The following is a 72,089-nucleotide window of genomic DNA, read 5'->3' on the forward strand; positions in this document are numbered from 1 at the left end:
CCTGCCCCGCTCCCTTGTAGATTTCAAACCCTTTTTCCCATCGCATTTCCTTTTTCCGTTGCTGTTGAAAAAGACCTCTGAAACTGACGCATTTCCCCATTTGTATATGAATGAAGGCAATGTGCTTCTCTAAATATTAAGAAATACACCATGTGTATTAATTATTTCTTATTTATGGATTCCTCTCCCTTATTTTTATTTGATTATTATAGGGTCTTCAAAGGTGCTTCTTACGGCAGACCGCCTGCTTTCAACCCAACCTATTTTTTTTTTTCAAATATTGGGGTTTTCTTTGGTAGGGGAGGGAAGAAGCTTCCCTAATCTGGGGAACAGAATCTTTTTTAGATCTGCTTCGGCAGATTAAAAAATTGGAAGGGGAAAAATTAAAGATTTTATATACATACATCTATAGTCTATATATATAAACATGCATATAGATATATAGATATGGATGTTTCCAAGAAGGACACCTGTTGGCTTTTGCCTATTGTATAGCTTCCTTTCCAAGTTCCTCTCATCTAGGAATGAGTAGGTACGAAAGGGGGATTTCAAATCTGTAAATATTTTTAGAAAAAAAAAAGGCGAAGACAAATAAAACATTTTAAACATCGTTGCTAACTCTGATTTCATTCTAAAAGTCACGTTCCTCTGTGTTATGAAACTTTGCTGCCTCCCATCTCAGGTCTCCCAACTACTTCTTCCCTTATCCCCAGCAAGAATAATCCCTCTCAAAGGTCTCCCGAGCAAATATCCTTAAAGAATTGGAAAGGAATATGGATTATAAACTGCTGCGGGACTGAATCAGAAAACATACAAGTCAGAAGTGTTGTTGTTGTTGTTGTTTTCCCTCCACAAAGGTGTATTGAAGGTGTTTGCAGAAGAGTTAGCTGTTTGTATAAACGTGGGGGGGAGGCGAGTAGAAGAGTGGAAGTGGGTTAAGACAAACAAAACTCGTCATTTTACAACTGAACCCACAAAAAGCCGAACATTTAAAAAAGATGAAGCGATAGGGATTTCTGGGCTGAAAGAAGCCAGGTCTCGAGCCGTAGGGGGAGCCAGGATGCTAAGGATTGGGCTCGTCTTTTCTGGGACTTCGGGATGATGGAGCCTCATTTAAATTAAAAAAGAAAAAGAAAGAAAGCTAATTGTCTCTAGTTGAGTTGCCAATTTCGTTTCCAAAGGTGGTTTTATTTTGCCTTGTTTTTAAGAATAAGTGGAGAAGAAACAGTTCCCTTTGTTTTGAGAAGCAGTTTGCTGCGACTGTTCAGCTTTCCCTTTACCCAAATGATCTCGTTTCTCCTTTCCTATCTTTCTACTCCCCAGTTGTATCCGAAATTGCTGGGCTTGCCACCCCACTATTTCCTTCTTCACACACCTCACCTTGATCTTGTAGCCATTAAGAAAGTGCGCTGGGGACATGTTTCCCCCTTGCTCCCCTTCCTAAGCCTTGGACGCCACTGTCTTACTTCTCTAGACGTAGAAAGAACCCCGGGAAATACCTTATTGAGTGAGTGGCTCAGATTCCTAACGACTGGCTCTGGGATGGACAAGAAAGGGAGAGATGGCTTTTTTTTTTTTTTTTAATAGTTTACATTGTGTGCTGTTAAATGCCAAGATGACATGCAAAGCTCTCGGCAGCTTGGGTTTAATAGAAATGTGACATGCGAACTGCGATTGTGATTGATTTTAGCGCCAAAGCAGCAGCCCGGTCTCTCCTCCAGAGTGGGGGACACCTGCAGCCTCTGCCTTGGGCAGCCGGGAGGAAAAGGAATCCTTGAAACAAAAAAGTAAATACTTCACTGAATGTTATTCAAACCAGAGACACTCGGGCGTGTTTTATCACAGCCACCTGTTCCTTGCTTAACTTCCTGAGGAAATCTCCAAAGGAAAAGCACAAGGAGGTGGGGTAGGGGGGTGGGAAATCCTTGAAAACGAGCCCCAGAAAACAAGATGAATATTTATATCGAGTTCTTGTTGTCGAGGGTCTAGGTTTTAAGCAATACTCGGCTGGGCCAAGAGAAAAACAGGCCAGTATGACCTGTAGTGGATTATGATCTACTCTTAAGTATGACAAATAGGCGTTTTAGGGCTGAAACAAATCAAATTCATCTTCCTGATAAATTTGGGACTTTATGGAACAATAATGTAAAGCTATGTAATATTTGTAAACCTTTTAGTTTTCTCGGGTTCGCTTTCTAGCACAAATTCAATAGTTTTCATGACACTACTCCCCATAAGTCAGTTTATTTTTCTCTGCCAAAATATGTGAGATTGTAGAATATAGATTTAGATCTAGAAGAGACCTTGTAAATCCATGTATTATTACAACTCTTTATTTTAAGAATTCATAAAATGGATCAAAAGAGAATTTTAAATAAAGGATTCAAAAGTGCTATCATATAAAAAAAAATCACAGATCCTAATTTGGGCATTTGGTAATGCATTGGAGAATATGAATAAGTTTCTTGTACAGTATACAAAATCAAACCTCTAGGTAAACTAGATTTTCATTTCCTGGCTTCTATGGACCCACAACAAATCAAGATCTAGGAAAAATATGGACTTCAGTTTTATACTTAGGTATTTCATCTTATATAAAGCTAAACTCATCATTCTTTACTTACGCAATTTAAAAATAAACTTTTAAAATATTCCATTGTGTAACAAACAGATGAGTATAGGAAAGAACCCAAATGGTCACCAGTTGCTATTTGATGATGCATAATATAGATGACTACTATTTAAGGGTTTTGAGATTATGGAGGGAACAAGACAAATAATTGCATCATTTTATCTTTCCATATCTTTCCCTATCATGCCTTCAAGAAATAGTTTCTCATAAAAAAGAAACTATCAGGGCATCAATACTAATAATAACTAGGCTTTTAAATGTAAGGAACTCTCTAACTTTTCCTTCTACATTAAATTTTTAAACCTTGCACCTATTAATCATAAAACTGGAAACCCAAGGTAATACAGCTTTGTAACACTATTAGGACAGCTCTGGGGGGACACCCCAATATTGATCTTACTAAACCCAGATAGTTAAGTACTGTCATTTAGTCGATTATCAATGAACATAAAGCTTAGACTTTGAAAGAGTAGTTAGAATTCTTTTTCAAAACTTTATAATTTCTACGTATTGTATCTCTAACCATCTGTTTATCAGAATGTTTGAATAGTCATCCTTCTAATCATCATCCTTCTAATTCCAAGTTTTAGTTTGAAGGATTTTTAGAGCATTAGCATTTCGTAAAACTAAAGTGATATTTAATTGAAACCCCATACTCAGAAATTACTGAATAATATAGTTTAATGAAATTATACAGTTGCAGCTGAAAAAAAAATTGTGTCATTCATTCTTAGAATTGCACAGCAGTGATAAAGCTAAATAAAGAAAAGTGGAGAAAGAACAAAACATCACAAAATAGAAAGATGTAGCAAGAGCCAGTGTGGAAAAAGAGATTTGGAATTTTTTATTCTGCATATTTATTCTAGATTAGTTGAAGTAAAAAGAAGTAGAGAATCACTCTTTCCCCAAATTTTGTTAATAATGATAATAATATTAATAAGGATAATGACAGTTGGCCATTTCCTGAACTTTGAATTTTAAAAAGCACTGTGATGCATTATCTAATTTTGATCCTCACAACAGTATTGTGAAATAGGCACTTCACCACTATAATGAATAGAAAGGTCTTTTAAAAAAAAAATCTATTTATAGCATGAGTAGAAAAGTGTGTGGAGTAGTACCTAACACTATGTGTTTGAATGCAGTACAAGCAACATTATATTTTATTGAATACCCTCTTTCATTTTGACCTCAAACCTTTCCTCTTCCAACAGCTGTTTCTTTGGACAAGCCTTTTAACTTCTCTGGATACCAGCTGAATCACTTTGTAAGTAAATGAGTGGAACTAGGTATTTTATAAATACCATTTCAGCTGTCCTATGATCTTCACATTTTCTTTCAAATTTAAGGATTATTCAAGGGTTAGGAGCTGGGTTAAATTTTCCTTTACTTGGTCCTGTGTCTCTGAAGGTCAATTCACTTCACTAAGCCTTTCTTTCTTCCTTTCTTCTGCTGGGGTTAAGTGACTTGCCCAGGGTCACCCAGCTAGGAAGTGTTAAGTGTCTGAGACTAGATTTGAACTCGTATCCTCCTGAATTCAAGGCTGGTGCTCTATCCACTGCGCCACCTAGCTAACCCTCACTCCCTTAATTTTCTGATTAAACCTGATTTAATTTATCTGCTGAGATGGCTTACTGGGGAGTGGCCTATGTGCAGCTACAGCTTCTTAGAGCCACAGGTGAGAGTTGGGTGACCCAGGTGGACACCAAAAGGGAATGAGCAGCCCTGAAAAAGCCTTGGCAATCCTTCACACCAAAGGTGTTAGTCCTCCTGGGAACACTCCATACAGTGAAACTAAAAGAGACACAGAGACTTATAGACAAGCAGGGACAAAAAAGAGAGAAGGGGAAAGGGAGAGGGAGAGGAGAGAAAAAAAGAGGAGAGAAAAAAAGGAAAAGGGGGGGAAGGAAAGCAAGATAGAAGAGAAAAGGGAAAGAGATTGCTCAAGTCTGAATCTAATGCAGTATGCTCAGGACAAGATTCAGCAGAATAAAACTAGTGTGATTTAGGTCCAAAACAAGAGCCCTGTGAGTTCAGTTTAAGGGGGAAGTGGGGACCAAGTAGGAGGCTGTTTCTTAAACTATGCAGGCAATTGGAGTAATACTTTCTTTGCCCCCTCCCTCCTTTATAAATAGGATTTACGAACCCAGCAGATTCAACAATCAAGAACTATTTATTTTATATTATGCACCAGGCACTGGGAAGAAGAAATGCTGAAAATGAAACAGTTAAGGGAATCAGGAAGTACTAGGTAGAAGGTGGCACTTGGGCTTCTTTTATGGAAGCGGGGAATTCTAAAAGGAAGAGGTGACTAGGGAGTGCATTTCAAGTAAGAGGATAGCTAAGGCAAAGGTAAGATAACTGTCAAACAAGAGCACTATGTGAAAGAGAGTAAGAATGCCATTTGGAAAGGACTGTGGACTGTGGGAAGAGGACTAATGTATAATAAAGCATGAATTGTGGATGGAGTATAAAAGGCTTTCAAAATTTCAGACAGAAGAATATAGTTCGATCCTAGAAGCAGTAGCAGAAAATTAGAATCTATTGAGTAAAAGAGAAGCACGGGAACATCTGCGGTTTAGGATAATCATTCTGGCAGCTGAGTCAAGATTGGAGAGAGTGATTTGGGGAAGACAAAGCTGAAGGCTTTGATGACCATCGTTGAGATGAGAAGAGACACGCTTCAGATGTAGAAGTGACCGGATTTGGCTACTACATTTAGATGAATGTGGAGTGAAAGAGTGGAGTCAAGGAGGATAAAACTGGGTGAATGGAAAGAGACACAGAAGACATTGAGAAATTTGATGGGCAGGATCTGCGACTTATGTTTCTGATACATTAGAGATGCCTGCAGGACACCCACTCGTTCTGTAACCGTTGGAGACGTGGGAAAGAAGCTTGAATTTGGTTGTTGATTGGTTGGTTTCTGAAAATGACCAAAATGACTTCACTATGTCAAAATCAGGTTACAACGCTCTGTCACAGGTCAGACATAAGTAGTCCACATGAGCATCCGGGATAGCTTCGATACTTCATCTATTTCTCATTTTCTTCGGGCTAATTCTCTGCTCCTGGAGCACGATACACCTTCTCTGATGAGGGCCCGCCATGCTGGAGGGTCCTGCGTCACTCTTTCCCCTGTCATACATCAATGCTAAAGTTCTGAAGAGAAACCTCCAGAGTGTCTGTCACTTTTTTTTGACCACCTTGTGAACACTTGACCACCTGGTTAGAGAATCGAGAAGGAGGCAGAGAGGTAGAGAAGATGGAGGCTTGAGAAAAGACTATCATATCTGGTAATAAAGAGATAATTTGACAATTAAGTATTGTTTTCTGCATATTAACATGGGGAAGGGAAAAGCTATAGCAATTTACACCCTTTCTCATTTAACTCCGCGGACAAAAGAAGTTGTTTCCACCACCTAAGGACTACATTTCCCGGTATGCAACACCCTAAAGGCTCGGGCTTTATGCACGGCCTAATGAATGGTGGGAATTGTAGTTTTGCTATCACGGTAGGCGGTGGTTGGGAGCCAGCTTCCTCAACTTTGTGAATGTGAAACCCCGTGAACACGGGATGTTGTACTTCCTCCTGACCCGGAACAGGATGGTGTTGGTTGAAGTCCATAAGACAGCTTCTCGGACCAATCAGTGACTTGGAACTAGGCGTTGGCATTTGAAACCGCCCAATCAGGGGCGCGCGCTAGGGTTTGTTCCTTAAAGAGAGCGCTGAGGAAGAAGGCGGCAAGGAGCAACGGACGGTGGCCTGCGAGCAGACGACAAGGTAGCCTAGGGAGGCGAGGTGGTGGGGCGCCAAAGGGCTACTGTTAGAAGATTTTTGGGGGGAGGCTGTCCCGGCTTGGAACGGTCTGGAGGGGAGCCAGGTGGATTTCCACTGCTTTCTCTGTGTAGGAGCGGACGAGTAGGCAGACCGTGAGTGGAGGGGGCTGGGGATAGAGAGCCCGGGACCGGATGGTGTGGGATGAAGCGAGAGGGATTCGAGAGGTGCTGGTCGAGGCGGTTTAGACGATCCCTGGGGGTCAGGGTGAGGGGCAATCTTAGATAGCGGTGGATGTGTGGAGGGGGATGGGAGGTGGAGGCGCGCTTGTGTTCAGCCTTGCGCAGGCGCAGTAGCCCCGACGCCTGAACCTTTGAAGTCACTTACCCCAACCCTTAGTCCTGCGGCCCCCACCCCCGACCCTGCCTTTCCACCCTCCCCCTTCATTGGCCTTGTCCTGCCGGGCTCGGAGCTGTATTCCCCCCCCCCCCCCATCCCGTTCCTCCATTTCCGGGCTCCTCACTCCCACCTCCACCCTCCCAATTGTCTGGGACCCCGATTGACCCTCAGTATCTGATTCTGCAGATGACCGGGTCTAATGAGTTCAAGTTGAACCAGCCTCCAGAAGATGGCATCTCCTCAGTGAAGTTCAGTCCCAACACATCCCAGTTCCTGCTGGTCTCTTCTTGGGATACTTCGGTTCGGCTCTACGATGTCCCAGCCAACACCATGCGTCTCAAATACCAACACACTGGCGCTGTCCTGGACTGTGCTTTCTATGTAGGTCTCCAGATAATGATGCTTTCAGGGCACTCCTCCTGATTCCCCGTCACAGTGAAAGCCATTCAAGTCTCTTAGGGGATAGGTGACCAAGTCCCAAAGATATTTTTGTAGAATTGGGTGTGCGTATTCTTTTCTCCCATTATTTATTAAAAGAATCTCTTAATGCTTTTTAGATTCTTATAAAAGACAAAAGGAGCCAATCACAAAAACAAAGCAGGTTTGCCTTTGTTTTTAGAATAGGGTCTCTTTTTTTAGTGTCCTGGATTCTTTTGGCTGTCTGGTGAAAACTATAAAATGCATAGGATTATAAGTAAAATTCTATCAAATTACAATTGCAATATGTAAAAAAAAATCGGCGATCCCACAATAAAAAAATCTTCATTTAGTTTTTTTAATACATAAAGTAAAATACTTCAGATTATAAATGAAATCCATTATATCAATTAAGTTATCAAAATATGTTTTAAAAAAAAAGACAGATCTCATAATAAGAAATCTATTTAGATTTAGATTTTAGAAGTATCTCTTTCTGTCACCATCCCCATGCCCAGTTGTGAATAAGCTACTTTGTTTTATAGTTGGACGAATATCTTTGCTATTTGTTTGGTTTGTTAACCTTCCATTAAAAAAATGGTATATTGGACAAAGTTTATCTTATTAGCATGGCTAATCCTAACGTTTGTAGATTTTAAAGTTTGTTTGGAAGTGTTACACATTTAAAAGTTAAAAAAAAACATCTTTCAGGATCCAACACATGCTTGGAGTGGGGGATTGGATCATCAGTTGAAAATGCATGACTTGAATACTGATCAAGGTAAGCCAGCAGAATTTCTCATTTTCAGATCCTTGATTTTATAAGCTTTTAAAGATGTAGGTGGTTTATCAAGATAGCATGATAAATAATTTACATATTTGCAAAATAGCTGCAATTAAAATTGAAATTTTCATTTTAAAAAGTTGAAATGGCTTTTAAATTATTGACTATTTTCTGTTTTTTTTGTTTTTTGTTTTTCTTTAATAACAAAATGAGAGTGGCATCCTAAGTGTTGTGACTTGTCAAGTGGGACTTTGACTCTGTAGTGAGATGGATCCAGATCATTTTTATTGGCTTTCATCTTATTAGGATTTTGAGTAATTTTACAAATTTAACTTTATTTTCATTAATTTTGATTTTTAAAAGATTTTTGAAATCTGTGATATTAAAGTGTCTATATTTCCATTTCCTATTCCTTATACTTAAAACTTGTTAGAAGTCTTAATGTGCTCTGGTCTTATTTGACTTACTAAATGAATAATGCATTGCATTTTATTCTGAAGTGAATAACAAATAATTTTTTACACTAGGAAACTAGGTGGTGTTGTGAATGGAGCTCTGGGCTTAGAGTCAAGATGATCTGGGTTCATATCCTGCCTCTAAGACCATCTGTTCGATCCTGAGGGAAGAAATCATATAACCTCAGTTTTCTCACCTGTAAAATGAGGATTAAAAATAGCAACTACCTTTCAGGATTGTTTTGAGAATCAAACGAATAACTTATGTAAATGATTTGCAAACCTCAAAGTCACATGTGCTAGCTATTGTTAGAAATACTTGAAATCTATATTTTGAAATATATATTTTACATTTTTTTGTAATGTGTTAATGGCAGAGCTTGGCAGATATCCCAGTTCTTTAACTTGGTACTTAGAGTTGTTTATATAGATGTATGTATATATATGTATGTGTGTATGCATATATACACACACACATAGATGATATGTGCATATGTATCATATCTATGTGCACATTCACATATACTTATTATACCTACAATTTTTTCTCTTCCATGAAACAAACCACTTTTCGTTTTTATCTTTGGCATTTTCACTAGATAAAGTAAATAGGAATAGGAAAAGTTTTTTGAGTATTTTAAAGAAAATTCTACAAATAGATGAAAAGGAGAGGAAAATAGAATATTTTAACAAAGTAAAATATGAGTAAATATATTACATTGAACTTTCATTTATATGTTCTTCAAATATGTGGGGTTGTTTTATTTTGTTTTATTTTGTTTGTAGCATTCTTATATAGCTCAATATTATACGTATTCTAGTGTGTTGCTACATAGATTTGCTTAGACAAGTTTGTAGTCTCAAAATTTGAAAACGATTTACAAGAATCCAAAAGGTTTCATCCTGTGGTAGAATAGTATTTTGGGGAGAAAAGACAGAAGCTTTCATTTCATTTAGGATTCATTTCATTTCGAATCAGGAAATTATTGGCACTGGTAACAGGTTTTCTATTCTTCTAAATTACTTTTGTTGTATGACTTTAAAAGCTTGCAACTGGAATGGAAGTATCTCTTCCAAAGTTGAGTTGTTTTGAAAACCAAGTAAAATTATACAACACTGATGTTCTCATAGAAGTCTCAAAACTTCAAAACTAATAACCATAAAAAATTTAGGTTAAAAAATAAGTTTGGGGGAGGTTGCTTTTAAAATTTGAGACTTCCTTGTGAGGGCTCAAGGGACAAATTTTTTCATTCAAGAAATATTTTTTGAGGATTAAGTTTTTGGTAGATAGATCTACTAAAGGATACAAAGATAGCCTATTTTGTCATTTATGAGCTTGTAGATATCCTCTACTGCCATGTAGACCAGTTGTATTATCACACCAGGAACTTAAATTAAATATTAAAGAATTATAGGAAAAGGAAAGAAAAGGAGGAGTAGTTACTTCTGGATTGGATTGTAGAGAAATATACTTTTATATTCAGACTTCTGTGAAATGGTTGTTGCAGCTTACTTATTGGGTACTGTAGGAGTAGCTCATTTTATTGTTCTTATGAGGAATCTATTTAGTTGAGGTAATAATACTAGATATTTCTTCCCTTCCCTTCACTTTTTTTTTTTTTTTAAGAAAACCTTGTTGGAACCCATGATGCACCTATTAGATGTGTTGAATATTGCCCAGAGGTGAATGTTATGGTTACTGGAAGTTGGGATCAAACAGTTAAATTGTGGGATCCCAGAACTCCTTGTAATGCAGGAACTTTTTCTCAGCCAGAAAAGGTAGGTATTGTTTTTATAGTAATAGAAATTATACTTATTTAACTAGGTTAAATTGATTTGATGTGTATTTATTGCAAATAGTTTTATCTTTAAAGATTTAGTATACTGTAATTTCTTAAAACCCTATTAAACATATTTGAAAATTAACAGGGAGGCTTATTTTTTGTCTTAGCTTTATGCTTTGAAAAAAATTTGGCTTATACATGATTCCCCACACTGAAACTAAAGAATGCAACATGCTGCCATTTGAGTAAAGCCATTTAGCAAAGACTGTCAATTGTCCTAGATTTGCTTCGACATCCCCAAAGTAGAAAAAAAGAAGCTTTACTCATTTTTCTTTATGACTTGAGGTTTCGTTTGAGTTGATTGTTAAAAAAAGGGCAAAATGCACTGTCATTGTAATTTGTGATAAAGGTGTGCTATTGTTCCTTGTTCTTTTTTTTTTTTTTTTTTTTTTTTGGATAGTAAAAAGATGGAAACTAAGGTATAAAGCTTCTTTAGAATCAAAACTTTGTGTAATTTTAACCTCTTGATCAGAAAACAAAGCCTGATAAAACAAGCATAGTTGAGCATTCTCTGTATATCCCTGTTAGACTTTATCAGTTAGTAGTTAATTTTAAAGACAGATTTTTTAATTGAATCTACTTCTTTAGTGTAAATATACTATTCAGACCATGTTAGCTATCATTATGTACAGTATTGTATCTAAGAGAGCCATTATTTTTTGCCCATATTGCAGTCAAATCTACTTCTGGCAAGACCTTTGTTCAGAATAAAATAATTGCATTGTTTCTAGTTTTTGATTTATAGTTGTATATAGCATGTTAAGAGCTATGATAAATTGGTGACAGAATATCATATAATGGACAGCCACACTGAATCAAGCTGCTTATTGGTTCAGCGAGGTTCATTATGTCACTTTTTTTTTTTCTTAATACTTTCTTTGATAAATGTATACACCTATTCAGTAGTATGACAGTGGTTTCACTTGATTTATGGTCATTGGGGATAGGAAACATAGTTAGAAAAGTATATGTCATCTGTATAGTAAAGATTTAAGATAAGATTCCTGATATGATTGTACCATTATAAATTGAGCTCTTACTAGATTTCTGGATTCATAAACTGATATTTTACAAGACTTAATAGATTTTTCTGTTGTGTATAACTTGATTTTCTGTTGATCATCTTTGGCAAATTTCTCTTACTAAAGAAATGTAAAAATCTCATAGTCTAGCTTTTAAATTTTTAAAGTTTATATAAATGCTTCAGCTAACATTACTAAGGTACAAATTTAAGATCCTATTTTAGAAGAATACTGAATTATTAAAAATAGCTTGATACATATGGCTGATTTTATTGAAGACTTATTACCAAACAATCTTGAAAATGGAATATTCAGAAATCTATGGTGCTTTTTTTTTTTTTTTTTTTTTTTTTTTTGTTTGTTTGTTTGTTTGTTTTTGGCTCTTGTCTAACATTATAAATACTGAAGGTTCAAACAATTATATTAAATCTGTGAAGTAGATTTTTGGAAAATACTGCTAAAAAGTGGCTAAATTCTATATTTAATTTGTTCAAAAACTGTTTATTTCTATATAATGTTTGACTTTCAGTATTATTTTGAAATGTGCTACACTTTTGCTTTTAGGAAATAAAATACAAAGCCATCTTAATTCAAGTTGGATGGTTTGGACAGTCCACGCTTTTAATAATTTGTGGGGGGAAAAAAATCAGATCCAAAGAAAAGTTCATAAAAAAAGTATTCTGATTTTTCAAAAAAAAAAAAATCTTTCTTGAATTGTATAGCTTATTAACTTATATAGTTTTCTGTTATTTTTATGTGTAGAATAACTTCGACATAAAGGATTTTTTTTTTAAAGGGCAATGTTTAGATGATTTTATTGTGTTAAGTGATTTGGTTTTGGTAAATGGTAATTGTCTGAAGCATATTATTTATCTTTTATAAGATCATTGCGAAGATTTTATGAGAAGATTATTTTGAGAATTATTTGCTTTGAAAAGCCAAAAGCTGCCATAGCTGCTATAATTATGATATTTCATAATTAACTGAAAACACTTTGCCTCTATCCTTTTAAAAATTTGGGCCTCATCAGCTGTTTTTTGAAGCTTTGATTAAATATGGAGTATCTTGTAATAATTTTGCTATTCTTTAAAAGGTTTACACACTCTCTGTGTCTGGAGACAGATTAATTGTGGGGACAGCTGGTCGGAGAGTGCTGGTATGGGACTTGAGGAATATGGGGTATGTGCAGCAGAGAAGAGAGTCTAGTCTGAAATACCAGACTCGTTGCATACGAGCATTTCCAAACAAGCAGGTACTGATCTTTTAAAATCTCATTAAACATTGAAAATATGTGAATTCTCCTCTGGTTGTTTTTAAAAGAACATTTTAAAGCAAATACATTATTTAAATACTTAAAACCTGAGTACCTATTTGGCCAATATTGCCAAATGAGCTGTAATTCAGTTATTTGGTTTTACTTTATGATGAATGATAGATAGCCCAGATTTAATTAAACCTGGAATTTAGTTTGTTGAAATTTTGTAATAAAATCCCTTTTTAGACTACTTTTGCACTAAAACTGCCTTCATTACTTTACATGTACAGTCTTCAGAAGTTTTTGATAACAACCAAAACCAAACTTGGTAGATAATAGGATAGATGAAACTTTTCCCCTTTCTCAAAACATTTCTTTTATCATTGCTACAGTTAATGTTATGTGCTACTACTTCCTTCCATTGTCATTGCCAAGTAAAGGTGGGCTTATTAACTCATGAAATCTGGGACTTTTAAAGTCTTTAGCTGTAAGACTACATATATGCCACCTGAAAATGTAGCCATAAACTTTTAAGAAGTAATAATAATGTGATCAACTTTTTTGTAATTAGATTGGTCCACTTATTGTTCTAAAACTTTTTCTAAAAAGAGAGGTGAGTACAAACCAGCCATCTTTGGATAGTCTTTTAAAAACATGAGTGCTTCTTTGGTAATGGAATCTGAAATTCCCATATCATTTCATACTCTGGTAGAACAGATTGTGTTTCTTCAAATAGTGTTTGCCTTCTTTTTTATCAGAAAATGATCATTTTTGATTTTTAAATATTCATTCCTTTAACCCAGGATTTTTCTGTAGGAGTTAATCTCCAGTTTCAGAATTGAAAGCAATAGGAAAACCTCCAGTGAATTTTGCTACATTAAACTCTTCAAGAATATAACATTTTGTTTATATTGGAACACGCCTGTATTTTAAAAAGTCATTTTGAAAAGCATGATATTTCACTTTTGGTTTGTCTTTGACATTTCCTACTTTTGTAATTTTGCAAGGAAGTAGGAAAATTTTGAAATGTAGCATCATTTTCAAAAGTTTTAAATAAAAAACTTATATTTCATGCCGTATTCGGAATTTTTAATTGATTATAAACAAAGCTTGATTCCTGAGGAGGCAACAGTAGAGAAAGGGAATCAAATAAGCATTTATTAGCACCTCCTGTATGCCATTTAGATAGTGCCTTCTAACTATTTTATAGCTATCACTGGGGAAATCTGTTATACTTCCAAAATTTATTTTTTTGTACTGCATTAATGTGATATCACTGACAGAGAAGATTCTCCTTCTAATTGAGGCTTTGTAATAATTGTTTGTTTTCTTTAGAAGTGAAATGTTGAACCTGACAGATACTTTTACCAGGTTTGAATCTTTGTGTATCAGGCTAACTGGTCTTCCCAAGCAAGTGTCAAAGAATCACTCAAGTACTTAATCAAAGTTAAATTTACCCTGTAAAGCAATGCATTTGTTGAGTGTGTACTTTGTGTAAACCACTGATGTGATTCAAATATATGGAAGTCCACTTTTGTTTTGAGTAGAAAGCTCAAATTTAACTTCAGAAATTACATTAACTGGATCATCAGTTTTTCTCAATATTCCATTTATATTTTGAAATAGACAATTTTGTTTTTGGTTTTGTTTTTGTTGGATACAGAAAATAATGCTAAGTAAACTAGTTTTTTTTTTGTTTTTTTTTTCACGTTTTTCTTATTGGCAGGGCTATGTATTAAGCTCTATTGAAGGCCGAGTGGCAGTTGAATATTTGGATCCAAGTCCTGAGGTACAGAAGAAGAAATATGCATTCAAGTGTCACAGACTAAAAGAAAACAATATTGAGCAAATTTATCCTGTCAATGCCATTTCCTTTCACAACATTCACAACACATTTGCTACAGGTAAATTACTTAATAAAATATAGTTGTAATATTGTCATTGTTATTATAACAAATATTTGTAACAATGAAAATTTAATAATTATAGAACATTGGATACTATTTAAATTTTTTTTTTTTTTGCATTTTATAATATGAAAAGTATTCTTTAAAAAATAGTGACAGATTAATTATTAATTAACTTTTATTCAATAAATATATTAATCACAAGGAACATTTCTGTAGTTGACATTCCGAAATACTGAATTTATTTTGGAACTGCTTACAGGTGGATCTGATGGATTTGTTAATATTTGGGATCCATTCAACAAAAAACGATTGTGCCAATTCCATCGATATCCCACTAGCATAGCATCACTTGCCTTTAGTAATGATGGGACCACACTTGCAATAGCATCATCATATATGTATGAAATGGATGACACTGAACATCCTGAAGATGGTATCTTCATTCGCCAAGTGACAGATGCAGAAACAAAACCCAAGTGAGTATGCTTCACCTGTATTTGAGCCTTTTCTTGCATTCATCCTAGAATTTATTAATTTTTCCAAATTCATGAATAGCATTGTTGATGCCTGATAGATAATACAGCTGACTGTAGGGTTGGAGTTGATTTTATCTTGTTCTCCCAAGCTTTCAATATCCGTAGGTTGATAGACGTATGATGGATAAAATTGTGCCCAGTTGTTTTGTAGAGAAGAATGTCAAACTCTTATTCTTCTTGAAAAGGCACCATTATTTGAATCTCTGAAGTTATTACTTGCTTATTGCTGGAAAATTAAGTTGAAGAAATCAAGAATAATTTCGTTAAGCACATTCTTCTTTATTTAAAGACTTAAGAATGTGAAAAGTGTTAAGTCTTTCCTCTCTAGAGATGATTTTCCTATAATATTTACAGAAATTGGATGAATATAAGGCTTACTGAAAATCAAAAAGGTTATTTGCCCTTTCCTGGAATAATTTCCCTAGTTTTGAAAATCTGATGAAAGATATCTTAATCTTTTTGATGTTGACTTAAAGAGGCTGCATATATGTCAATAAAGAAGCTTTTTATTTGGATTATTTCAACTATATTAAAAAAAGAAACAACACTTAAGTATGAAGTATTGTTAAGTTAAGAGTTGTGAAACAGTTCATTGTAATGTATCTTTGAATTTCTCATAGACCTAATGTGGGGTCTGCCTACATGTAGTAGGTACTCCAGAGATAGTTGTTGAAGTTAATTTTGCAATTTGATTTCTAGTAATTTTATAAATTTAAATTTAATTTTGTTGCCCTCATCAATTAAAGTTCATTCTGGAAAGTGGCAAAATAAGGCTTTACTGGGCATGTTTTAGAAGTGACTAGAATTTGAGGCTTGCTAAGTAAAAGCTTTGTTCTTGCTTAATAAAACCTGTTCTAATTCTTTTGTTGTGGCTGGCCATTCTGATATCATAAAGTTCTTTTCCCTTTGTCAACTTGTAGGAAATCATATATATGACAGATTTTTGACTTTAAATGTCATGTTGCTGATGGAAAAGCACTTTGTTGCTTTAATAAAGAAGGGAATATCTGCAGAAATTTTAAATGGCAAAAAAAAGAGCTTTTTAAGTTTACTACCTAAAGGTCATGAAATTATTTGCTGGAGTGGAGTAAAGGTATTTTGAAGAATAGAGTTGAAGTGGATATGCTTTTCATTATATTCTTGTTTGGATTTTGCAAACTGTATAAAATTTGAATTGTGGTTCTTTTTGAACATAAATGAAAACATAGAAAACCTCCCCATATATATATATATATATATATTTTTTTTTTTTTTTTAATGGATATTAAATAATAAAGAGATAGCCTTCTATGTTATTTGTTTTCCTTGCTACTTTTAGTTGCTAATTCTGAAGCTGCTTCACTCTGCCTCATGAGGAGGTTAATCTACAATTAAACAATATTTCCTCTTGGCTCACCATTATTTTCTGAAGCAGATGGTTCATCATTTCCTGGGCTTTTAAACAAAGCAAGGTTAAGGTTAGGCTCTTGGGAATCAGCTAGATTTCAATCTTATTAGGGTGCAGAAGGAAAACTAATAAGAACCTCATAACTTCATTTTGTGACTGTAAACAATTATTTATTAGCAAACAATTGATCCCAGAAGAGCAAATTGTTTGAGTCAGTAATGAGCTGAGAAAAGACAGAGCATATCTGTGTATTTGGAAAATAATTGTAACGTAATTGCAGTACATTTAGACAGGCATCTATTTGGACCTGTTTCTATCTCTAAGTGAATTTTTGAAAACATTAATGAGTTTTGCATACTATTCTGACATTTATACGGTTCTTATGCCTGTTTCAGTTGCCTAGCCTCTGGTGATTAAGAATTTTTAAAATTGTAGTGAGAATGAAATTTATTTCATTGCAATTTTATCCAAAAAAAAGTACTAATTTTGGCTTGTTTTCTGTTGCCTTCATCTAGTGGGATTTTTATTAAGTTTAGAGTCCAGTTTTACTTTTTTTTTTTTTTTTTAAATGTGGGCAAAAAGAATATATTTTTTGAATACTATGGTTTCAATCAAAAATCTTGATAGTTTTTTTTTTTTTTTGGCATAACTTTATTAACAAAGTATTCTTTTGCTTTACAAATATTAATTTCAATGGAAAGTTAGTGTAAGCCTTCAAATCATCTATTGAAATGTATTTTCTTCATTGCAGGTCTACCTAATCTAATCATCTTGTGGAAGTGTGGCTTCTCTGTGGAAAGTTTTTGTGTACTTCCTACAAAAGATACTTGTCCTTAAGGGATAATTTATAGTAAATATGGATGAACTTTTTTGTTATTGGATTTATTTCTTTTCCCTTGCCTTTAAAGAACCTTGTATATGTGCCACTTAGTGCTTCTAAGAAAATTTTAGAATCAGGACTCTGTTTTTATGTTGTAACCTGAAAAGAAATTTCTCTTTGGAAATTTTTATCCTCCCTTCCCGTCTCTCTTCCCCCCCTAACCCCAGCAGCTTGACTATTTGTAATACAAACATTTGTAACAAAAGCATCTATTTCCTATTTAATAAATCAGTTTCAGAAACTGTTTTAAATTGTTGCATATTTTGAAATTTGGAAATTAATGGGGATCTTCATTATAAAGCTATCATAAAGCAAAATCGCTCTTTTCAGGACCATGCTAGGGCTATATTTTGCCCTTGAGCCACATTTTTACTTATATTTACTTCTGATGTACCTTTGGGACTTTCCTGGGAAAAAATGATCCCTTGAAGCCCTACTACTACTACCACCTTCCTTGTCTCTTAAAACAGTGTATCCTTGTGTAGGTCCTTGTGCATCCTGCTTTGCAAACCTGATCTGCAAGTATATACAGCTTCAAGAGACGAGGATGATACTTCAGTAGCCAACTGTTCAGCTTCTCAAAATGAGCTTAGAACTTGTGGAATGTGACTTTTTTTTGGTTTTTTTTTTTTTTTTTAGTATCTCCAATGTAGTACTCAAGTAGTAACAGAAATCCTTGCACTGAAACAAACTGCGTTTACCTAAAAAAATGTATATCTAGACATCAAATTTTGAATAAGAAACCTTGAGACATGGCAAATGTTATAACATGTTGATGGATCTAATTTATTACATTACTCTTTTGTTGTAATTTAGAATATTTTTGCAACCATTTGAGTAAACATAAAACGCATAGGATCTTGGAGTTGACTTTTTTAGCCAATATTTTTTGTGTCTACTCCATTTTGAGTTTTCAATTTTTGTATATTTACTACAGTGGTTAGCACAGTGATGGGTCATAGTATAGGTAAGTACTAAATAAATATTGTTGAATTGAAGGTGAATGATTTTGCTTTTCCCTTCAAAGTCAATAATGTGATATATAGTTTGAAATAAGAGATAATTGTTAACCAAAATGTAATCTACTTCAGGAAAAATTTTTTTTAGAAAAGTTCATATTAGCAATATGTTTGATTGGCCTCCATTGTTAGTTATTTGGTTTGGTTAAACAAAATTTATTTTATTTATTTGAGTGCAAAAAGTGTGGTAGGAGACTGTTTGGAGTGACTATGCTAAGTCACAACTTCAGGGCCTCTTCCTGATCTTTTAAATAAAGGGATGAAAAGATTTAGATTAATGAATTATGATATCCCTTCCCTCTATAAGGTGCTGAATAATGCAGATAATTATATAATTATTTGTAACCTTATATAGAATTGTGATTTCTCTATATGTTGGTATTTGATACTTTGTAGTATTTCATTATAGGAATATGTTATAGAAATGCTTTATATTTCCATGTAGCTGTTTTGCTTTCAAAAGATTCAGATCTTGAATTTACCACTTACTAACTTGTAGGAATATCATCTAATCTTTCTGGGTACTGGTTTTTGTTTTTGCAAAATGAAGTTTTGGACTAGATCATATCTTAAGTTTTCTTCTAACTCTAAATACCTATGACCCTGTGAATTAATTATATTTTTAACAGATTTCTTCTCTTCCACAAGTGATAACCCTTTTGTCAGTTATAGAATCAGTTTTGGAACCATAGGGTTGTCTTTCATCCTTTGCTATTTTTCCCAGTTCCAAGTAATCATCAAGCCTTGTTATTATTAGTTGTACTCTAAAATCTCACACATCTTTTCTTTATTCCTATTAATCTTGTCAGTGGGTTTTATCACTTTGTACCTGGACTATTGCAACATTTTCCTAACTGGTCATCTTTTCATTTCTCTTAGTTTATCTCACACACATCTGGAGACTGTGTGTGGCCTCAGCGACATCTTTTTGGAATTGTTAAAGGGAGTCTTTGGGCTGAAGGGGTTTGCTTCTATTGTAAAAATTTTTTCTAAACTCCAATTTAAGTGTTTCTTTAACCATTTTTTCTTGTTTCCCTGAATTTAGAGATGTGTTGTTACTGTCTTCTTGTCTGCTATTGTTGATGGTATTTTGTATTTGTTGTTTTATATTGTTATTGTATTTTGGTGTTCAGTTTGAGCACCAATTTTTCTCTAGTATTATCCTTTCTCTGGTATTATCTTTTACCACATACTCTCATTTAGAAGAATATTTTCACATGGGAAAGGAGCATTATATACAAATAAGGTTAGGGTTGCTAGGTATTTAAAAGTGTATCTACAAATATTACTCATGTAAAATGGATGGTATTTTGAACTTGCAAATCTATTTTCTAGCTGAAGTTTCTGAGGTCTAACTTTTCAGAGGGCTCTACCCTAATCTTTTCTCCTTTTCTGGCCTATTGTGAAATTAATGGACTCTCATGTTGATGACAGATGTTTCTCACCTTAGTGCTCTGGACCGAATTTATTTGCTTATTTCTAAAATCCTAGACTCAAAGAACTTTCTGATAACTGTACAAATTGTAATGTTCCACCCCCTCACTCTTGCTTTATAACACTGGCTACTTCAATACTAGTTTTCTCTGCCTCCTTGTACCACACTTAATGCTCCAAACGGAGGAAAAGGCAAAAGTCTCTTAAGATTCGAGTTGTATGTCTACAAAAATAACCTCCCAAAATGTTGAAGACAATTCTTTCTCTTTAAACCATGGTTAATCTTTATTGTAATAGCTAATACTAATTACTTATAGATCTTTATGACTTGTACTTTAATTATTTTGTTTATCCATTCACAATCCTCAAAATGACCCCCTCTTGCTGATCTATATTAGGAGCCCCTATTACAATAAATTCTTTTAATTCTCTCAGAGCTTGAAAATCTATATGAGAAGGAAGAGGTTAAAACAGAGAGTAAAGTTCCAGAATAGAATGGGAGAATAATGTTACTGGGAGTAATGTACAATTAAGTAGAAAACTGAACAAACTGAGGAAGGGGGCAGTGTGATAGATGACATTTGATTTAGAGATCTAGTGATAATTTCCATTCCTCACCTTTTAACCCTTCCTCTTCCTTCTCCCTCCTTCCAAGTCCATTGAGTAAAGACTATATCAGGCAGGCATTTATGGCTATCTATAAATCAGGCTATTTACCTCTTCCACAATTCCCAATATTAAATACTTGCCTAAATATGCCTATCTTCATGAATCTTTAAGTCTTTAATCGGATTCTTTATGCCTGGAATATAATTTCCTTTTATTTCTGTTTAACTCTACCCACTTAGAAATTAGAAATTTTGTCTAATTTCACATAGGCAATAGATAGTAAGTTAGAATAGCTTCATTCCTTTTTATTATTAGCATATCCATAATAACAATTACATATTACTTGAGAGTTCACAGAGCTCTTTACATAATTTATGTCATTTGTTGCTCATGCCACTCTTTTAGAAGTTATGTAGTTATTCCCATTTTATAGATGCAGAAATTGAATAGCCTTTTCTTTTAATATCTCTGTCATCTTGGACAATTCATTTACCCTCTATGCCTCATTACTTAAGAATTGTAGGAAACTGAATAGGATTGAGCAGTGTCATCAAAACATGTTCTATAGAATCTTTTTTCTGTGTGATTTAAATAGGAATTCTATGAGAAGTAAGCTAATATTTTTCACCCTAAAATATTGAATATCATACATTTATAAAATTATTGATGTATGACAGTTTTTCATTATATAAATCCTTTTATTCCAGAACTATTCCATATATTTGTCTAACATTAATAGGTTTTTGCAGCATATTTTAAACATAAAAATATTTGGCTAAATTTGTAAGGTAATTCTTATGTGTACATTTCTTAGTTCAATGAAGTTATAGTCAACAAAGATTAGGAATTATACTTTATTTTTCTACTATTCATTTCTTGCCCTCTTTCTAAGAAAATTTGTTTTTAACTTATATATATTTTTAATGGTTGTCAATTTGTGACAATTTTTCCTCCTTTATTTTGGTTCTTTTGACTTTTGTAAATTAAATTGTCCTTTCCCTTGCCTTATAAAAGTACATTTATGGATATTTAGTGCTTAAATGTTTGTAGTATGTTTTCTTTGTAAAACTAGTAAATAGAGTATAGGGAAAGGAAGCCAAAGAAGCTAGAGAGTCATTTATTGGGGGGAAAAAAGTCATCAAAGCTTTAGAGGAAGCATTGGTTAGATCCATCTTCATACGAAACTATAATCATTAAAAAAAAAAAAAGAGTAGAGTTGGGACTAAAAGTTGATTATTGTCCTCTGACATATAAGATATACCTTGTCTTCATATCTCCCCCAAAAAAAAAATTTTTTTCAAACTTGGTAGTTATCTGCAAAGTTAACATTAAGATATACATTATTTCTAGGACATTGCAAGCTTCAAGTTATTTAAAATGTTTTAAAATAGACATGTCAATTTTAACAAAATGGTTATTTAGCTTGCTTATGTATCTACTTGTATTTTTCTTGTAAATATTTTTGTTGTTGTTGCTGTTATCCTTATATATTCTTAACCAGAGTGTATATTATTCAATTTATTTTCTTTTCTATCACTTCATATAATGGATCTTCTAACAATTATTTGTATTCTCCACATTCATCATTTATTTTGCTACAAATTATTGGAATATGGTATTTTGTTATTGTAACAGGTCTTTTTTTCCTTTTATATAGTATGTAGTCTATACTTGTCTTTAAAGATAAAATTAGCATAATTCAACAGATTGCATCCTATAAGAATAGAAAGATTTATCACGAATTCTCAAATGAAATAATAGCCTTATGAAAATATGTTGTCATCTAAAATAATTGTAGATCTGGCTTCATGATTCTTCTCTCCCTAGATTTCCTTACCTTACCCTTTGAAATGTCTTTGGGTAGCCCATCTCTCACTTTGGAAAGTACTGATTTAAGCTATTAAAACGAGTTACTGCAGTTTCCTTTTAAAATGACATCATGCAGCATTGCTTTGATTGGTACCAGTGCCAAGAAAAATGAAAGCTGCAGAGCTTAGTGGTCACAAGATACCAATTTGCCCATTATGTACAAAGGCCCCTTTTCCTTGATCAGTGGCATGCTTTAACAATGCTTTCATTTTAGAAGGATACCCACAGAACTTGACCTAAGGTTGTGGCAAACACCTGCTTTATTTGGAAATTTTTTTGTATGTAGGTGGGAAAAGTTCTCAAGATCACTACTAGATCTATGATTTATACATACTCTAGTTGAAGTGTGAGAGAAATGGCTTGACTTACTTGTTTATTTGATATGTCATGCTTTGACAAACAAAAACTTTTAGTACTAAACTCTTTAGTATACAAGGATTTGTTTTTTTCCTTTTTTATATTTTTAATTTTATAATTATAAATTTTTTTGACAATATATATGCGTGAGTAATTTTTTTTTTATAACATTATCCCTTGTATTCATTTTTCCAAATTTTCCCCTCCCTCCCTCTACTCCCTCCCCTAGATGAAAGGCAATCCCATACATTTTACATGTGTTACAGTATAAGCTAGATATAATATATGTTTATAAATCCAATTTTCTTGTTGCACGTTAAGTATTGGATTTCAAAGGTATAAGTAACCTGGGCAGATAGACAGTAGTGCTAACAGTTTACATTCACTTCCCTGTGTTTTCTCTGGGTGTAGTTGTTTCTGTCCATCATTGATCAACTGGAAGTGAGTTGGATCTTCTTTATGTTGAAGATATTCACTTCCATCAGAATACATTTTCATATAGCATTGTTGTTGAAGTTATACAAAGATTTGTTTTGCTACAAATTAGTATTTTATCACATTACTCTAAAATGACCTGGATGAAATAACAATTGAAAAGAAAAGTTGTCTCCTTGGAAAGGAGAGTGCCTTATGTTTCTTTCCTCTACCCTTAACCTCCAGGTACACTAGTACCAGTATGTGGAATCCAAGTTGAGTATGTGGGAGAGTTTATTTTCTTTGATTGTTTTTCATTATGTTATTTTATTTCATTATGTCCAAGAAATATTTTTTCACCTCTGACCATACTTGGCTGTGCAAATTCACAACTTGGTGTAGTTCACACAAGTTGGAGGAGCTGTACAAATTATACATACTGGTCTCAAAAGCACCTAAATTTGCTTTTTCAATATAACAAAGTACCTTTCATCTGTTTTATAGGACTTGGTTATAGCCTATTGCAGTAATATAAAATCTATGTACCTAGACTTCTGACCTTGTTATAACATCACTTTATAATTCTCGAAATAACTTGGCTTCTAAAGATTTTCTTACTACCAGCTATGTGTTCTTAAGGAGCTCAGGAATGATTTGTTTTCATTGTTTCATAACCCTTATCTCCTGAGCCAGAAAAGAACAACTTTTTTTTGGGGAAGTTTTGATGATCCATTCATTATTTCACACTGTAACATGGTATCTAATATTAGCATTCTTTTATCTAAAAAAAATCCCTTGCACAAAATAACCTCATAAGCTTGTAAGGGGAATATTTTGCAAACCTTCCTCATTTCCAACTGCACATTACAACTCTTACAAAACTCTTCTCCTTGGTTCTTGTCTTTTTGTGGTGTGTTCCTCCCCTCCTTCCCTCTCTCCCTCCACCCCTCAGTGTGCTATTGGGGGGGGGGGGGAACATTCCTCCAAGTCTCTAGACACACTTAAAGGGATTGTCTCTCATTTATCAGCCCTTATTTTTAAATGTGTAACTGGCCCCACCTCTTTTAGTTGTACATCTTTGGTTTTTTTTGCACTCAGGTGCCACAAGTATGTGAATGACTGTTTGATAAGTCAAGAGGCAGTATTGTACAAGGGCAAACACAGAACTTGGAACCATAGGATCTGAGTTTCATTACAGGCTCTTCTGTGTGATGTGGGACAAGGAATTTATTTCCCTGAGTCTTCCTTTATTTGTAAAATATTAAACTAAGTGATTTAAAAAGATTCAGTCTCCAAATCTTAAGAAACATTTATGATAAGTATAATTTTAGTGGGCATGTGTTTTATCTAGCTTGCTGGTTGAATTTTGGCTGATTATTTTCTTTCTTACAAATAGGGAAACATGGACAATGAGTTGACACTTAGTCTCATGTGGTAAAAATGATAGAAAATTCATTGTGTTGCTAGTTTTTTTGCTTTTTATTAAATGTGAATCAACTTTTTATTTGCCAGTAGGAATCAAAGGTGCTATATTTTTTTACTGGCATTTTGGTATACATTTATTTATCTTCATATTTGTAAATATAACAGCAAAATAAATTAATACATTAATTTATTAAATCCTGAACTTTGAATCTGCTTGGTTAGTTTTATAGTATGACTCATAAACACTAATATCAATTAACAAAATTATGAAATACTATAATTAACAAAATTATGAAATACTATGGGTGAAGTACTATACTAATCTTAGAAATACAGAGATGAAAAGAAAATTGTTTTTGCCTTTAAGAAGTTTTTTTTTCTTCTGGGTGGTCCAATGTAGATTCAAATAAAGAATAATTGCATAAGGGTAAGAGTATTAGTGATTAATGCAGTAAAAAGGGAGGACTTAATTAATGCAAGTGTTAGTATCTGTACTTGACCTTTAAGACTTACAAAGATTCTCAGTGGTTGAAATGAGGAAGACATACGTTAGTTTAATCCAATACCTTTCCTTCAAAAGTTTGCCTTTGTGGAAGACAAAACTGCAATGAGCTAGTTTGGCAGGAACATATTGGGCATAAATGGAAGTAGTAGGCAGGAAGACGAAAAGTAGAGCCAAATTGTGACCACTTTTAAATACTAGACAGAGGATTTTGTATATAGTTTTAAAGGCAAGAGAGCCACAGATTTTTGACTGAAATAGTGCTATGATAGATCCCACTTACATTGGGTAATTTTGTACCTTCTAGAATGTAATTTGAATATAGAAAGAAAACAAGTAGGGGACTTTTAACAATTGAATGTTGATGAGGGGCTGATTAGTGCTGGTTATGGGAAAAGAAATGTATTATCAATAAAATGTGACGATTTAATGGGTAAATAAGTCCTAGGAAAAGGCAGACATCAGTGATGACTTCAAGATTGATTTCCCACCTGGATAACTAGATGGCTTTCAACAGAAGATGAGAAGTTTGGGGGAAGAGGTAGGTTTAAGGGGAAGATGAGCTCAAGTTGAGTTTAAAATGTCATCCAAGTAAAGATTTCTAGTTGGCAGGGTATAGAAGTAGAGTTCAGGAGAAAAACGGAATCATCTGTATATTGATCTGGGTCTTATAATGGAGTCATCTGTATATTGATTTAGGGCTTAGAATAGAACCTTGGAAAGGTACCATGTTTATGAGGGGTAAGAAATAAGTAATTCAGCAGAGGACATTAAAGAATTGGAGAACACAGAAAAGTTACAAAATCAAAAATCAAAGTTATATTTTCAGAAAGCCTTGGTCATAGATCCTAGATCCTAAAATCCCTGTTTTAGAAAGATTCTTGTAAGAGATCACAAGCTTCTAAATGTCTTCAACTCTTGAGATTTCTGTGAATAAGTTTGGGAGTGAAAGAGAGAAGGAAAAACACAAAATTATGATCTCAGAAAATAATTTGTTTTTCCTCTTTAAGGTATTACTGATTTTTTTTAATACCACTCTCTTCTCTTACTGTTCTCACCTAGCTGTCCCAAACCTTTCATACAAAAGAAAAAATGATGCAAAGCTAGCAGATCTTTGCATAAATATGTGTAACATTTCACTATCTTCCAAAAGGAAGAACTTATTTCATTATTAGTTTTCAGAAACCAAAATTGATCATTGCAATTAATCTGATTTCTTAATGTCTTTTAGTGTTTAGATTATTATAGTCTAATATAGATTTTTAAATTTACATTATAGTCATTATGTGTATGTATATATTTTCCTGATTCCGTTTTCTTTGCTCTAAGTTATTTTGTGCCTTCCCATGTTTTTCTGAATTTATCATTTCTTATAGTGCAATAATACTCCATTATATCCATATACTATAATATGTTCATTCCTCATTTGATAGGGACTCACTTTGTTCGAGTTTTTTGCTTATATAAAAATAACTACTTTGTTTAGTATATATGGACTCTTGTGTTTGTGGGGGGGGGGGTTAGGTGGTTGAAAGAGTCTAGAACTTGGATCCCAACTTAAAATCCTGACTCTCCCATTTATTTTTCTTGTGTTCCATTGGGCAGATTTCTTCCCTGGGCTTGAAGGAGTTTGACTAGCTGACCTCTCTGCTCCCTTTTGTTTTAGATCTATAAGATCTTGTGACTTTGTTGCCTTGGAATACATGCCTAGCAATGGGATCATTAGACCTAAATAATTTAAATAGACTTTCCTCACCTATCTGAATTTCTTTTCTTCATTTAATTTCTTACACAAGCTACATTGATTTATTTCTCTAGTTTTTGTAAAAACTAGTTGAAATGAGCTAGTTTTTTATTGTTTTGATTGCCTCTAAGGTTTATTTGTTATTATTATTATTTTTGCTTTTTTGCTGAGACAATTGGAGTTAAGTGACTTGCCCAAAGTCACACAGCTAAGAAGTGTTAAGTGTCTGAGATCATATTTGAACTCAGGTCCTCCTGACTTTAGGGCTGGTGCTCTATCCACTGCGCCACCTAGCTGCAGCTTCTGAGCTTTATTTGATAATGAATTCTCTAAACATAGTTGTGAAAAATGTTTCCTAATATCTTCTAATTGTTTATAGTGTCATCCTTTTTATATATTTATGTTTAGGTCACTTATTCATTGGAATTTATTGTGTGTATGTATGTATACACCATTTTATATGTATATATTAGTATCTTATATAATATGTATATGTAGTATACTATGAGATTCTAATTGAAATGAAAAAATTTTGGGGTCATATTTCCAGTTTTTCCAACCCTTTTTAAATAGGGAAGTCTTTCCCCCTAGTATTTTGTTTTATGGTTTTTTGATCATTGGACATGAGTCAAGTCAAGATTTTTTTTTTTTTAAGCTTTTATATGTCAGAAACTGTAGAAGGTGCTAAGAATACAAAAATGGGCAAAAACCAGCCATCACCTGCAAGCCCTTCCCATCCCAGTTCTTTCTCAGTCTATTATTCTTTTCCTTAGCTAAATTTTCATGTCTTCACCATTTTGACTTGGTGAACAACATAATAGTCCAACTCTACATTGTCTTCTCTCAAATCCCTTGCCCTTTTATTGTATCACTCACTAATCTTGCCCTATCAAATCAAAGCCTTCCATTCTCTTTTCATATTGTTGAATTGAGAATGGAATTATGAAACTTCTGATTGGTCCCCTACTGGATCAGAGTATTCCTTTAGTATTTCTGTCTTTTCATATATCCTTTTGAGCTCTGCTTGATCTTTATAACTTTGTTACATTTAGTTTTGATTTTTTTTTTTTTGGTTGCTGGTTTTCCCTGAAAAATGTGAGGCAATTAACTGAGAATTTCATATTCTCTTCTCACTCATCTTAGAAAGCACTTAAGATGCTTTCTGCCACTTTCACTTGTCTCACGTGAAGAAGCTCTTTTTGCTGACACAAACCCCTCTACATGCATAAATGCTTCCATTCCATGTCTCTTTTCCAGCAGTTTGCTCCCTCTATTATGGTCCCCACTTTTTAACTAATTTTTTAGTCTCTTCCTTTGTGCTGACTGCTTCTCTGATGCCTACTAACATTCCTATGTATTCTATCTCATCTTCAAAAAACCCTCACTCAGACCATCCATCCCTACTCTAGTCCCATCTCTTCTGTTTTGTGTCTAAGCTTCTTGAAAAGGAAGTCTGTAATCAATGCTTTCAACATCCTTTTCCCTCTTAACTCTGTAGTGTTCATTACTTAACTGCTCTTCTCAAAGTTACCAGTGATTTCTCAATTGCCAAATGTCTTTTTCTCAAACTTTACTCTTCTCTGCAGCTTTTGATTGTCAGTGAACCTTTTGATATTTTTTTACTCTTGGTTCTTATGATACTTATGTCCTGATTCTCCTCCTGTCTGTGTGATTGCTCCTTCTCAATATAACTCGCCAATGATGGGTGTCCTTCTGCATTCTTTCCATAGAGCAGTTGTGGCAAATTCAAATAGGAACAGGAGCCATTAATCCATACATATGGATTTCTATGGACCGTATATTGATTTAATTTCAAAATGTATTATTAGTAATGTTTTATTTTATATTTTGTTAGATATTTCCCAATTATGTTTTAATCTGTTTTGGACCATACAGGGGAGTGTTATGTGTAGTGTGTTTGATATTTCTGCTAGAGATGATCCCAACTGTTACAATGAATTCTTAGAATTCGTTATCTAACCCCAACTTTTGTCCTAGCCTCCAGTCTCTCATTTCCTACTGCTTGTTGTATATCTTGAACTGGCTATTCTATAGACATCTTAGACTCAACATTTCCAAAATTTAACTCATTTTTTTTTTCAAAACCTTCTAATCCTCTGAACTTAAATTATTGTGAAGGATACTACCATCATCACAGTCCCCAGAGTTTGAAAGCTAGGTTCCATCCTTGATGGCTATCACAACTGGTTCATGCTTGAACTAGAGCTTGCAGATCTCTGTGCCACAAATCTATTTGGGCATCAGATTGATCTTAAGTACAATCTAACCATTATTACCTTCAAGATCGAATATAAAACTATCTAGTGTTCAAAGCCCTTTTTAACTAACCCACTTCCTCTTTTTCTGTCTTTTTATACCTTACTCCCCTTTACCAACTCTGCCAACAAGTGATGTTGTTCTTTTTGAAAGATGCTCCCTCTACCCAACTCTGGGCATTTTCAACTATCCTATCTACTCCATGCCTAGAATATTCAATATTTTTATCTCTTTGATTCTTGACTTCCTTCCTAAGATTCTGCCTTCTGCAAGGAAACTTTCTTTGCTGATGATCTCTAATGCTTATGCCTTCTCATTGTTGATTACTTCCAGTTTATCTCTGTATCTTGTTTGTGCATTGTTGTTTGCATATTATTTCTTCTCCATTGGACTGATCTTCAGGCCTGGGACTGGCTCTCCCCCTACTCTCCTCCTCCCTTATTTGTATCTCCAAGCTTAAGACAGAGTTAGCACATGATGATGCTTACTAAGTGCTTGCTAAATTCATTTGACTATAGTATTCATTTGTTCTTTTTTTTAATCAACTCAAAATCATTTTGATTACTGCTTTATAAAATGTTATATTGTCAAATAATACCAGAAGCATTGGGCATCTTCATTTTGTCCTTAATCTTCATTACAAATAATGCTCTTTTTTCAGATAGATAAATTTTGATCCTATTAGGAGAAAAAAATTGTGTTCAAGGCCTTTTTTTTCTGTATTAATAAAAATTACGATTTCATTTTTGTTACTAATCTGATAGTCTTCCTCATATTGACCTATTTTCCTTTTTTATATGAATTTAAATATCACTAAAATTACTAAAAGTAGTCCCTTTGATATTTTTGTATTAGTATTCATTAGTGACATTAAGTTATAGTTTATTTTTCTCTGCTTCATTTCCTGACTTTTTCTGTTAAGGTGCATTCTTAGTTTTAGCAATTTGTATAAAATATAGGGCTATCTGGTACCAAATATCAAATATTTCTCTAAATATTTGTTAGAATCCATTTGTTAAGTCCATTAGACCAGGACTTGTATGCCTTGTTTCATTTCTTTCTGAAATTATATTTAGAGTTTCTAATTCATTAATTTGGATATAATATTTTTTTGGTAAATATTAATTTCATTTGTTTTTAATTTTGTTGGTATGTAAAGCAATTTATGATGATTTTTTAAAATCCCCTTTTGTGAATTCTTTTTCATTTTAATAATTATGGGGTTTTTCTTTTGGGGAGTGGGTGGTAATGCTATGTTTATGTATTTTATTGATAAGAACTGCCCTTGGTTTCAGTGATAAGCTTTTAATATTTTTGTTTTGATTTTTTTTTCCCCTCCCTTTTTTCCCTCTTTTTTACAGATGTATTATTATTTTATTTTATTTGGTTTGGTTTGTTTTTCATTATCTATTCAGAAATCCCCCTCTCTTTCAGTTTATTATTGCATCCCAAAAATTTTGGTGTTTTTTTTCATTGTCCTGGTTTTTTTCCTTTAATTATATAATTTGGCCCTGTTTCTATTCATTCTTTAAGCATAGTTTTCTTTTTGTATCATTATTCATTTTTTCACATTTTCTTTATTATAATTTTAATTTTATCATTTTTAAAACATTTAATATTTTTACCTGCCTCTTATGTACTTAGATGTGATTAATTTTATAGAGATACTGCATGATATTGAAGATACTTGTACTTTTTAAGATTCCTAATTAATTTCCAAAGGTTTTTCTAATCTTTAGTGGTTTTTTTTATATCATTCTGTTAAAATTTATATCATTCTGTTAAAATTGTCTAAATCAGGAAGAAGTGTATTGAAATCTTCAACTATCAGTGTATAATTGTGATTCTTTTTCTTTGAAAAATACTGTTAACTGGTGTATAGGTTTATATTTGTGGTAGTTATAATCATTTATTTTTCCTGTCATAAAAGTATGCTATAATATTTTTTCTCCCACTTTTGTCCCCTTTTCTTTGCTAGTTCATTTTCATCACAATGGTAAATGTTTGACAAGGGTACATCTTTCTATTTTGTGCTTCATATTGATTTTTATTATTAGAGCACTTATTTCTTCTGTTGAATCTTCCAAGGAATGATTTTTGATGTATGGATACAAGGCACCTTGCTGAAGTTTTAAAAGCCTGTAAGGTAGTGTTTGGTCCACAGTTTTTATATATAGTTTTATACAGTTGTTGTGAAGTTTAAAAAACATTTCACAAATAATAGGCACAGTAAATCTTAGACTCTTTACCTCTGTTAATTTAATTGTGAAATATAAAAGATATCGTTTATTGTTGAATGCTCATTGTGAAAGTTTGCTTGTTTCCCTACCAATATTACTTCATCAAGGATGCCTTCTTATAAAGATTTTATGTAGATGGAAATAGGTTGCATATAGGTTGGTTGTTACTTGTGTTCTCTCTGTGACCTTTTTTTCATTAATAATGTCTATGACTTTCCCCACAGCTTTAGAATCTTTTCACCTTTCTTTTAAATAATCTATATATCAGTCCTTTAATGACCTCACAATTGTTGGTTCCAGCATGGAGTTTCTTTGTATGTATTTAGTATAGTTCTTTTGCTTTTCTGTTTTTGGTCTCTAGTTCCATTTCTACTAGACTGGTCTTAGGGTGAACTATGGTGATTTCACTGTTTATTTTTTATCTATAGGAGTGAACTGTGGATTCCATGGAACTGCACTTTGCCTTATGTTTCCAATACTTGTCAATTTTATTTTGTGATTTTAAAAAATTGTTTTATTCAGGATTATGTTTCATCATGGTCTTTTGGGGGCTTGATAATTCTTGGCCACTCTCCATATCCTGTTTTCTAGGTCATTTTTTTTTTTTGATAATAGAAAATTCATTTGTTCTTCCAGTTTTTCTGGCTTTTTGCTTTGTCACTTAGTTTTTGAGTTCTATTTCACGCTTTTCTTTTTTTTCTATTTTTTTGGTGGTGGTTATCATTGTCGTTGTTGTCGTCATCATCATTGTGTTGTCCAGGATACTTAACTTCTTTGATAAGTTTTTCAAATTTTGTTCTATCATGTTTTTTTCTTGTGATTTTCATTAATATCTTGAATTTTTTTTTGGTTCTCTTGACTAGAACTGCCAATTGCTTTGAGAGTTTGTTGTTATGTTGTGATTTGTTTTTGTTTTTTGGTTCTAATTGTAATTGTAATAGATTAGAATCAGGCTTTTGTGTTTATTCATTGTATTAGGATGGTGCAGTATATAGAATCCCAGAACTGGAGTAAAGAAGATCTAAGTTCAAATCCCTTCTCAAAAAGTGAAATTCTTGGCAAGTTACTTGACTTTTTTTTTTTTCTTGTTTCCTAATGTATAAATCAAGATAGTTGTAAGGATCAAATGAAAAATTTGTAAAGTGCTTTGAAAACCTTAAAACACATAAATGCGAGTTGTTGATGTTACTGCTTCTTAATATCTTTCTGCTGCTTTTTACCCCTTGCGGAATCTTAACTTCTCAGTTTTTGCTTTTTAAAGGATAGAGTCTGGTTGATTTGTTGCAATATATTTTGAGATAGCCTTTGATGGTGCTTCTTTAGCTGTTGAGGCTCCTTTAGAATTTAGATCGAGCTCCAAAATAAAGTGAGAGCTGTAGCACAGAACTAAGTAATGCATGCAGAAAAATTTCCTAGTAGACAAAAGATTGCCCTTAGTCCTGTATAGCTCCTTTCTCCTTCTGTTGTAATGGTGAGAAAGATGAAAAGGGGAGTAGGGAATCATGATTTTTAGAATTTTTCTGATCATAAAACAAAATAAACTCTTATAAACTCTTAATTTTTATGTTCTAAAAGTGTGAAATAATTTTCAAATGACAGTGACTTGCCATCCTACTGGAGGAGTTAAAAACATATCAGTTTAGTTATCTCCATATATATAAAACCAGAAGACAAAGAAATTACTGCTAAATGAAAGGGCGGATCACAGGTTCTTTTTGAAAACACAAAGAATATGACAGGTTGATTAGGTACGTCCACAGATGACAGGAAAGATTTCTCATAAGACTCTTGTTGGTAATCTTGGGTTGAAATTCTCATTGATTTTTAATTAATTAATAATTCACTATTATGAAGATCACCTTATCTTATTTACCAGCATAGGTAACATAGTATGAAGACAACAAAATATTTTCTTTTTTTTTTAATTGTTTATTTAATTTTTATTTTATTTTATAATTATAACTTTTTTTTTTTTGACAGTACATATGCATGGGTAATTTTTTTACAACATTATCCCTTGCACTTACTTCTGTTCAGATTTTTTCCCTTCCTCCCCCAACCCCCTCCCCCAGATAGCAGGCAGTCTTATACATGTGAAATATAGTACAATATATTCTAGATACAATATATGTGTGTAGAACCGAATTTATTGTTGCACAGGAAGAATTGGATTCAGAAGGTAACAGTTTACACTCATTTCCCAGTGTTCCTTTTCTGGATGTAGCTGATTCTGTCCATCATTAATCAATTGGAATTGGATTAGCTCTTCTCTATGTTGAAGATATCCACTTCCATCAGAATACATCCTTGTACAGTATCATTGTTGAAGTGTATAATGATCTTCTGGTTCTGTTCGTTTCACTTAGCATCAGTTGATGTAAGTCTCTCCAAGCCTCTCTGTATTTCTCCTGTTGGTCATTTCTTACAGAACAATAATATTCCATAACATTCATATACCATAATTTACCCAACCATTCTCCAATTGATGGACATCCATTCATCTTTCAGCTTCTAGCCACTATGAAAAGGGCTGCCACAAACATTTTGGCTCATACAGGTCCCTTTCCCTTCTTTAGTATTTCCTTGGGATATAAGCCCAGTAGTAATATGGCTGGATGAAAGGGTATGCACATTTTGATAACTTTTTGGGCATAATTCCAGATTGCTCTCCAGAATGGTTGGATTCTTTCACAACTCCACCAACAATGCATCAGTGTCCCAGTTTTCCCACAGCCCCTCCAACATTCATCATTATTTGTTCCTGTCATCTTAGCCAATCTGACAGGTGTGTAATGATATCTCAGAGTTGTCTTAATTTGCATTTCTCTGATCAATAGTAAATCTTTATATTTTCAAAACATATGCATAGATAATTTTTCAACATTGATCCTTGCATGCATAGCCTTATGTTTCAGATTTTCCTCTCCTTCCCATCATTCCCTCCCATCGAAGGCAAGCTAATTTATTTAATATTTTCCCCTCTGTTATATTTAAAATAATTTCTTTTATAATTTCTTTTAATTAATTTTATAATTATAAATTTTTTGATAGTATATATGCATGAGTAATTTTTTTTAATAACATTATCCCTTGTTTTCATTTTTCCAAAATTTCCCCTCCCTCCCCAGATGACAGGCAATCCCATACATTTTACATGTGTTACAGTATAATTAGATACAATATATGTGTGTAAATCCAATTTTCTTGTTTCACGTTAAGTATTGGATTCCAAAGGTATAAGTAACCTGGGTAGATAGATAGTAGTGCTAACAGTTTACATTCAATTCCCAGTGTTCCTTCTCTGGGTGTAGTTGTTTCTGTCCATCACTGATCAACTGGAAGTGAGTTGATCTTCTTTATGTTGAAGATAGCCACTTCCATCAGAATACGTCCTCATAACAGTATTATTGTTGAAGTGTATAGTGATCTTCTGGTTCTGCTCGTTTCACTCAGCATCAGTTGATGTAACTCTCTCCAGGCCTCTCTGTATTCCTCCTGCTGCTCATTTCTTACAGAGTAATACTATTCCATAACCTTCATATACCATAACTTACCCAACCATTCTCCAATTGATGGACATCCATTCATCTTTCAGTTTCTAGCCACTACGAAAAGAGCTGCCACAAACATTTTGGCACATACAGGTCCCTTTCCCCTCTTTAGTATTTCTCTGGGATATAAGCCCAATAGTAGCACTGCTGGATGAAAGGATATGCACAGTTTGATAACTTTTTGGGCATAGTTCCAAAATGCTCTCCAGAATGGCCGGATTCTTTCACAACTCCACCAACAATGTATTAGTGTCCCAGTTTTCCCACATCCCCTCCAACATTCATCATTATTTGTTCCTGTCATCTTAGCCAATCTGACAGGTGTGTAGTGGTATCTCAGAGTTGTCTTAATTTGCATTTCTCTGATCTCAGTAGTGAGTTGGAACACTTTCATATGAGTGGATATAGTTTCAATTTCATCATCTGAGAATTGTCTGTTCATGTCCTTTGATCATTTATCAATTGGAGAATGGTTTGATTTCTTATAAATTAGTACAATTTCTTTTAAAACATTTGCGTTTCATGTTCTTTCCCTTATCCTCTTTAAGAAACCACATGTAAAATTATGCAAAACATTTCCATAAAAGTCATGTTGTGAAAGAACATAAATCTCCCATCATAATTTTTAAAAATGTTTTTTTTTCCCCTTTCTCAAGGAAGAAAGAGTAGTTACAGATTATACTGTTGAGAATAGTAAGGACTAAAAGTTTAACGAAAAACACATAAAACATTTCAAATTAAGTAAACTTATACTCTAGTAGTCAGTGATTTCAACGATAAGGTAAATATATAAGGGATAATTGTGAAAAACGTAGTTTAGGAATGAAAACTTGGAAATGCCAAAGGTTTCTGGACCATTTAGAAATCACATTTTTATCTGTACTTTAAAAACAAAATGAGATGAAGGGATGGATGGTGTGCAACTAAAATGACTCCAATCTAATCCATTAAAATTAGTAATTTGTTATTGGCACTTCTTAAAAAATGGAAAACTGATAAAAGAACAGATATCAGCATAGACTATCATTGTGTTATAAGGAAATTCAGCCCATGTAAATTATTACAATGAAAAGGACTTAGAAATCTCTTGAACCAATGAACTTGATTTCTTTTATAAGCAGAGTGATATGGCATTTAAGGTTTGTCTTTCAAGTCTTATAGAGAATTATGAAAGATTATGAGCAGTACTACCTCAAAAAAAGTGAGGAGTAGGAGAAGGAAATTGAGATTATGGAAAGCTTGATGAAAGACCCATTTAGATTAGTTTTCCCAAGAATTTTACTGTTGACATTGATGGAAGATAACAAACTGTTGAAAAATGGAAAGACCTTTCAAGGTTTCTATAATAAATTTTTCCAAAAATGACAGTGGAACTGTCCTATGATAGCTTAATAAGATTCAACTTCAATATTCAAGATTCAACTAAGATTCAGTAATATTTAATTGAATAAGATTCAGCTAAAATTAATGGAAACAAATAAAATATAAAATAAATCTACAAAAATAACCAGCTTTGTTATATATTAGCAACAAAACCCAGCAAGAAAAGATAGAAATTCCAAAATAACAAATGTCATTATTTGAGAGTCTGTACTCAGAAGTTATATGAATAGAACTATGAAACACTATACCCAAATAGAGAGAAATATTGGTTTGATTTGTCATAGTTGAGTAAATATGATAAAAATGCCAAATTTTATAGGACTAGATAAAATATAACAATTACCTCATGAGGAACAAAAGGTTGAGAATCTCAAAGGAAATAATGGGGGGAAGGAGTAAGAAGGAAAGGACCTTAGGAATTCCACATATCAAATTGTATAATAAAGTAGTAACCATCAAAACTATTTGATACTGATTTAAATAAAAAATTGAAAAAAAGACTGATTTTTAGAACAGATTAGGTAAGAAAGACCTAGGATCCATTTAAACAATAAGGACAACAACTATGGGAGCAAGGCTACCTTTATTTAACAAAAACTGAAAAGCATCCTGGCAGAAATTAGGTTTAAAGCTATACTTAATATTATATACCACTATAAGTATTATATGTCCTAAATATAAAAATCATAAATTTGAGACAGGGAAAGCAGTAGGCTATTGCCATAGTCCAAGTGAGAGGTGATGAAAGTCCTGAAAGTGGCTATGGGGATACAGAGAAACTGGAATGCAATAGATGAGGGTGGGGGAGGAGGAAGCTATAGAAAGAGCAGGTTTTAGCAAACTGATTGGATTGTTAAAAATATAAGTAGTCAAGAATGGCAGAAGAGTGATGGTGGCCTTTACAGAAATTAAGAATTTGAAAGCAGGGTGGATTTTGGTGTAAGTCAAAGGTGAATAAAAAGGAAGAGAGCAACTGACTTGGGAAATAGCTATTAGAATTGTAGTATGCATACATAATGTTTCAGTAGACACATTGATGACTTAGAGAAACTATGACTATCCAAACTTAAGTCCTGGATTCTTAGGCCAAAATTTAAAAACAATTAGATTTCAAAGAGTCTTTGCTTTGCTTTAGACAGAGAAATTAAATTTATTTTGCATGGCGTAAGAAGGCAAGAATAGAACCAATATATGCAATTTTAGGTTGGCAGATCTGCCTTCAGTATACGAAAAAACATCGCAACAATTTTTGCTATCCAAAACTGGAATGGGCAGCCTTTGTAAACATAGTAAGTTCCCTGATTATAGAAAAAAATTCAGAATCATAGGATCCCACAATTGGAAGTGATCTCAAATACTAGCTGGTCCATTCAGCATTCAAATAAGAATCCTTTCAGCTTTATACTAGAGTGCTTATCCTGCTTTCTCTTGAAGATCTTCAGTAGAAAGAAACTACTACCTGCTAAACAATTCATTGGGCTTCCTAGTCCTGGACTAAATTTTTGTTTTTTAATTTCCATTTTTTGTTCCCCTGAGACTAGGCAGACCATGTGGCAGTCCATTTCATACTTGCAAGACACTAGCTTGTCTTTTCTTCAGTTTTCTGAAATTCCCATTTCTTTCAACCAATTCTCATATGCCCTTCACTATCCTAATGCATCCCAGGCCAAGAGCTTGGTCTCCCTTATTTTAAGCTGTGGTCCAAAATACAAATGCCATCCTTAGATAACTTATTAACCAGTTGTTTTTTTTCAGAAGTTTTCTACTCCCTTCTAAAATTTTTTGATTTTAAATTTGCAGCAGAGTTGAAAACAACCTGTGTTCCTCAGGTCTTAGTAAAGCTTTCTAGTGTCTTTCTGCTAGTATCCTCTATGCCCATACCCAGCATCAGAAGTAATAGCAGTTATTAAGTTTGAAAAATCTTCAGAGCATCTTTATTGCATCTCATATCATAGCCAAAAATTTTTTTTTCTGTTAAGGTGTTCAATTTGAGCGTGGCTAACCATTTTTTTCAGAGATATTATAGAAGTAATTTGTATTTGAGGGAATGGATTAGATGACAAATTTTTTTTTTTTGACTGAGTCACTTGGGATTAAGTGACTTGCCTTGGGTTACATAGCTAGGAAGTGTTAAGTGTCTGAGATGAGATTTGACTTCAGGACTGGTGCTGTATCTACTGTGCCATCTAGCTGCCCCCCAGATTCTTTTTCATTCTCTATTACTTTGATTCCATTATTTTTATCTTTTGCTACTTTCAAAATAAATTCCTAGAGGAGAATATAATTAAAGCTAGCTATATAGAACTTTCACTCTTTCCTTAAATAAAAACTCCAAAATTCTCTTAATCAGAATTAGTTTTTCTCTTGTCAACACAGGGAGTAATCTTTTACTAGAATGTCAGAACTATTCTGTTGAATATGTTCCTGTGAATATCAGCAATTTTGGAATAACAAATTCTTAATATTGTTTCAGTTAGCCATTTAGGCTTACCTCTAGGATTCTCTTACCATTTATAGCACTTACAAGCTTTACATTTTGGGAAACTGGTTCAATGGAAAGGTGATTTAGTTGAAACTAGGAAGTAGTCATGTTAGTATCTGAAACTGGAATGTTTTCAAGTAGAATACAGAGCTTGGCTTTTGTTAATCTTTCTTTTACTAGCTCTCTAGACAAAAAAAGGGAAAAGGATTAGAAACTGAAGAAATCGTATGAAGCAGGCCTCCTGACCTATATGAGGACCAACTGAACAAAGGCTATACTGACTCCCCATCAGGAACTGAAATCTAAAAAAGCTTCTTAAGTCATTGCCTTTTACTGAATGTTGAGGCCCTTTCAGAAAACATGGAGTCATAGCTGCCTTTTTAATAGAATCATCCATCATTGTTGACTGCCTGTAGGAGAAAAAAAAAAAAATCACAAGTTGTCCCTCATAAGAGGCTCATAACACTATGGTATTAGAAGCCAAGTGGCATCTGTGCCCTGAACATTACAATAGTATGCCATTGAGTGGACCTTTTCTCTTGGTCACTGCTTACTGATAATCATGCAGTCTTTGTAATACTGGAACATAGCTTTTTCTTTTTTTACCAATCCCCATTTTCATTCTTTTCAGATAAAATTCAATTGTAGTAGTTCCAACAAAGCATAGTGAAAGTTTTGCTCATTTTAATGGTCCATTTTTAAATGTATGCTGCTGCTCTGTTGTGTTGTTTGGCATAAAACAGTCCAGTTGTAACCTTGCAGTAATTATTAAACCAGTCTATTGCACGTGTACAAGGAACAGCTCTGCTTCTGATGTAGTTTGAGTGTACTGTGAAGTAATTGGGCTTTTTGAGTACATGATAAAATAGCTCACTTTACTGTCAGTACATTAAAAAATTAAAATCTGTTCATTTTCGAGTGACTCAGCCAGCCAATTGCTTAGGAAATTGCTCTTAGTCCTGGTATTATCGCACACTTCTGTCCACAGTTTGGCTTGATCTGAATATGCCTCTGGGATTTCAGAGAACTGTATACATTCAGAATAAGTGTTTTTGGTTTTGTTTTGGTCATACTGGACAATTAAATACATACATATTAATAAGATGATTATAGCAGGCTGTTTGCTTTAATAGGTTTTTAGCAAATTTTAAAGAAAAAAAAATAAGTTTAGAGAAATATCTTATCTCTGTGATTAAAAAAAAAAATCATACCCAAATTGTAGTATGATGCAGAATCAGAAAACTTGTAATTGGCTTAAGCAGCTCACACAGTGTTTCTTGGTCTTAGTTTCTTTATGATAGAAATGTTGATCTGAAGTTCATTTTACCTGTGAAAATCTGTGAGACTATATCTATATTTAGTTGTTGTTTCTAAAATATAATTTGCCCCCACTTAAAGCTTCTTGTAGCCTTACAGTGCTTTTTAGCATATATTGATGAATTAACAAGAAAGAGTTGTTTCTAAATAACTGGCGAAGGTTGTAGCTTCAGTGTTTTAGTTTAAATGTATGTTACAAAACCAAATATATAATCCACTTTAATTGTATACTTTTGGAATGATATAAATTCACTAGATGTTATGGATCCAAGAATACTATCATTATCTTTTTATTTGGTTTATTTTTGGGGGAAAGAAAGGAGAAAGAATAATTATAGGACCTTTAGCCATATCAGTTAACCTTTTTAAGCTTTAGTTTCCTTATGTTTATAAAACAAAGAGGTTGAATTAAATGATCCAAAATCTCTTTTAGCCCTGAGATTATATGATTCATTCCAAAGTATTGAATGTAATTTTGGACAGCATGACTTCTTTGACTTCCATAAATTTAGTTTATTATAATGGCATTTTATTGTGGTAATGTCTATGTAATTGTTTCTTTTTTTAATCTTTAAATAGATTGATTGGGTGCCACTGGGTTGTGGAAATATGAAAGGCTCAGTTTATTTTCAGTGGTAGTATATTTCTGTTAACTCTTTAAAAGTTCTTAACTCAAAATATGTTAGGTGATTTCTTTAAACCTAGCAGCTATTTTTTCCAGAATCTATTTTTTCCCCTATAAAAGAGGTGACAGCATTGATTCTGTTTGGTTGAAGACTAGAGGATAGAACCATTATTTCCTCTTTCTATAAACCACGTTACAGAAGCAGTGTGATATATTAGGAAGAATAAGTGGCATGGGAATCTAGAGAGCTGGAATTCTAATTTCATCAGAATGGTAGAGGAGAAAAATTTTAGGACTTGGACTTAAATCTTGGCTTGACCACTTAATTCTGAATCTAACCATGAGCTGTTCACTTTAGTTTCCTACATTGTAAATATTATAAATTTGTTGGTTTTGATTAGGTTGTGAGCTTCTTGGGGATAAGTACTTTTCCTTTCTTTATATCAAGTATGCTTTCCTGATTTAAATCCTGTAAATTAATCACCTTGTCTGACTTGTAGGAGTGAATAGGCAGTTATTAGCCATATGACTTTAGGAAAAGCACTTAATCTCTGAGATTCTTCATATATAAAATTATATATAATACTTGCACTAAATTATCTCACAAGGTTGTATGCATTGTTAAAGAGTACATTAGTGTGAATTATTTGCTTTGTAGAATAGAACTTGTAGCTTTTCATCCAGTTAATCTATCAAATGTTAATTTATTGAGTACCTACCATATGTTTATCTCTTGGTTTGTTGTTGTTAACCAGTGAAATCTGTCTTTTGTTATGGCCAAAGGTTACAGACTTTGATTTATATTTTTAAAATTAATTTTTAAAATTGTTTTGCCTTTTTTTTTTTCCTTTAAATTTGCTTTGAAAATAATTCTTCATTTTCTTTTCAAGTTTCAACAAGAGACCCATTCAACTTAAAGGTTTTTTTTCCTCTTTCTGAAAGACAACTGAGTTGCACTATATTGCTTTGCTGATCAGGTTTGAAGTCTTTTAGTATATCCTTTGAACACATTTAAATCATGCCCCTAATCATATTATCTGTGGTTTGAATTATTTAGCATCTTTTGGGGAATTACATTTTTTATTCCTAATTATATGACCAAGATATATACCATGAAATATTTATCATGTAATTATGATTAAAATGTATGATTTTCCCAAAGATGTGAATAATAACTTTAAGTACCTTCTACTTAATTAAGGAGAGGTAGAGGATTGGAAGAAAATGTGAGAGACTTTTTTTTTTTTTTTTTAAATCTCCAACTGATTTATAAAATCAGTGCCATAAAAAACCAAACAGAAACAGATTGCCCATATTCTCAAATCTTCCTTCATTCCCTGATTTAAAAAAATAAATAAATAAACCAAACCAATTGACAAGAAAACTTGAGTAATTATTGACATATGTGCCTACTTTCTATTTATACTTTATAAAAATAACAAGGTGGTAGGGATACATTTAAAGAACAGGTAGTTCTCATCAATTACTGTAGGTTCCTTTTGTTTCCTGTTGTTATTCAGCTTTTTGGCTAATTGTGCTCAAACTTATGTTGTATTATATGATGGCTCAGAAGTTACATAATCCTTGGTATACCTCACCTACATGGGTTTTGAGTGGATTTACCAATAGTTTACCAGGGTTTATGCTAGTTAATCTAGTGGTTTGTATTTTTTAAACCAGGTTCTTTGAGGACAGGGACTATTTTTATTCCTGAACCTGGCACATAGTAGCTACTAAATAAATTCTTTTTGATTAATAACACTTATAACCTCTACATATGGAATAAAGTGAAACCCTTGGTTTCATTTAGTGCCTAAGGCTGGAATATTATCAACTTGGGAAATAAATGAATCATTGACCAGACCTTGGAAACTTTTTTGGATTCTAATAGGAGGTTTGTTGGATCATAGTATTTATACTCATAAAATTCAACTTGTGGCCTGCACAGTTTTTCTGGTATAATTTAATTTCTTCAGGATTTTTTTGCTTTGCATAAGTTCAGTATTATTCCAAGTCCAGATTTCTTTTCATTACATCATGCTGCCTATCATCACCTCTAAGATACTTGCTATTTATTGTTTGATAGAATTTAGAGCTTTATAATAGAGGAGTTTTCAGGGTCTGACTGATCATTTAATGTTTAAGTATGCCGTTAATCACTAGGGAGATGTGAAATGATGTGTAAATAGTTGGATGCCTGCTTATTCCTACTAATAGAAAAAAAAAAGCTTAAAGTACAAGTGTGGTATAGGAAGAACAGCACATTTTATGCAAGCCACTTCTTTATGATCCCCTTCAGAATTTTGAAGGACTTTTCAGATGTAGGTATTTCTAATCCCTCTTGAACTTAGGGGAGGTGATTGTGAACTTGGGTGAACATAGCATTTCAAAGACTCATGAAAGAATCAACTGGGAAGATTCTTAGAGATAGTGTAATCCAGTGATCTATTTCCCCCTATCTATGCAGCTATTTAATGGCAGAACCAAAACTTTAGCCTAAGGGTCCTCTCTGTATTCTGAGCTTTAATGGAGAAATGCCAAATTTGATAGTTCCTTGGATCATGCTTTTTCCCTAAGCCAGCTAGGAATATCACTGAAAGCTAAGAGGTAAGCACTTGGACAAAGTAGTCAAGAACTTAGATTACTATTATACCCTCTATTCAAAATCAGATTATTTCATAATGGTGCATAAATTAATCTAGTGAACACATTCTTTTATTTTAATAAAAACTTTTTTTTTAAAATAGGGAATACTTTTGAAAACTCATGATTAAAATCATTAGAAATGATATCTTGATGTAACAGATGTAACACATTAATTACACTTATGCTTTTCTTTTGATATTTAGAATAACAAAAGCTACATGCACAAAATCTTTATTTTTCTGGGTTCTACAGTATTTAATTTGCAATGTTTGATCTCAGAAGTCACCAGAAAAGTTGTATAATTACTTCTTATTAATGTGTGAAAGGTACTTTCATTTTTTTCATTTCTCAAATCTAAATTTGAGGATTGAACTACTTGATAATGTGTGAAGCAAAAGAAATGGAAACTGACTTTTTTGTGTGGATAATAATCATGATGATTATGATAAGATATTTTAAGTTTTACAAAATGCTTTATCAATATCTCATTTTATCCTCAAATAGCCTTGGAAAGTAGATGCTATTATTTATCTCCATTTTTAGAGTTGAAGGAACCATGTTGGAAGTTAAGTGATTTGCCCTTGATCATACAGTTATTATGTATTTGAGAGGGTATTTGAACTCAGGTCTTCCTGGAACTAGTGTTAAGAGTTCTGTGCATATAGCATCATTTCTTTGGACACAGTGATAACCTTTTCTTCAGTGCCTATTTCCTTTAAAGAAATTAATTATTCAGGAAATAATACTTTCATAATTACAGTTTATGTTTAGCTAGGTGGCATAGTGTTTGGAGTGCTACGCTTGAAGTCAGGGAGATGAGTCTTCCTGAGTTCAGATCTTACTTGTTGTGTGACCCTGGGCAACTCTTGTAACTATTTGTGAGCTAGAGAAGGAAATGGTAAACTATTCCATGTTCTTTTCTAAGAAAACCAAGTTGGACACAGTTGAAACAAACAGCTCAGTAAATCAGAGTTTAATTTATTTTACACTTACTCAGATTTATTCAATTTGATCTTAAAGTACTCAAAATGCGTTTTTTAGAAGAACAGCAAAGGGAAATAGGAAAATGGCCTTTTTTCATCCTTCCTAAATCTCCAGTTGATCATAGAGCTAATATCTCGTATCTGAAGCTGAGGGACCTCAGTGAGTAGTTAAGTGATGAAAATAAATATACATAGTTCTTCACTTACATACCTAGAAGGAAGCTTTGTCCTTGCATTTTCTCTGATGTGGCTCTAAAACAGAGTAAATTGCTGTATGAGGCCATTTTCTCCAGTCCCTCCTTCCTGTACTTTACAGGGACCTTTCTTTTGGACTGATATGTGGCCAGCAGATTGTAGAATTCAACCCAGTAAATATTAATTGTGTACTATGTGTTGGGTGCTATGCTAAGTATTGGAGATATAATTAATTAAAAGACAATCATCACTATAAAAGAGCTTATGGTTTAATAGAGGGAGACAACAGAGAGTCAAGAAAGGGGCCAGAATACCTGGCTCCGGGTGGTCTTGTTCCATGAAAATAAAGCCAGGAAGGACAGCAGATAAAGAACAGAATAATTGTTCAGTGGAATTGGAACCAGGCAGGGCAGCAGATCATGGCAGTTAAACACTGGATATTATTTTATGGGAAATGACTCATTTCATAGATACATTCTCAATTTTTCTCTGAGAATTTTTTTTTGGCATTAGCATTCCACTACTTTAAGATTTCTGTTTTATCAGTGTGATTATTTCCCCTAAGGATACAGATTACAACCCCTCTTTGCTTAGTAGAGTCTTTAAAAAAAAAAAAAAAAAAAAGATTTTTATTGGTATTTTTTTCTAAGTCACAATTTTTTTTACTAAATCCCTTTAATCTCCCCTTCAAAGATTCCTTTTTTTTTTTTTTTTTTTTTTAAATGGGGGAGACAAATAGAACAAAACTGATCAATATATGGAAAAAAAAAATCTGACATCATATGCGGTATTCCATCCCATAGGAACTTTTTTCCCCCTTCATTCCCTCCTCCTCCCTATCTCACCCCAAGGGGGGAAAAAAACAAACCAACGCAACTGTGTAATGGAATAGGGGAGAGGTATATAGATAATCACCTGTAGGCAGTATGTGTATATATACACACTTGTATATATATGATGAGCATTTTGAAACTTGGCTTTATTGATTATTAATTTTGAGATAGTCTGTCATTTGTCCTATTGTTGTTGAGTCGATCGTGTCCAATTTTTCGTGACTCCAAATGGTGCAGTGACTTGCCAAAGTTCATATAGCTAGTCAGTGTCTGAGGCCACATTTTGAATTTAGGAAGATGGATTTTTCTGACTTTAGGCCCTGCTTTCTATCCACTTCAATACCTAGTTACCTTCACTTGGCTCATACTTAAAGTCTTTTGAGATTGATAGGTTTTATCAGGATTGTTTGTTACCATGCCACTATGAAGCTTCCAAGATCTTTTCATCATGGGGTTCATAATAGCACCATGAAGACTTAAGCTAGTACCCTGGATTGCTATCACAGAATTCTGCAGGGAGAAAAATAAAAGTTATAAAGTTCCAGTAATTTAGGCTGATTGAAGATATTAGACATTTTTAGAGGCAACACAGCATTAAATAGAGTATTAATCATGGGATTTCACAGACCTAGGTTTTTGTCTCATTGCTAATACATATTGGTTGTATGATTCAGGATAACTCATTTAATCTCTTAGTGTCTCTGGCAACTCAACAACAACGGTAATAAAAATAGTATTTATGTTGTGTTTTAAGATTTGTAAAGTGCTTGATAAAAATCTTACCCTTGCAGCAACTTGGTAAGTAGGTACTATTATTATCCCCATTTTACAGATGAAGATACAGTTGGAGATTATGTGACTTGCCGAGGAACACACAAATTGTAAATGTTTGAGGGAGGATTTGTGAACTCATGTCTTCCTGAAGCTAGATCTAGAGTTCAATTGTCATTTACAGTCTTACGACTACAAGTTGCAGAATAGTTCCAGTCTACATTAGTAAAGAGAATTCCCTTAAATAATTACACACATAGTAGGAGGAAAAGCAGACTGGATTGCATTAGGGAAATCATGGCATTTTCAGTGATCCTGTTGTTGTTTGTCCTTCATTCTCAGAGAACCATGACATCAGAGAAATGAATTGGGTTTTAGTGAGGGAGGACTCCCTCTGCCCTCCAGAGTCATCTGGGTCCAATGGCAAGATGTCCCTGGATTTTTGCCTCAATTATTTCCTTCATTTAGTGAGATGAGTGCAAGGAATCCCACAGTAGGCATTGATTCTTAGCTTTGCCATTGAGTAACTTGAAGATAAGAAACCAAGTTCTTGGGACTTCATCTTTGAAATATGATTATAATAACAAGAAATGGTTCAAGGACACATTGGGGATAGAGTTCATGTGAAATCATTCTGAAGATGTTTTTAAATGACGTAGTCATAAATGACATGTGTGTTTTATATCACTCACTACAGTATAAGCTCCATGAGGGCAAATTCTTAGGCTTTCTTTTTTTCCCCCCCATATTTTTTGATCCTTAGGATATTTTGCATTTCCTAGGCATTTAATAAGTGGCTGTTAAATTGAATTAAATTAATTAAATTAATGGTCATCAGCCCAAATTACTGGAACTTTATAATTTGTATTTTTCTCCCTGTGCTTTTCCTTTGTTTATGCCTCATACATTTTGGAATACTTTCTCCTTAACCTGATAATTCCTGAATTTGGCTATAATATTCCTTGGAGTTTTCATTTTGGGATCTCTTTTAGGAGGTGATTGGTGGAGTCTTTCAATTATTATTTTGTTTTTTGGTACTGGATATAAGGACAGCTTACCTTGATTTCTTAAAAGTTGTCCAGATTTTTTATTTTTTTGGTCATGGCTTTCAGGTAGTTCAATAATTTTTAAATTCTCTCTCTTGCATCTACTTTCCAAGTCAGTTTTTTTTTTTTTTAATGAAGTGTTTTTTATATTTCCTTCTATTTTTCATTCTTTAGATTTTTTAATTTTAATGAATTATTTACTTCAGTTAACTTTTTTTTTAAATTTCCTTTTCCTTTTAGCCAATTCTGCTTCTAAAGGAGTTTTCTTCAGTTAATTTTTTTTTTCCATTTCACCAATTCTATTTTTAAAGGAGATATTTCCTTCAGTCAATTTTTGCGCTTCCTTTTCTAAGCTGTTGGCTTTTAAAAAAAAAATAATAATAATTATCCTGCATAACTGTCATTTATTTTCTACCTCTTTTATTTGATTTTTAAAATCTTTTTGAGTTTTAAGATCAATTGTATTCCCCTTTGAGGTTTCACATATAGGCATTTTGCCATTGCTATCCTTTTCTGAGTTTGTGTTCTGATCTTCCCTATTGCCATAGTAAGTTTCTAAATGGTCAGGGCTTTTTTATTTTTGTTTTTGTTTTTGCTCATTTAAAAAATTTCCTCCTAGGGCACAGACACAACACTTTCCCAAGCATTTTTGGCTTTCCAAGCTGGGCCTTAGGTGCTGGTAGCTTGTTCACTACACAGGGGTGACCTGGCCTACTCACAGTAGTTATGCTGGGGTTCTGGAGGCCTCACCAATGCCCTGCTGTGCTGCTGGCCTACTGAGCCAGGATGAGGGACATCAGCTGCAAATTTGTGCTATGGCTAAGAGCCTCCTGCTAGATTGCTTTCACTGCATCCTTATTTGTATTTGACTACACTCTCAAATGAGACAAACCTTTCTTGAAGTCCTCTAAGTTATCTTAAGCTAGAAAATTGTTTCACAATTGTTTCACTCTTTTTTTTTTTTTTTCTTTGTTGTTGGTTCTCTCACCCCAGAATCTGTTTAGATGCTTGATTTAGTTAATGTTGTTTCTGAGGAAAGGAAACTGGGGAGATCTCAGGCAATTCCCTGACTTCTCTCCATCTTGGCCCCAAATCCTAAACTTTGGAATAAAGAAATACTATAAAGAATAAGTGTTTATTTAGAACTATGTTCAAAGGGCTATCAAAATGTGTTTACTCTTTGATCTAGCAGTGTTAATACTGGGCTTATATCCCAAAGAGGTCTTAAAGGAGCAAAAGGAACCCACATATGCAAAAATGTTTGTGGCAGCCCTTTTTGTAGTGGAAGAAAGTGGAAACTGAGTCGATGCCCATCAGTTGGAGAATGGCTGAATAAGTTATGGTATATGAATGTTATGAAATATTATTGTTCTATTAAAAATGACCAACAGGATGATTTCAGAAAGGCCTGGAGAGATTTACATGAACTGATGCTAAGTGAAATGAGCAGAACCAGAAAATCATTATACACGGCAGCAACAAGATTATATGATGATCAATTCTGATGGATATGGCTCTCTTCAACAATGAGATGATTCAGGCCAGTTCCAATGATCTTGTGTTGAAGAGAGCCACCTACACCCAAAAGAGAGGTCTGTGGGAACTAAGTATGGATCACAACAAAGCGTTTTCACTCTTTTTATTGCTGTTTGCTTGCATTTTTTTTTTCTCTCTTTTTTTTTTTTCCTTTTTGATCTGATTTATATTGGATTACTTACCATCTAGGGAAGGGGATGGAGGGAAGGGGGGGGGATTTGGAACACAAGGTTTTGCAAGGGTCAGTGTTGAAAAATTATCCATGCATATGTTTTGAAAATAAAAAGCTTTAATTTAGAAAAAAAATTAGGAAAAAACAAAACAAAACATGACTTCTACAGGGAGGGGAAAAAAAGAATTAAGTGCTTACTGTAGGCCAGTCACTGTGCTAAGCATTAGAAATGCAAACATAAGCAAGGGTATATGCCCTCAAGAAACTAATTTTAAAGTGGGAGAAAATTCTGCTTTTTTTTTGAGTGTTGGCAAGAGAGAGGGGTAAGAGAAGGCAAAAGCTTACCAATGGTGGATGGGTGACTAGGTGGCCTATAGAGATGTCAAAAAATCATAGCTTAAATCTCTTTATTTTGGGACCTTAAGTTCCTAAGCTGTACTTGTTTATTGTCAGTACTTATCATATTTCATCTGTCATCTTTCTTTTCTTTTAGATCATTCTTTTTCATCTGATCCCTATAAATAACAGTGTTTTTCTTTCTTTGTCATAGGGAAACTGGGTCTCAGAAAGGTTTGGAGTGATTTGACCCTGGCGCCAGAAGGAAGAAAAGAAGTCATCAGTGGTCACAAGGACAGTAGCTCAGGCTTGGCTTCATGTTTCCCACCTCCTGTTTACTGAACTTGAAACTGCTTACAATATGTCTGTTAATGAACAATACTTATAGTGCTATAAAAACTGATATTTAGTGTTTGGCTTACCTGCTGTTTCTTCACTTCATTCAGTCACTTGTGCTAGACTCAAGAGTAATGTTTGCATCTTCATGACAGAGGAACACAGAAGAGATAGGGGAAAGAATTAGAAATATAAGAATTTTATTTATGGTGTATAAATCACTTTTCTCACAGCAACTCTGTGAAGTAGGTAATAGTCCAGGAATTATCTTCATCTTATAGGCTTATAGAATTGGAAAGGGCCTTAGAGAGATTGTTTAGTCCAATCCTTTATTTTACAAATGGGAAAAAGTAGCCCAGATTGGAAGAAAGGAAGGAACCTCACAAAAACCACATAGATGCTAGAATTGGAATTCAGGGTTTTTAAAATACAGTCCTATAATGTATATGTATTTAGAATAGGATAATGAAGTTTGCAGAGTTTAAAGATCTTACCCATAGGCACAAAGTTGAATACTTAGTGCTGTAATCAGCATTCAGACCTAAGTCTGTCCATGGTAGTCCTGCCTGTGTTAGTTTCTCAACATATTCATCTTTGACTAGAGCTGAAATTTAAGGGACATGTGTTGAACAACTTTGTATTCTGTGCATGAACAATATAGAAGAGTCTAAAAATTACAACTACTATCTTTAAAAAAAAATAAAACACTTTTTTATAACAAGACCAGGTAACAAAACAGTGGAAACAAATAAATACATAAATCACAAATTGAAACAAAGTGGAATTAATCATTGTTTTCCTTTACCTTCAAAGAAAGTATGTGTGTAGAGGGACTAGATTTTCTGAAGCCTTGGTCCCTAGAAATATAATTGGATCTTCCTTTCCTAATTATGGTTTCACCCGTGATAAAAGCCTTTTTAGATATTGTTTATTGTTAACTCTGCTTCCCAATACAGGTGGTTTGGGTTTTTTTTTGTTTGTTTTTTTGTTTTTTAACACCTCTGAGTCAATTAAGTGACTTGCCCAGGGTCATACATCTAGGAAGTATTAATAAATGTCTGAGGTCAAATTTGAACTCAGGTCCTCCTGACTTCAAGACGGGAACTCTTATCTACTGCTCCATCTAGCTGCTCCCCAATATAGTTTTAAAGAAATCTCATTTCTTTTTTCTGATTCATTTGCACATTTTTCTTGTAGTCTCAAGAAACAGATTTTGACAACCCCTTTTGAAGGAAGATATTATTTATTTATGTTTTTAGCATAGAAGGTAAGGATAGTAAATGAATTAATTACTGTTGTAATGTGATTTGGCAATTAGTGAAAGCAAAAATGTCAGTGGGAAAGGCTTGGTATCTATGACATTGTGCTGTATTAAAGGCCAATCCTCAGGTATGTCATAATTTTGATTTTGAGTGAACATTGGGGGAAACTATCTTTGTAGAAAAAAAAATGGATGCAGCATCCCAAGCTTCAGAATCTTTCATCTATTATTTATCCTCTAGCACAGTCTTGAGAAGGTACAATTAAAAAAGGGGCAATTCTTTTTTTCAAATCAGTTTCTATTATTATATGAGATTATGAGTCATTCTAAAACCTGGTATCCAGGAGAGACACCCCCGTTTCTGCAGCTCCTTTCAACAGTTGTTTGTGGCAGTTTCAGCCTCTTTCTGCCTCTGAAGCTCTTTATTTTTAAAGCAAGGCAGACGAGGCCTAAAATTATTCCATTAAAGAGGGGCAATTTTTGTAATGGGACTTAGAGTGCTCTGCAGAAGTGCAGGCAAGTTTCTTCAATATCCTGAGCATTATTCACTCATTTAGTTAAATGATGTTTCTAATTCCCTGGTAATTACATGTAATGAGGCACTTTTTCTCTTCTTGATGAGACTTTAGCTTAATATGAGATGGCATATTTTTTTCTTCCCTTTTTTTCATGGGGATAATTACCCCTGCCTAGGAAAAGCAGGGTTTGTTGTGCAGAATATAGCAAATTATTTTATTTCCTGCCATCTTGACTGCCAGTAAATTATAAAATTAAGTTTCAGTGGAACATTAGCACCATTTTGGGAAAGGCTTGAGACTTTTTTTTTTTTTTTTTTTTTTTTTTTAATTCATGTACTGCTGTCCTCTGGGATCATAGGGGCCATTATTCATAGAATAGATGTTTTTCTGCCAATTCCAAGTATTCAGATGTATTAAGGCTGCAACATAGATTTGATTTTCTGGATGCTATCCAGTATAGAATGTTCTTGTAATTTTCTTTGTGTTCAGGTAATTATCATTATGAAGTTAAGTAATATGTTCCCTCTTTCGGCCATCCTCCTCCCATCACACCCTCCCTTTTCTCCATTTATATCTCAAATTACTTTTGTGTGTGTGTTGTACTTCAATTACATACAAAACTATATTTGAATCACACTAAGGTGGTGACACTGATTATTAATAGACAGGAAGTTCAGAGTTAATATAGACACTACTTAACTTTACCTGCTGTTAAAAAAAAAAAGACAAAAAAATACAGCATTAATTAAGAGCAGTGTCATATTGCATTTTGAATTTCTTGGGCTCAGTTTTTATTAGGAATTTAAAAGAGTTTTTTTGGAGAGGAGAGTTAGATTTTTATTTTTCAAGAACAATATTTCAGTAAGAAATAATTAAAAGATCATATTTCAGCATAGTCATGCTTTACTATTTCTCAAAAGATACATCTGAAGATTTCCTTAGTCTACTACTTATTTGCATATTTCAGACTTGTAAATATTTACCAATAACATATCCACTCACAATTTTAAAAAAAATGTTCCATTTCTCCAGAGGCAATGCAAGTTGTTGAAGAAATAAAGTCCCTGTGTTATGACTAGTTGATGCACTGGGCTTGAAGTCAGAAGATCTCTATTTAAAGCTCTATTAAAAGCATTTATTAGCCATGTGAATTTGGGCAAAGTACTCAAAGGCAACAACTATGTAATTCATTTTTCTGTTTCCCCCAATGTTCAGCAAAATGCCTTCTTATAGTTGACATACAATAAATGTTTGTTGAATGAATAAATGAGCCTGTCTTTGAATTGTTTCAGTTTACAGAAGATAATTCTTTATCTGAGTAGTAGTAACCTTATATATTTGTATAATGCTGAACATTTTTGGGAAAATCTTTCAAATGAATTATATCATAATTCTCAGTCTTGTCATGCATCAGCAAGTTCAACTGACAGATACGTGAATCTAAGCTGACTTGGAGACAAAGTAATCATTATGCTATTCCCCCAGTGATGTGACCTATTTTTAGACTATGATATGTATAAACATCAAAATCAGAATCTAAAAATCAATACAAAGAACATATATGCCCCCTGAAGGAACTGGAGGAAATTTTCAGAGTCCTTTTCTTCAATTTCCTCATCACTAATCCTCTGCCTTGTTGCTCCATCATAGGCATTCTTTAACCTTAAGTTTCTTTTTAAAATATTTTGATAGCTGTATTTCATTTAATTGGATTCCTTTCTAATCTTAAGCATTTTCTCAGTGCATTTAAAAACATTCTGAGGATGGAGATAAGTTTCATCCCACTGTCAGCACAAAAAATGTTATCCCCTGCTTTATATTGATAAGACTATATTATATGGTTTAGGTGGATCAGGCATTTTTTTGATACCTGAGGATGTTGATAACTAGAAAGAATAACTGACTTCAAAAAACTTCACTCATCTTTTTTTTTTTTCTTTAAAATTATTTTAAAAATCACCAGAAGCTCAATGTGCAAAGAACCATTTATTTTTAATGGATTTTAAATTTAACAGGATGGTGACAATATTGCTGTGTTTGTGTTCCTTTGAAAAATTGTGTTTTCTGTACATTTAAAAAAGTGAATGGATTTTAAATTTTTCTTTCTCTCATTTTTATTAATATTTTCCAACAAAGAAATAGAGGTTAAATGACTTGTGTAAGATTTACAGGATGTCCCAAAAGTCTTAAAGCAGTGGACCAAATTTGGGACACTATCTGTCAGTGGCAGAACTGGGGTTAGGCTTCACATATTCATTTTTGTGCAGTGGTGAGTTTTTTTTTTTTTTTTTTAAGCTAGATGCTGTCTTGGAAATTGGAAATAGCTCTAGGCCCATTCTGTGCTACATAGATTCTCTCTTCTTTCCACCAAAAAATAAAAAGGAAGGTCCCATATGCACAAAAATCTTTATAGTACCAAAGAAATGGAAATAAAGATAAGTATTGATTGGATAATGACTAAATAAAACATGTTCTATCAGTTCGTCAAAGTTTTGGTATCAGGAACCTTTTCCATGTTTAAAATTTTGAGGATTGTAAGGAATAGTCTGTCCTGATTATGCCAATTGTTCACTAGCTGAGAGAATATTGAGATACTGAAGAAAGGAGCCTGTGCCAGTTTGATTATTAATGTTTTATTAAGATTAATTGGGGTAAGCTTACTTACAAGAGGCCAGGCATCCTTGGTGATAGCAGGACAAAATGGTGGATCTCCATACTGGCATGAATTCTGGCCAGGAATATAGAAAAAGAACAAAAAAGGTATATTGTCAAGGATGGCCGACGGTTATGTGCTAGTTCTCCTATGAGATAGTTGCAACTTCTTTTGCTATTTATATTTACTCAAGGTAGTTTACATTCTCTGGAGTTCCCAAGTTTTAGTTTTCACATTCTATTCCGTGACTGCTTCTATAATCTTTTTGACAGTATCTATTAGTTTCTCTGAATGGTTACACTAGTGGTTTAGCTATCATGGACGAGGGACAGAGGAGCTCAACATCAGAGGCACAATGTATGACAGCACAAGCATAAGTAGGGAAACAACATGATCTGTAAGCGAATTAAAATTGTTGCAATTGCCTTCTGTCCCACCCTGACAGAAACAGAGGAAGATTCAATGGCATTTGGTGATTAATGTGAGAATTATATTTTTGAATTGAACTTATTACAAGCTAGCTGAATTTGTGAACTTAAGTTGACAGACATAATGAGGGAAATTTTATAATTGGAGGTAATATAGAATAAAATCAATTGAAAAATGGAATCAGAATAATTTGGTTTTCTTAATTTCCCCTTTTTGTCAGTGGAAGATCTGTCACAATTTTCCCTGAGCACTCCCTAGATGTTCCTATTAAAATCTTTTGCAAAACATCTTAATATGCTAGTATAGTCTCATATTACCTCTTCAATAACTAGTTCATGTGGTAAAAACTAACTCAAACTTCATGGTTCTGACCTTATTAATGGTAGAATTACAAAAAGGACATAAAATTAGAAACCCATAATTCACTTGGAACTTCAGAGAATTTAGGCTTTTTACATATTCCATTAGAATCATTTACATTTGACATACCTTCTTGTTGCTATCTCAAAAATTTTCTCTTTTAGTTAATTCCAGTTTCTTTAGAAGGATCAGATGGTATGTTAAAGATTTAATTTTGTAAATGAAAAGTTAGATAACACTTTGCAGGGAGATGCGCTCTGTTCAATGGTTACATACATGAATTTACTTAAAAAAAGCTGACTACTCCAGTTGTAACCAAAGATCTGGGGTGGAATGTGTAGCTACCTAATTGTATACAAAGAACAGTATATCAAATGGATTGTAGTAAAACATTAACCAGTTGTTAATCATATTAAAATAGATATTAACATAAATATTATTGCTCTAAAATGATTGCAATGAAATTCTGTTTCTTAAAACAGAAGAGGCTTTTTTTACTTTAACCACATAAATTTATTCACATCTTTGTTTCATACGTTTTTTATTTTTAATTTTTTTTTAACCTTTGTCTAATTGTTACCATAGCATATGAAAAGAATGAAATATTCAGGGGCTTAATCTTCTACATATAACTATTATCAGGCAGATGACAAGCCCAAGCACTAATTTACTTGTTTATTTGGGATATGGAATGACAATACATTTAGACTAAAAACGTTAAGATATTACATAATTTCATTGTGCTCATATTTACTAATTATTACTTGCCTTGGTTTTAGAAATTTGCTATACAAGGAAAAAGTAAGGTAGTATAACAACATTAAAACTTTGTTCAGGCCTAAACCAAAGAGCATAGAATGACCTAACATGTCTATCAGAATAAAGCATCCTTAGCTCTTTCGATTTCAAGTAAAAGTCATAGTTGACACCCCATTCATGTAGTAATAATTCTATCTCATAGCCAGTCAGGATAACCAAATGGAAAATATTTTAAAGAAGGAAGCGACTTACTTGGAAAATGATTCAAATGATTCTACCTTTGAGGTACCTAGCTAAACTCATCCCCTAAATCTTTTTTTCCCAGTCATCTAAATCTTACTTCCCTCTGAGTAGCATGTGGCATTTCTCTAGAATGGTAAATTACCAACTTAATGATCCTTCAGGCAGCTATACTTAATTTTGAAACTCAAAAACAATTTCAGATTATAGTCCCAGAAAATTTTACTTCAAATAGCAAGTTTCACTCATCACAATTTGGGACTGGCTGGAGTTATTTTCATTGTCAGGGTACAACAAAAATTTACCAGGATTCACAGATAAAAACATAGATTTCACTTAACATTAATCATTTTCTTCTTGAGTTTAAACTCATCTTGGTGTAAAGATCATTATTAGAAATTAGTTCTATTGTAAACAAACTTTTAAATTCTGTTACTCAATTCATTGTTTAGTAATACCATAACCCACAACATGTTCTTTTTCTTGGAGTAATAAGATATGTAACATTGCCTAAACACTGATTTCAAGAAACCGGGAAATATGCAAAAGAAGAGGAATCTAAAAGGTTTTTTCTTTGTTCCTTTACACAAACAGTAATTACAAATTTTTCTTCCCTCCCCTCACCCTCCAATAATTTTTCCAGTTTCTACTGAATCTTATTCAGTAATGGGCCTTTCTGTCAGCATTTTTCCCAAGTTATTGCCACCTATCTGGGAATTCTCAGGAGGGCTTGGGCTAGCTCCTTGCTCCCTTAAATAAGCTTTTCTTATTGTAGGGAGGAAGCAAGACACTTTTTCAAATTCACATGGATCACAATCTGTTAAATACCTTTTTCTTGTTTCCTAATTTGTACAATAGTTGTGCAGAAATGCTTCTAATTGCCTTAAAATAAATTCTAAAGAATGTTTGCACCAAACTTGCTAGCATTTATAAAAACATTTAACCCATAATTGGATTCACACTTTTCACAGTTATGATTCTGAGAGACCTAAGAGTGTCAGAAAGATACACAGACTGACAGCTCTTGGGACGGTGGCCCCCAAATTAAACATTTTTTTGCCTACCTTTCTCCCAAATCCTTTGATCATTTTATCTGTACCTTTGTTTAATTTTCTACCCATTCTCCTTCCATCACTGTAGCAGGGGTTCTCAAACTGCGGCCTGTAGGCCAGATGCAGCTTGCTAAGGACGTTTATGCGGCCAGCCAGGTTATGGCAAATGGGCTGAGGGGCGGAGACAGTGTGAGTTTTTGTTTTTACTATAGTCCTGCCCTCCAACAGTCTGAGGGACAGTGAACTGGCCCCCTATTTAAAAAGTTTGAGGACCACTGCTGTAGAGGGTCACAGACAGTGGGGGAACTCTGGATGAGGTATAAGATCCTTCACCCTAGAAGGGTGCTAACAATGTGGTTCAGCTCCCCATCTCCCCTAAGGGCTCTTGGCCTTCCTGAGAAGTCAGGGGGCGGTGACAACCTATGTTGTGATTGAAGCAGAGTGATACCAGGTGGCAAACTACATACAATAGCAAGTCCCATGTGCGCAGTATATACTTGATATATGCCCTGTGCTTTTGTTATACAAGAGTATGAGGGTATTAGAAGGGGAAAGTCCTTGGAATAAAAGGACTCCATTTTTTCACCATCCTCAGGTATCCCGCCTCATCGTTTCTTCATTAGGATGGAATATTTTAATCACCCCAGTGTGGGTGCTCTAGAAACTAAGACAAGATTTTAATCATTCTGATGTGGGGGCTCTAGAAAGCAATGGTATGTTTTGTCACCCCAACTTTGGGGGGCTATAGAAAGCGGGATACAACACATAATTTGCTTACTCTTTCCATATGCATATCCTTCTCAGGACTTCAAAGGACTTTGATTAAAGTTCTTTTAAACCTGCAAGTCTTTAATTCATATTCTGATCTGTCATTTATATCTCAAATAATGGTCACATCACTGAGTTTACCTCCTCTGTTGCCTGTCCTGATTAAGCAGTTATAAAGGGAGAGAGACAAAGAAATTCTTATTCTTTATCCTATTATATACAGGAGGCAATTGCCATTTCAAAATGTCTCTTAAAAGTGCTGAAAGTTCTCATATTTGACTAGGTTATAAATTTTGAGTTGAGCGCAGCATATGTCAAGGCACAAGCCAACATGCATTTTCTGGGTGTCCCTGTATTTTGGCAGTTCAGAGTACTCCACCCACAGTGGCCAACTCACTCCCTCTCCCTCAAAGATGAGGATGGCCAGAATTTCCCCTGCAGACACCTCTCTTCCCAAGCCCATTTCTTTGGTTTCCTGCTGACTATTCCAAATGTAAGGACCCAAGAGCTATTCAAAGAAACAGTCTAGCTAATTATGCCAATTATGGGATGGGAGACCCTCTGAGAAAATACTAAGATACTGAAATAAGAGGGACCTATGTCAGCTTGATTATTGATAGATTTTATTAGGGTTAATTAGACTAATTGGGGGGAGATTATTCACAAGAGACCAGTTATCCTAGATGGTAGCAGGACAAAGTGGTGGATTCCCCATACCAATCCCAAGTCAGGCCAAGTATTATATAGAAACAGAACAAAGAAGGTATAGTGCCAGGGATGGCCCAGGATCATGTGCCAATTCTCCCATAAGATAGTTGGAGCTTTTGCTATTTACATTTACTCAAGTACTTTATGTGGAGCCATAGGTCATATTTCCATATAAGGATCCTCAAAGAACTTTTGATTATGTGGGTTATATCTATTGTTACTTGTCATATTAGAAATTAAATGTTTTAATATTATTATGAAAATAGTTTTGATCTCAGACCTTTTGAAAAGGTCTCAGGGATTCCTGGGGTCTCTTGACCTTATTTTGAAAACTACTGTATTGGATGAGTATAATGGAATGTTACCACATTATAACAAACAATAAATGTAAAAAGTACAGAGAAGAGAAGATCTAGATGAATTGATTGAGTGAATTAATCGGGACCAGAAAAACTGTGCACGACTGCAGCCACATTTTGTAGTTAAAAGAAATCCAAAGAACATATATGTTCCCTGAAGTAATTGGAGGAAATTTGTAGCGTCCTTTCATTTGTCTCATCACCATCCCTTTTATAATAACTAAACTTGGCCTCAAGGAAAAGAGGAGAAAATGTGATTTCCTACTTCCCTGCAGAGGTGGGGAACAATAGCAGTGGGACATTGCATACATGGTCAGACTTGTTTGATATTAGTTTTGCTGTAAGTGAATTTTTTTTCTTTCTTTGTTGTCATTACAAGGAATGATTTTTGAGGAGGGAAGATAATGTATTTATAAATGATTATAATGTAAAAACAAAATAGAAATGAAAATGAAGGGTTTTTTAATTTTAATTTTATTTTATTTGACTGCTTTCAAGTGAAGAGCCAGGAAAGCATATTCTAATTTGGTTATATTTATAATTTGGATGGAGAGATATGGGATGAATATGGCAGTCTCATAGGCAATAAAATCAACCTGCAGATTTGATTAAAGGATGGTTATGAATCTAAATTAAGAAGGAGAGTTTCTACCACTTAAGTCTGTGGATTCAGGACAGTGACTTCACCCAAATACTTCATCTATGGGTGCTTTGTTGCATTTTGCTCTTCATAAGTGAATCTTGGGGGTTTTTTGGATAACAAAGAATTTTTTCTTCTTAATTCTTTAAAATTTAAAAAAATACAATAAAAATATTTTTTTCCCTTCCTATCTTCCTCCTCTGATTAAGAAGGGAAAAAAAATGCTCAAGAATTAGAAAAGGAGTGAATGCCCATCAATTGGGGAATGCATGAACAAGTTGTGATACATGAAGATAATGGAATATTATTGTTCTATTAAAAAATGATGAACAAGCTGATTATAGAAAGGCCTGGAAAGATTTACATGAACTATTGCTGAGTTAAACAAGCAGAATCAGGAATACATTGTATTAACAGCAAGAATGTGTGATGATCATCTGTGAAAGGCTTGGTTCTTCTCAATAGTTCAGTGACCCAGAGCAATCCCAATAGACTTTGGACAGAAAATGCCATCTGTAACCAGAGAGAGAACTAAAGAGACTGAATGTAAATCCACACATACTATATTCACTTCTTTTTTTGTTTTTTGTTTTTTTCCCTCTCTTCCATGTTTCCCGTTTGCTCTTATTTTTCTCTCAACATAATTCATAAAACAATGTGTATTAAAAATAAATAAACTGAAAAAAGAAGGAAATAAAGCACTGAATGTAGTATTAAAAAAAAAAAAAAGAAAAATACTCAGCTATATATATATATAGAGAGAGAGAGAGTCAAATATCAAATTCTCATGTTGGTCATGTTAGAAAAAAAGTGTTAAAATCTCTGCTCACCTCTGTCAGAAAGTGAGAATTAGATTTCATCATGAGTTCTCTATAATTGCTGTTGATTATTATGTTGACCAGAATTCTTAAGTCTTTTAAAATTTTTGGCCTTAAAATATTGTTATTGCAAACATTGCTGTCCTTTTTCTATTCACTTAACTCTGGAGCACTTCATGTAAATTTTTCCTGGTTTCTCTGAAACCATCTCCATTTATGATATAGCTTTTAATTCTTATGGTGAAACTTGAAAGTTGGTAGTTTCAGATAAACTAAAAAAAAATTTATCATGTGTCCAGAAGGAAAAATATTTACACTTAGATGAGTCTCAAAATATGTCATTTAGCTTGTTCTAAAAGTCCTGTTGGAGAGCATTCTGGGAAAATGTCCAAATAGGTGAAAAACTTTCAGCCTTTTAAATTTCCTCCACAGAAAAAAGATAGAACATTGCATCACAAGTAAGGTAAACCAGTGGAAATAAACAACCTAAGAAGACCCCAGGAAATACTTGACCTCTAGGGGCAGAGGTCTTACCTGAGTGAAGTATAAACACCTTCAGGCCAACTTTGAAGAATCAACAAAACAAGCCCTGACAGAAGATAGGATTGGGAGGCAGCTTCATCCCATGGACAGCATGGGGGTCTGACAACTGAGTGGGAGGAGATTAAAAAACCTTCCACTGTCTAGGAATGCCAAACCCGGCTGGGTTGAGCAGGCTCCATTCCAGATTAGGCAGTCGCAATGGGAGAGATGGAACCAGCACATACCAGGTGAGTATAATAACAGAGTGGTGGGGACCCTGCTCGCTGTGGTCACTTGTAGGAGAGCAGAGTCCCTGGTTTCAGTTCCAGGGCAGAGAATATAGCTTTAGTTTGCAGCCACTGGAGAGACCAAAAGGGAGTAGGACCAGCATTTCTGGGGGTTCTTGCCTTGGCTTAGAAGTGAAGAGGAGAACCCATGAAGGAGTCCTGGGATAGGCCTCAGAAAATAGCAGTGGGCTTGGCAGTATTCCCTATATTTGATCATACTATAGCTGCTAAAAATAAAGCAAAAATAAAAATGAGCAAAAAAAGGAGAAAGAGCCCATTCATGGATAGCTACTATGAGGATACCAAAGTTCTGGGTTCATATTCAGAGAAAAATAATGGAGCTAAAAAAGCCACTACTCTTTTTTTCCCTGAGGCAATTGGGGTTAAGTGACTTGCCCAGGGTCACACAGCTAGGAAATACTGTGTCTGAGGTTGGATTTGAGCTCACATCCTCTTTCAATGGGAAATATTAAATATTCCAAGCACAAGAAAAGACTTATTAGAAGGATGTAAAAAGGACTTTAATAATCAAATAAGGAAATCAGGCGAAAATTTAAAAAGCAATTAAAAAATCAAGAAAATTATGAAAAGTCAAGCAACTTGAAATAGGAAGAAAATAATTCCTTGAAAAATAGAATTGGGCAAAGGGAAACTAATGACATTCTAAGACACAAAAAAAGTAATAAAGTCAAAAGAATGAAAAAATACATGAAATATCAGAAAAAACAATTGATCTGAAGAATAGATCAAGGAAAATCAATATAATAATAGATGATTTGAAAATTATGATTAAAAAAAAAGAATCTTGATAGACTATTATAAGAAACTATCAAGGAAAATTGCCCTGAAGTTCTAGAATAAGAAGGCAAAGCAGAAATAGAAAAATAATTGATCACCTAAAAGAGATCCCAGGAGGAAAATTTACAGGAATGCCATAGTCAAGTTCCAAAGTATCCAGGTTAAAAAGCAAATATTAGCAGCAACAGGAAAAAGTTTTTTTAAATGTCATGGAACTACAATAAGTATTATACAAGACCTAACAGCTACTAATAGGAACATAGGCCTTGGAATACAATATTTTGTGGACCAAAAATTTGAGAATATGACCAAGGATAATTCACCCAGCAAAGTTAAATATAATCCTGAATGAAAATGGACATTTAATGAACTGAAGTACTTTCTAACATTTGTGACAAAAAAAAATGGAACTTAAGAAAAAATTCAACATATCCAAAAGAAATATAAATATTAAGGACAAATTATAAGTAACTCAATAAGATAAAATATTTTACTTTCATATTAAAATATAAGTTATATAACTGAAATTTTTATTTCGGTAGTTTGAAAGAAAGGCTGAACCGAGTATGAGAAGTGATTTAAAAAACCAGGAAGAGGGGCAGCTAGGTGGCGCTGTGGATGAAGCACCAGCCCTGAAGTCAGGGGGACCTGAGTTCAAATGTGGCCTCAGACACTTAACACTTCCTAGCTGTGGGACCCTGGGCAAGTCACTTAGCCCCAATTGCCTCAGCAAAAAAATAAAATAAAATAGGAAGAGATAAAAAGTATTTATACAAATGGGGCAAAAAAGGAAAAATTGATACAGAAGTTAGTAGTGGACAGGTAGTACTAAAATCTTATTCTCACTGGGAATGGGATTCTTGGAGGAGTGTATAGATAAGGAAGAGAAGGACAAGGTAGAGGGTAAAGTAAAATAGAGGAGTAAGAAAGGATGAGAGTAAAGTGAAAAGGATAGTGAGGAAAAATAGGAAAGAGGAAAATATACAAGTAATTAATTATAGCTTAAGAGTATGAATGGAATGAATTTACCAAAAAAAAAAAAAAAGTCAAAAATGATAGCAGCTTATATTGTTATATTGCTTTTAGGAAATGCTAAAAAAAAAAAAGAGAGAGAGAGAGATACAAATGTAAAATAAAGGCAGGAGTAGAATTATATTGTTAAAAAAAAGGAAGAATAATCATGATTTCAGACAAAGCTAAAATATATAAATGTACTGCTTTATATCCAATCTTTCCATGTTCTGTTGTATACATGGAAATTTTTTTTTTGTACTTAAATTTGAAGTAAATTTAAAAACTTAAAAAAATAAAAATACTTTTGCTTTTAAGAAACTTCTATTCCTATATAATCCAATGTTAGAAAGTTTATGTTGGTCACAGAACCATTTTTCTTATATTACCAACAAGAATCAAATTGTTTTATGGTTTGTTTTCTCTACTTGAAGTAAGTCCTATTTTGTCCGATGATCTTCCATAATGGCCTACATCACTTACCAGACATTTCTATTTCCCCTTCTCTCTCTCTGTTTGTCTCTCTTGGTCTCTTATCTATCTCTCTGTCTCTCTATGCCTGTGTCTCTTTAAGTCTCTTCTTCTCTGTCTCTTTCTCTCTCCCTCCCTCTTTCCCTTTCCCTCCTCTTCTTCCCCCAGAGTCAGGAAAACCTGAGTTCACATCTAGCCCAGACACCTAGTAGCTGTGTGACCTTATGTGGGCAAATCATTTAATCTCTGTTTGTCCCAGTTTCTTCATCTGTAAAAAGATAACAACAGCACTTATCTCCCAGGGTCAAATGGAATAAAAACTGTAAAGTGTCTAGCATAGTCCTTGGCACATGGTAACTGTTATATTATTATTGTTATTGGTGTGACCTTGAACAAGTTATGTAACTTTTGTCCTCAGTTTCCTCAACTGTAATAAGACCTAATTGTCAGAGTTATTATGAGGATCAAGTGAAATAATATTTCTAAAACACTTAGCCTAGGGCCTGGCACATTGTAAGTGATACATAAATGCTTATTCCCTTCTCTTTCTCTTTTATGATAGTGGTTAGTGTATCTGATATGATCTTGAAAAAGTGAGAAGCTCTTTGAAGGTACCAGCTATAATTATCGTTTTATCTCTCCTAGTGATTAATATTTACATCAATATAAGTAACCAATTATACTTTTTCATTCCTTGTGATTTGTGTCTCTTATCTTTTTTTTCCCCCCCTGAGGCTGGGGTTAAGTGACTTGCCTAGGGTCACATAGCTAAGAAGTATTAAATGTCTGAGATCAGATTTGAACTCCGGTCCTCCTGAATTCAAGGCTGGTGCTCTTTCCATTGTGCCACCTAGCTGCCCCTGTGTCTCTTATCTTGATATAAGATCTCCAAGAAGGATCTATTTAGTGTTCTGGAGACTTTGTTGTGTTGATTTTCATGGAAACTAGCACTTGGGCTGTTCAGCTATTGTCCCACAATTTGCTATTTTATTAACCTTTTTTTTTTCTTTTTCTTTTCTTTTTTTTTTTTTTTTTTCTCAGTTACATTCTTGATATTCTTCACTATCTCTGGTATGCCTAGTTAGGCAGTACTGCAGCCTACTTACACCCACTGTGGCCCCATGGCTTTTTGGCACATAACAGTAATTCCATAAACATCTGTTGAATACTTGAATGGATAACCAAAATGGGGCATTTGCATTGGAATGCTTTCCTCCCCTCCCTGCAAAGATACCCATTTTAAAATTTTTATTATTTGTTGTTAATTTATTAATCTTTAAAATAACTTTAAAGAGCTTATCTTTTAAGAATTGTCTTCAAATATGAATATCATAGGTGACTATGAAAAAACCAACAAGCCTTCTGGTAGAGAGTTTTGTTGTATTTATTGCTTTTGTTGTTGTTTTCAGCCATCTAACCAATCAATGAAAATAATTAGCCAGCTGTAATGTAAAATATTTGCTTTTCAACTAGCTAATGACAACTGTAGTAAACAATACATTTACTTTAAGTTAAATCGCATATATTTCATTTTTAATAATGTTTATATGTTAACTAATCTTTATAGACATAATTCTCTTCTACTTGATTATATTCTTACAGAAGTATTATTTGACAGTTCCTTTAAAAAAAATTCACCGGATAGAAGAATTATAATCTAATTTGTGTTCAAATGATAGCTGTGTGACTAGGAGGCAAGGTTAAAAGTGAGATGCGTTCATGAAGAAAAGACTTAAGATTTAACCATTGGGATATATTGGGTCAAGAGTAAGGTTAATGTTGTGAACCTGGGAAAATGGAAGGCTAGATGGTGCCCTCAATAGAAACAGGGAAATTTGGAAGAGAGAGTAGATTTTATGGGAAAAGATAAGGTCTATTGTAGACATATAGTATTTAAGATACATATGGGATAGGTAGTTTATGTGGGATTGGAATGTAGGTGAGAGATGGGCTGTGGATATAAATTAGAATTCTTTTTCATAAAAATAAATCCACGGGAGTCCATAAGATCCTTAAGTAAGATAATATAGAGAGAAAAGAAAAGAAGGTTCAGGACACAGTCTTGAGGGTCAACCCGAGTTATGGGGCATGATTATGGATGATTAGTCAATAAAGGAGATTAAGAAGAAGCAGTGACTGGCAGAAGGAAAATCAGGAAAGCAGTGACATGGCAACATGTCAGATATGTTGCAGATGTTTAAAAGGATAAGGACTGAGAAAGGAGCATCCAATTTAGAGTATTTAGATTTATTATTTAGATTACTTTAGAGAGAGTGGTTTCAATTTGATAATGATGTCTGAACTCAGTTGGCAAAGGGCTGAATAAGATGGAGAGAAAGTGAAGACAGTGTAGATAGCTTTTATCCTTTGTTCAACTGTGAAAAGGGAGATTGATTATAGGTTGAAAGTTTTATATATATATATATATATATATATATATATATATATATATATATATATATATATATATATATATATAGTAGCTTAAGGAGAAAAGCAAAAGTTTAGAATAGATTCTGTGGGGAATGAGAAAAATCAATTAAGAAAGAGAAAAAGAATTTCCTTAATGAGGACCCAGTTGTGTTTAGGTAACAGATTTAGAGCTTTAGGATTTTCCTGCTCTATTTTGCATTGTGTGAATAGAAGTGAAGATAGTGGGAGTAATACAGGGTTAGGATTTGTCAAAGCACTGATAAGATAAAAAGTCAAGGGATTTGAGAGTAGAGCACAGGTGTTTTAACAGTCAATTGTGGGGTCATGATTGGAAAGTATGAAAGGTGGTAGGATCAGAGGTCAAGATGAAGATGAAGAATAGTTTAGGAGAAACTAAAGGAAAGATTTTAGGAAGCCATGTTCAGATAAAGAATATAAAAGTTTTGATCAAGGAAGTGGAACCTTTGTGGAAGATGGGTGAGATTGAGTACATAATCATTCCTGTTTGTAACTGAAGTAGAATGGAAGAATAGGTGATGGGATTTAAGGAAAAGAGTAATTAGGAAGTTATGATAGTTATTTGAGGAAACCTCAGCATGTATATTGAAGCTCTTTAGTTTAAGAATGTAAGAACTCAGGATCATGGCCTGTGAAGCATCAGAACACTTCTGAGGAAAATCTCATTAAGTTATCAGAATACTACAATGCTATCTGTTGTCATTCCAAAGAGATCAGCCAAGCAGCTCAGAAAAAAGAAATGAAGACTTTTCATTGAAGCTATAATGGGTAAAACATTGCTAGGTCATCAGTATCTTGGATAGTCACTGACAGTTGATATTGAACTGGATCCAGAATTGATTAGGTAGAAAAGATGAGCAAACATCACAGTTGTGTCCATTCTCAGTGATCCCTAGTTATTCCTCAAAACAAAAATCCAGTTGTTACCCTTATGTTTAAACAATAAGTCCTTGTTCCTTTTAAATTTATTAATTGTTTCTCCATCCCTCCATCTCTCTTAAGTTCTCAATGACTTTTCTCTAACCCCAGTAAAACCTTTGTAACAAAAACAGAGAGTTGAGCATTAATAAATCAGCACATCGGTCATGTCTGGAAATGTTTGCCTCTTTCCAAAACTAGTCTGCTACCTACCTGTGCAAAGGCAGGAGTCATCTTTGACCATCCTTCCTTTGGAGGCCTCAATGGAAGGTCAACTTTTTAATTGGAACCTGAGATAAGGTAGGAGGAAGAGATGAGGAAGAAGTCTTCTACACATGGGACACATTCAAATCATCATCTTAAGGCACAGTTTTGACCATGTTACTCTCTTATTTAATAAACTCCCTATTGCCTTGATCATCAAATATAAAATCCTTTGTTTGACTTGTAAAGCTATATGTATTTCTTGCCTTTTTAGTGTTCTTACTTTTTATTCCCTTCCATGTTCTCTGGAACACAAAACAATGCATTTCTGGACTGCATTTTCATTGGCTTCTTCATGATGTGTGGAATGCTCCCCCTCCTCGTTTCTGTTTCCTGATTTTCTTGGCTTCTTCAAGTCTTGGCTAAAATTTTACCTTTTGCAAGAAGCATTAATTTAGTGTCTTTCTTCTGTTGATTATTTCATCTTCAGCCTTCCTTCTGAAATTATCTTCAGTATTGGAGGTGAACTCCTTAAAGATTGGCATATATTTGCTTTTTTTTTTTTTTTTTTTTTTTTTTGAATCAGCAGTAGTAGTGTATCTGCTTAATAAATGCCTTTTGTTGACTGACAATATTCATTTACATTTATTCAGCAGAGTTTGTTCAGCTAATAGGCACCCAATTTCTTTACAATTCCATGTAATTCAAAATTATTTTTTAGAATTTTGGACCAAATTATTTTTTAGAATTTTGGACCATTTCACAGCCCTACCAACAGTATATTAATCTTCCCATAGACCTTATGTTTTCTATTTTTGTCTTGTAAGGCAGCTAGATGCCATAGTGAAGAAAGAATTTGCATTTGAATCAAAAAGACCTGAGTTCAAATCCAGCACGACTTATTTGTGTGATTTTGGGCAAGACTCTTAATCTCTCTCTCTCTCTCTCTTTTTTTTTTTTTTTTTTTTTGTCTCAGTGTCCTCATTTATAAAATGGGGATTATAGTACGTACTTTGTAGGGTAATTATGAGGCTCAAATGAGATAACCTTTGTAAAGTATTTAACACAGTACCTAGCCCATAATAAGGACTATGTAAATGCTTATTATTATTATTATCTTCAACATTACTAATTATTTTCTTGTCAGCAATAGTAATATCCTTTTGGTAATACCATATGCCAGTATATACATGGAAACAATGGAACATTACAATCACAAAAGAATCAAAATTATGGATGATATATTATTGTATGGATATTTGGTGGTTCTAAGTAGATTGTATATTGCTAACAATGGCTCTCATGCAATAAACCCAGTTTTTCTTAATCTGAATTTAATAAATATGCAAATACTGTACAAATATAGACAGAGTAATGCAAGGTCAATTAAATATGAGAGATAAGGAGGGAGATCTCTAGCACTTGGGGTCAAGGAAAGACTCTCTGGTAGAAGGTAATACTATGGACAAGGCTGAGTACTGGGTATACAAAAATGAATAAATGTATGCATATATATATATATATATATATATATAATTAGCAGCAAAGAATATCAAGTGTTATGTGGGGGTCTTTAGAGAGACAGGGTATATTTTAACCTGCTTGTTATGGCTCTGATAAAATTATTGCCTGGATATAAAGGTATAGGTTAGGTGACTTCTGTTTGCAAAAAATTATTTTTTTTAAATCATCAAATACATTTTTCTTCCCTCTCATCAATTTAAAAAGACAAATAAAACCACTACAAACATGTAGAGTTAAGCAAAACAAATTTTCATATTTTCTGTGACCAAAAAAAAGTTTTATTCTGTATTTTGAGTCTTTCACCTCATTAGGAGGTTTATTTTATTTATATATTTTGATAAATTTATATTATTTATTCATTTGAATATTTCATCATGAATTTTCCAGAATCCTTATTGGACATTTTACTGATCAAATTGCCTAAGTCTTTAAATGTTATAGTCATTGTATAAATTGAAAAGCTCTCTGCTACATTGGGACTATCTCTTCTCTCTCTCTCCCCCAAGACATTACAAGTCTATTCTTAATTTGACAGTATTCCCTTATTAGTTCCATATTCATCTTTCTCTGTTTACTACATCCCAGGTTATTAAACTGTGATTGATGTTCCCATATGGATTCTCATAGCTGAATGCAGGAGATCATGAAATTATGATTTATTATCAGCAAATGTTTGATTTGTATACCTATTTTATATACCTATATACCTAGTGAAACTTAAAAATTTCTCAGGCAAAAAAGGGTTATGAATGGAAAAAGTTTAAGAAGCCCTGGACTAAAAGGGAGTGAATAAAAAAAAAAAATCAGAACAAAGAACTGCTGTTAATGGTAAATCTAGACCAGATTCTATAAAACATGGCAAGGCCTACTTTGGCGTAATGACCTGTTTCTTCTATAACCTGTGGACAGATCTTCTAGATACTACTATTAAGTATAGTATATTTTTTTCTTCAGGGAATTGGTTGATGGAGGTTATAGTTTATTGAATATTGGTGGGAGAGACTGACATTTTCTTTTAGCATAAGAGTAAACATAGAGAGTGGAGTACTCATTTCTGAGGGTTATAAATATCTTTTTGCATTTAAATCGACACCTAAACACATGGTGATATATCTTGTAAAATAATTAGTTATTTGATTACTTTTGTTTTAGCCTGAAGTAGCAGACAATTGACAAATATAAATACCTATGAGACTGATGTGCTGCAGTAAACTAAGTTTATTTATTACAAAATGGAATTTTATTCATATGAATTGACAATAGTTAATTTGCTAATGTTGATATTGCTAATAATTACATGTAATTCATGAAATATTTATGCTAGAACACTGTGGAAATGATGTAAGTTTCTCTAGTTAGTCATTCTCTAAACATCTCATTAAAGACTTTTTAACTGGGTATGTTCTTAATATGATGATTTTGAAACCCATATAAGTATCCTGATAAGTTCAAACAAAGTTAAATCTAATATTTGGTTTTTTTAAGAATGAAAGTATGGGCTGTTTCCTCTTTATAATTCAGTTTGTCCTCCTTGTTCATAGTAAAAGATTATAATTACAGATAAGCAAAACTGAATCTAGTTAATGTGATCACTGAGATGTAGAATCTCTCAGTATGGAGGCCTGTGGATACAACTTTGTTAATTAAGCTTGATTTTGTTGGCTTAAAAAAAAAAAACCCAAAAAAACCCAACACAATGCTTATCTTTCTCCCTTCCCTAGTTGCTGATCAGTAACTATAGGTCTAAATAAGAAAAAGGCTGTATATCTCTAGATTATGTGGATAATGTAGAGATTTTATTTCTTCTATAACACCCCAAATCTTTTGTCTGGACTACTTTTATGTAGTGCTGTTAGGCCTGCTTAGACAAATAAGTGGTTGAGGAAACCTCATCAATTCAAATGATTTTAAATACCTATATGTACATGAGCACTGTTCTGATGGCTTGAGTAATACAAGTATTTCTTTTATTTCAGGGTTTTTTATAAAGATGGAAACATATAAAGAATCTAGTAAACAAATGAGTGATAGTTTAAAGGTGAGAGAGATTACTTTCATCCAGTACAGTAAGAAGAATTCTTTTCAATAAAAAGAATGATCTAGGGGCAGCTAGATGGCAAAGTGGAAAGAGCACCAGCCCTGAAGTCAGGAGGACCTGAGTTAAAATCCGCCCTCAGACACTTAATCCTTCCTGTGTGACCCTGGGCAAGTCACTTACCCCTCAGCTTCAGCCAAAAAAAAAAATTGCCTCAGCCAAGAAAAAAAAAAAAATCTTTTCAGTAAAGACCTCTAGTGTTTTATTATGATATGAGAGAAAGAGCATAGATTACTGAAAGATGTTGTCCTTCATGTCCAATCTAATCCATAAAATCCTTGTTAACTGCCTTCTTAAGCAAGGAACTCTACTTGGTACTGCTGAGTGTTCAGAAAGAAGACCCAATACATTTCTTGCCCTCAAGGCTCATATATTCTTCTAATACTTTAAGAACAGGTTATCCATGATTTCTTGTCCCAATACCAGCTTAGTTAAGAAAGTTAGCTACCAGGTGATGAAATTGGATTTAAAAAAAAATTGAGGGGTGCTGTAATAATTTATAAAACCCCTTTTCTGAGACACTTGAAAGATTTATGATTTTTATCTGTGGAGGAAACACTCATATTAATGAAGCTGTGGATCTTTAAAGCTAAAGTAGATAGAGAAACCAAAGAGTTCTATATACTTGGTCTCAATCTACCTTCAAACTACTACTTATTAAGTTATTACTGTAGCCAGGAAAAGGCCCCACCCATAAAACTGCCATACTGGATTCCAAATTTTCCATCCTAACCTAATCTACCAAGAAAATTTGGCAACCAATCTACATACAATAAACTAAATCTAACTTCAGATATGGTCATGACAGTATACTTGTGTGCCATTAATATGTGGGATGTGTCTATATGTACTGTAAGCCTTGTGCTGCTGTAAGCTATGCACTTTGAGAAAATAATTTGGGTTTATATAGTGCTTATAGTAATAGATTCAGTGCACAGTGATCTATCTTTTCAATGTAAATGTTTATCAGTGATGCTATATAATAGCACTCCTGATCTTGTGAGGGAGGTGCACAGGAATCTCTATGACCTAAGGTTATTTTATTCTGAACCATATTTCATTCAACAAACATAAGTCCTTGCAAAATGCGAAGTACTATGGCAGGTATTATGGAAACAAAGACAAAAAATGAAATAATCCCTGTTCTCAAATAATTAGAGGTGATTGTAGGAGGGAATGAGGATAATAAGTGGAAAGGAAAGGTGGAGGTGGGTCAGGAATGGCTTCATGTAGGAAATGGTGTCTGAATTTACCTTGAGTGAAATGAAAGATTTTTAAGTAGCAGAAATGATGAGGACTGCATTTTAGACTGATAGAAATGGCATGTTGTGTTCAGAAAAATTAACCATTTTGGCTGAAATATCTATTATGTATAAAATGGTTGAGAAATTTGAATTTTATCCTTTAGGTACTAGGGAGCTACTGAAGTTTTTTGAGCCGGAGAATAACATGACCAAATATGTGTTGGCAATAGTAATTAGACATGTGTGTGGAAGATGAATCAGAGAGAAGAGAAATTAAAAGCAGAGAGATCAATTAGGGGTAAGATGTGACTAGAGCCTGAAATAGAGTTGGATGAGTAGACAGAGTAACTTCAAAAGTTTCTATAGACAGAATTGACAAGAATTAACACCGAATTGAATGTTGAGGATGGGGAATCAAGGAGACTGTGAACCATGTTGGATGATAGGAAAGATGGTAGTGATCTTGATAGAAAGAGGGAAATTAGGATGAGATGTGGGGACTGGGCAGGGATAAAGTTTTATTTTAGACATATTGAGGATGAGATGTCAATAAGACATCTACAAGATGTCTAATAAATAGTTGGCAATATGAGATTGG

At 33.6% G+C, this 72,089-nt stretch overlaps 2 protein-coding genes across 7 annotated transcripts in view; both read left to right on the top strand.

Moving 5' to 3' along the window:
• The window catches only part of HMX2 (H6 family homeobox 2), a 2,744-nt gene extending 2,250 nt beyond the window's left edge, over nucleotides 1-494 (top strand). The window contains 1 exon segment of the mRNA XM_074285240.1: nucleotides 1-494. This exon segment is cut by the window's left edge and continues 73 nt beyond it. The gene's annotated coding sequence lies outside the window, so the exon portion shown is untranslated.
• Nucleotides 495-5,831: 5,337 nt separating this feature from the next.
• BUB3 (BUB3 mitotic checkpoint protein) lies at nucleotides 5,832-50,179 on the top strand. 6 transcript variants are annotated; one of them, XM_074284970.1, is made up of 8 exons: nucleotides 5,832-6,416; nucleotides 6,996-7,190; nucleotides 7,938-8,007; nucleotides 10,093-10,244; nucleotides 12,425-12,583; nucleotides 14,313-14,490; nucleotides 14,756-14,972; nucleotides 49,280-50,179. In XM_074284970.1, the coding sequence occupies exons 2-8, from the start codon at nucleotides 6,996-6,998 to the stop codon at nucleotides 49,308-49,310; spliced, it is 1,002 nt and encodes a 333-aa protein (XP_074141071.1). In that variant the 5' UTR covers nucleotides 5,832-6,416; the 3' UTR covers nucleotides 49,311-50,179. The 6 variants fall into 6 exon arrangements, with proteins under 6 accessions (XP_074141071.1, XP_074141073.1, XP_074141074.1 ...); XM_074284972.1 differs by lacking the exon at nucleotides 49,280-50,179 and adding an exon at nucleotides 17,171-17,550 and having other exon boundaries at nucleotides 5,833-6,416; XM_074284973.1 differs by lacking the exon at nucleotides 49,280-50,179 and adding an exon at nucleotides 17,171-17,550 and having other exon boundaries at nucleotides 6,401-6,565.
• Nucleotides 50,180-72,089: the final 21,910 nt, after the last annotated feature.

The sequence above is a fragment of the Sminthopsis crassicaudata genome, chromosome 2, assembly GCF_048593235.1.
Source record: "Sminthopsis crassicaudata isolate SCR6 chromosome 2, ASM4859323v1, whole genome shotgun sequence".
In the NCBI taxonomy this organism is placed as follows: Eukaryota; Metazoa; Chordata; class Mammalia; order Dasyuromorphia; family Dasyuridae; genus Sminthopsis; species Sminthopsis crassicaudata.

What these genes read in the sequence shown, in the direction of transcription:
- BUB3 (XM_074284968.1), top strand. Translation starts at nt 6,605, where the DNA reads ATGGTGTGGGATGAAGCGAGAGGGATTCGAGAG. An exon ending in GAGCATTTCCAAACAAGCAG is followed by an intron (nt 12,584 to 14,312) that starts GTACTGATCTTT and finishes TCTTATTGGCAG; the next exon opens with GGCTATGTATTAAGCTCTAT. An exon ending in TCACAACACATTTGCTACAG is followed by an intron (nt 14,491 to 14,755) that starts GTAAATTACTTA and finishes AACTGCTTACAG; the next exon opens with GTGGATCTGATGGATTTGTT.